Source organism: Helianthus annuus, chromosome 12, assembly GCF_002127325.2.
Source record: "Helianthus annuus cultivar XRQ/B chromosome 12, HanXRQr2.0-SUNRISE, whole genome shotgun sequence".
Taxonomy (NCBI): domain Eukaryota; kingdom Viridiplantae; phylum Streptophyta; class Magnoliopsida; order Asterales; family Asteraceae; genus Helianthus; species Helianthus annuus.
This window is the reverse complement of record NC_035444.2, coordinates 48,273,778-48,345,866: the sequence shown is the minus strand read 5'-3', so window position 1 is coordinate 48,345,866 and position 72,089 is coordinate 48,273,778.

Genomic DNA, 72,089 nt, shown 5'->3' with positions numbered 1-72,089 from the left:
AATGATGGTGATGATGGGGGTTGTGGTTTTGGCCATGGGTAAGCAAGGGAGAACGAAGAACTTGTGTGTGTTTTAGTAGGTGTAGAAATGAGAGTATGAACTTACATGTATACTTATAACCCATTGCATCAATCTAACTCTTGGATATTATGTCATTTAAAGCATGAACAAGACCATTTTACCATATTTCTGCATAATATTAGATTGTTTAAATGCTGATTTTTGCTGAATTCAGCACTTTGGGTGAGTTTTAGGCAATTTCCGGCACTTAAACTATCACTAGAAAGGCAGTTTTATAATCCTTACTTTCTTACACAATATACTAGTGTAATACTTGGTTTCCGGCTCATTCTGTGTCTCAATGCACTGTCTATCTATGTGCTGAGTTTTGTAAACATTTTCCTGATTTATGAGATAACGTTGCTAACTGTACTTAATGCATCAATTAAGGCAATAAAGCTTTCATGCAATATCGGTAATACATTATACAATGTATGATGCACATGTATATATATGGTAGAAATCCGAAAGTAGTAAATTGCAAATTCAGCACAGTAATTAAGCATTAATCATGGTTAATTAATTGTACGGATACCTTAATTTTTGACAGTTGTCACATTCTTCCACTGTTAAGAAAATTTCGTCCTCGAAATTTATACTACCTTAACTCCTTAGGGTTACATCATGCATGTATAGATATGAATAACACCACAGTAACTAACCACAACACCGAATCAAGACCTATTGAATCTGGTGAATCCAAGGACATCTTACTATATTAAGAATCAAATGGTTAAAAGGTCTGTCTCTCAGAATTCGACGTCAAGGGATACGAGAGGTATAGATGTAACATCTGGTGTCACTTATTTCACAGGGGCCAATAAAAGAGGAGTTCTGACCGATAGAATCTTGTTGGATCGGTTACAAAATGCAAATGAATTCTAGAAACAATAACATCCGCTAGATGAACTCAAAATCAGCAAGCTCAAATGTAACTGCAATATGAAAATGATCTATCAACTTTCGAGCAATTAAATGAATGAAATTAGGATGATGACCTTATAGAATTGTGAGAATACACCGAAAATACAAACGAATCTGGTGTATCATTGTCTTAATTCGTAGTTGCATTAAGAATGTTTGAATGGAAAGTCAAACGAAAGTATGTGTAGTTTCGAGTGAAATGGTTGACCTTGATTAGCACAAGCTACAAGTTGTACCGACACCACAAGGTGTCGTAATGACATAATTCAATAATAGCGGTGACCGAACAAGTTCACCGTGGTTGAAATCAAATTAAAGTGTAATGAATCAAATATGAAATTTGATTCAATCGTCGTTGTAGGATTTTTCAATTGAATATAAAATACCAAAGAACTACTGTTTCCCAGTCGAGGAAGAAGAAGCAATAAATACCGCAAGGCATTCGATTGATAATGAACCGGTAGGAGGTACACTGGATGATATAAAATGAACTTATGTACCATTGTCTTGGCACATAATTGTGTTAAGACTGCTTTGATCACCATAAGACAAAACGGATTTAGAGCAAGTCAATAAATAAACAATTAAATCCGTGTACGAGAGGCGTAACAAAATTAGGGCAAGCTTCAATTTTGTGAAAGCATCACCACAAGATGTCGAAACCAACAAACGATTTAGTGGAGCCGTAGACCAAACTAGTCTACTGCGACTCGGAACAAAAGAAACATTTGCAAAAATGAATTTGAATATGATGCTCTCAATACATCATATGGTGTCCTGAATTGAAGACGTGAAATGGACAAGTTGAAGCAATTGAACTTGGTTTTAGCAAAATTTGGCCACAAATACATGTATCAACAAGGGAAATTTTGGCATGGTTACAAGGATAAACCATGTAACTGAAAAGAAATGAAATTTCAAGAAAGTGTGTTGACTTGACAGCATGGAGTCAACCATTACAATAATGTAGGTTATTCGAATCACAAATCAATAATTAGATTTAATAAAATAATATTTGAACATTGATGAAGCGCTTATTCGAAACCAAACCGCATTCATAACAAATGATGCAGGTGTAACATATGAATTTTAAAGAAATGAAACAATGAGTATTCGCTAAAATGAGGCAATGTGTGACAACCCTCACCAAATCATATATTGTTAATGACTAAATTGTAAAACATTTTTATCAGAAGTCAAATCCCCAAATCTAAATCAAAACTCTAAACTATAGTCGCAGACCTTCTTATCCTATTTTAGGAGTTGTGTGATAAACTCTTCTTTATTGTTCTTGAAGTATGATGGGGGAGAGTGGAGGACTTCATCAAGCAATCCGATGCTGCTCATGTCACGCCCTGACTTTTGTGGAAGCGTGATTATGGTGTGACTTACATAATATCATTGCATTCAATCTTAACAACAACTATACGATAAAACCAAAGATGATCATCCATTAAGTTAGTTTAGAAACATAACAACCTTGTCTTAATTCATAGACTTCGAATTAGAATTACAAACCATGCAAATAGTTTTAGAGTTCCGTAAGGACTCGATAAAAGACTTTAAATAAAACCAGGCCTTGGAAGATGTGTCTCGTCCAGGATAAGATACACTAACCAATTCCTAAGACACCAGATGACATCCGTTATTCTTAACATAACTTGAAACATCCAACGCCCGCCAGATCCATACTTAATTTCCTGAAATACATATAGTTTGAAAACATCAACAAAAGTTGAGCGACTTCATGTGTGTGTTTGTAAATAAACCATTGAAACATATGTAAGTATATTTGTATGTACTTGAAAAACCCGGTATGAAAGCAACAAGGAAAACAGATCATTAATGTGTAGCTAATACATTAATATTTGTGACGTGATGCAGGAAAACTCAAACCTAGCAGATTTGTCTCCAGGAATAAGACATAGTCACCTCATGGGCCACCCTGGTCCACATGGGTGTGGGCTCGCAACACCTAAATAGATCTATCAATCATGTCCCTCGGTCCTACAACGAGGACTAATGGCCTTAAGCGTCATACCCACCACTCACATGATCTAGCAGTACCCTTCCTTAGCTAACTATACCATGTATAAATGTTTGTAAACAGTTGTAACATGTACTTCACCCCCGAAGTTATAAAACTGAAAACAGTTAAAAGAAAAGGGGGATGATGAACTCACCGTCTTGCGTCTTCAATCACTGTAACTTAAGTTCTTCGGATAAACACGACTACTTACAACGTACTAATGTCTATTAGACAAACGGGCCGTACCTTGACTTAGTATTAATGTCTTTGAGTTACGTTTCTTTGTGTCGTAGGTATTTTTTCCAAGTTATATGATTACTTGTTAAAAAAATTAATATTTTAACTTAAATTATATTATTAAATTTTGGAACAATTGTTAAAACAATACATGTTAGCTTAATACTTCCCAAGTATTTATACTTTTATTTTCCTTCCCAAGGATGGGTGTATTTGTATTTGTATTCTTATATTTGTATATTTTTGCCATGTATTAGGATCGTGTGTTCTGGTGTGTATTTATACGTACAAGAATACGTATCTTCTTGTAATTGTTAAGTATTCTTATACTTAATTTCATATTAATCATTCCAGAATATTATCTTTAATAAAGCCCACCAATATATAGTCCCAAAATATATAGGTATTGAATATTGTTTAGAAAAATTATTTATAACTTTTCTTTTGGCAAAAATATTTGTATTCTCTTATAAGTTCCAAAAATAATATATTTTCAAGTCCAACTTAGAAAATATATTTAAACTCATTTTCTTCCAAAAATGATATGTTTCATATTTATTTGAGAAAATATATATTTCTCCCAAAATATTGTATTTCATGTTTGTGTAAGAAAAATAATATATCTTCTAAAAGTTTCAAGAAAAATATATATTTCATACTTGCCAAAAATAATATACTTTTCCTTGTCAAAAATATGATATATTCCTGTAGTAATTGTAAAAATCATATTTTTACTTCCTTGGTGTCCAAAATATTATTTACCAAGATATTCTTTGTGAACAAATTTTACGGAATATATTTGTAAGTCTTATTCAATAGTTCGGTTCTGACCAATATTTTTGTGTAAATGTGTATATTTTTTCCTTGGAATTTTGGTAATATTTTGGATGGTAATTCTTGGTATTTATGTGAGTTATATTATTTGAAGTCCTAAAATAATATAACTAATACACAAAGTATACAAATAATTACACACATGTGACTTCTAAATTCATATTTCCCTAAATTCATATTTAGTCATTTTTATTTATGAAAACCAACCTCCAAGATTTATACTTTTGTGACAAAAGTTATGGCAAAGATGATGTAGAAAACTCATGGTTTAAAATACATTTGTAAATATTTGTTTAAAACCACAACCCCCATCATCACCATCATCACAATCAATTCACAATCATCAACAAACAACCTTTACTTACCAATGTTGCCAAAAATAAGTAATAACTACTACATCATGAACTTGAATATTTGTAAAAGTTTGTAGTAACTTACTAGTGCTCTTAGTAAGTCTTGTTACCCTTTAAAATGTGATTAGTTCTTTAAAAACTTCATTTTTAAAGAAGTTAGATGTTTACAACTTCTTGTCACATTTTCTAAAAATGTTTCTTTATGAAATTTCCTTGTTTCACAAGTGTTTTTACACTTGTTTAACCACTAAAAAATAAGGTTTGTTTATGTAAGAACCAAGATTAAATGAAACTCATATTTTTAACTTGGTTCCTTTGAATAACCATTCATAAATCTTTAGATCTATATGATTAATAACTTACTTTGATCTTTATTTTTCAACAAACAACTTTATTCTTTCAAGTTCATGCTTCATGTGTGGATGATCTGTCATCCTTCAACACTTTTACTTTCTCATCTTGCTAGATTATGCTTTTAATCATGATCTAGCAAGATCTTATGATGATTAACATCATTTCTACAAACAATCAAAGATCAACAAGAATAACAACTCATATTCATCAAGATTACTTCATTAAACATGCTTATGTTGAAGTTTCATTCTTATGTTCTTTAGGGTTCTTCAAGTTTTTGATTATGATTCTTCTTTAACCACTAAAAATGGAAGTAAAATGGAATGTACAAGGTCCTTACCACTAGCTAAAGGCTAGGGATGGTTCAAGCGTAGAAAACAAGTGGATAAAAGCAAATAAGAGAGGTTCTTGAACTTCTGAAAGTTCCTAGCTTCCTTATACACCTCCTTACACCTTTGAGTATGCTTGGAATCAGATGAAATTGATTGAATGATGGTGATGATGGGGGTTGTGGTTTTGGCCATGGGTAAGCAAGGGAGAAGGAAGAACTTGTGTGTGTTTTAGTAGGTGTAGAAATGAGGGTATGAACTTACATGTATACTTATAACCCATTTCATCAATCTAACTCTTGGATATTATGTCATTTAAAGCATGAACAAGACCATTTTACCATATTTCTGCATAATATTAGATTGTTTAAATGCTGATTTTTGCTGAATTCAGCACTTTGGGTGAGTTTTAGGCAATTTCCGGCACTTAAACTATCACTAGAAAGGCAGTTTTATAATCCTTACTTTCTTACACAATATACTAGTGTAATACTTGGTTTCCGGCTCATTCTGTGTCTCAATGCACTGTCTATCTATGTGCTGAGTTTTGTAAACATTTTTCTTAATTATTTGATAACGTTGCTAACTGTACTTAATGCATCAATTAAGGCAATAAAGCTTTCATGCAATATCGGTAATACATTATACAATGTATGATGCACATGTATATATATGGTAGAAATCCGAAAGCAGTAAATTGCAAATTCAGCACAGTAATTAAGCATTAATCACGGTTAATTAATTGTACGGATACCTTAATTTTTGACAGTTGTCACATTTTTCCACTGTTAAGAAAATTTCTTCCTCGAAATTTATACTACCTTAAATCCTTAGGGTTACATCATGCATGTATAGATATGAATAACACCACAGTAACTAACCACAACACCGAATCAAGACCTATTGAATCTGGTGAATCCAAGGACATCTTACTATATTAAGAATCAAATGGTTAAAAGGTCTGTCTCTCAGAATTCGACGTCAAGGGATACGAGAGGTATAGATGTAACATCTGGTGTCACTTATTACTTATTTCACAGGGGCCAATAAAAGAGGAGTTCTGACCGATAGAATCTTGTTGGATCGGTTACAAAATGCAAATGAATTCTAGAAACAATAACATCCGCTAGATGAACTCAAAATCAGCAAGCTCAAATGTAACTGCAATATGAAAATGATCTATCAACTTTCGAGCAATTGAATGAATGAAATTAGGATGATGACCTTATAGAATTGTGAGAATACACCGAAAATACAAACGAATCTGGTGTATCATTGTCTTAATTCGTAGTTGCATTAAGAATGTTTGAATGGAAAGTCAAACGAAAGTATGTGTAGTTTCGAGTGAAATGGTTGACCTTGATTAGCACAAGCTACAAGTTGTACCGACACCACAAGGTGTGGTAATGACATAATTCAATAATAGCGGTGACCGAACAAGTTCACCGTGGTTGAAATCAAATTAAAGTGTAATGAATCAAATATGAAATTTGATTCAATCGTCATTGTAGGATTTTTCAATTGAATATAAAATACCAAAGAACTACTGTTTCCCAGTCGAGGAAGAAGAAGCAATAAATACCGCAAGGCATTCGATTGATAATGAACCGGTAGGAGGTACACTGGATGATATAAAATGAACTTATGTACCATTGTCTTGGCACATAATTGTGTTAAGACTGCTTTGATCACCATAAGACAAAACGGATTTAGAGCAAGTCAATAAATAAACAATTAAATCCGTGTACGAGAGGCGTAACAAAATTAGCGCAAGCTTCAATTTTGTGAAAGCATCACCACAAGGTGTCGAAACCAACAAACGATTTAGTGGAGCCGTAGACCAAACAAGTCTACTGCGACTCGGAACAAAAGAAACATTTGCAAAAATGAATTTGAATATGATGCTCTCAATACATCATATGGTGTCCTGAATTGAAGATGTGAAATGGACAAGTTGAAGCAATTGAACTTGGTTTTAGCGAAATTTGGCCACAAATACATGTATCAACAAGGGAAATTTTGGCATGGTTACAAGGATAAACCATGTAACTGAAAAGAAATGAAATTTCAGGAAAGTGTGTTGACTTGACAGCATGTAGTCAACCATTACAATAATGTAGGTTATTCGAATCACAAATCAATAATTAGATTTAATAAAATAATATTTGAACATTGATGACGCGCTTATTCGAAACCAAACCGCATTCATAACAAATGATGCAGGTGTAACATATGAATTTTCAAGAAATGAAACAATGAGTATTCGCTAAAATGAGGCAATGTGTGACAACCCTCACCAAACCATATATTGTTAATGACTAAATTGTAAAACATTTTTATCAGAAGTCAAATCCCCAAATCTAAATCAAAACTCTAAACTATAGTCGCAGACCTTCTTATCCTATTTTAGAAGTTGTGTGATAAACTCTTCTTTGTTGTTCTTGATGTATGATGGAGGAGAGTGGAGGACTTCATCAAGCAATCCGATGCTACTCATGTCATGCCCTGACTTTTGCGGAAGCGTGATTATGGTTTGACTTACATAATATCATTGCATTCAATCTTAACAACAACTATACGATAAAACCAAAGATGATCATCCATTAAGTTAGTTTAGAAACATAACAACCTTCTCTTAATTCATAGACTTCAAATTAGAATTACAACCCGTGCAAATAGTTTTAGAGTTCCGTAAGGACTCGATAAAAGACTTTAAATAAAACCAGGCCTTGGAAGATGTGTCTCGTCCAGGATAAGATACACTAACCAATTCCTAAGAGACCAGATGACATCCCTTATTCTTAACATAACTTGAAACATCCAACGCCCGCTAGATCCATACTTAATTTCCTGAAATACATATAGTTTGAAAACATCAACAAAAGTTGAGCGAGTTCATATGTGTGTTTGTAAATAAACCATTGAAACATTTGTAAGTATATTTGTATGTACTTGAAAAACCCGGTATGAAAGCAACAAGGAAAACAAATCATTAATGTGTAGCTAATACATTAATATTTGTGACGTGATGCAGGAAAACTCAAACCTAGCAGATTTGTCTCCAGGAATAAGACATAGTCACCTCATGGGCCACCCTGGTCCACATGGGTGTGGGCTCGCAACACCTAAATAGATCTATCAATCATGTCCCTCGGTCCTACAATGAGGACTAATGGCGTTAAGCGTCATACCCACCACTCACATGATCTAGCAGTACCCTTCCTTAGCTAACTATACCATGTATAAATGTTTGTAAACAGTTGTAACATGTACTTCACCCCCGAAGTTATAAAACTGAAAACAGTTAAAAGAAAAGGGGGATCATGAACTCACCGTCTTGCGTCTTCAATCACCGTAACTTAAGTTCTTCGGATAAACACGACTACTTACAACGTACTAATGTCTATTAGACAAACGGGCCGTACCTTGACTTAGTATTAATGTCTTTGAGTTACGTTTCTTTGTGTGGTAGGTATTTTTTCCAAGTTATATGATTACTTGTTAAAATAAATAATATTTTAACTTAAATTATATTATTAAATTTTGAAACAATTGTTAAAACAATACATGTTAGCTTAATACATCCCAAGTATTTATACTTTTATTTTCCTTCCCAAGGATGGGTGTATTTGTATTTGTATTCTTATATTTGTATATTTTTGCCAAGTATTAGGATCGTGTTCTGGTGTGTATTTATACGTACAAGAATACGTATCTTCTTGTAATTGTTAAGTATTCTTATACTTAATTTCGTATTAATCATTCCAGAATATTATCTTTAATAAAGCCCACCAATATATAGTCACAAAATATATAGGTATTGAATATTGTTTAGAAAAATTATTTATAACTTTTCTTTTGGCAAAAATATTTGTATTCTCTTATAAGTTCCAAAAATAATATATTTTCAAGTCCAACTTAGAAAATATATTTAAACTCATTTTCTTCCAAAAATGATATGTTTCATATTTATTTGAGAAAATATATATTTCTCCCAAAATATTGTATTTCATGTTTGTGTAAGAAAAATAATATATCTTCTAAAAGTTTCAAGAAAAATATATATTTCATACTTGCCAAAAATAATATACTTTTCCTTGTCAAAAATATGATATATTCCTGTAGTAATTGTAAAAATCATATTTTTACTTCCTTGGTGTCCAAAATATTATTTACCAAGATATTCTTTGTGAACAAATTTTACGGAATATATTTGTAAGTCTTATTCAATAGTTCGGTTCTGACCAATATTTTTGTGTAAATGTGTATATTTTTTCCTTGGAATTTTGGTAATATTTTGGATGGTAATTCTTGGTATTTATGTGAGTTATATTATTTGAAGTCCTAAAATAATATAACTAATACACAAAGTATACAAATAATTACACACATGTGACTTCTAAATTCATATTTCCCTAAATTCATATTTAGTCATTTTTATTTATGAAAACCAACCTCCAAGATTTATACTTTTGTGACAAAAGTTATGGCAAAGATGATGTAGAAAACTCATGGTTTAAAATACATTTGTAAATATTTGTTTAAAACCACAACCCCCATCATCACCATCATCACAATCAATTCACAATCATCAACAAACAACCTTTACTTACCAATGTTGCCAAAAATAAGTAATAACTACTACATCATGAACTTGAATATTTGTAAAAGTTTGTAGTAACTTACTAGTGCTCTTAGTAAGTCTTGTTACCCTTTAAAATGTGATTAGTTCTTTAAAAACTTCATTTTTAAAGAAGTTAGATGTTTACAACTTCTTGTCACATTTTCTAAAAATGTTTCTTTATGAAATTTCCTTGTTTCACAAGTGTTTTTACACTTGTTTAACCACTAAAAAATAAGGTTTGTTTATGTAAGAACCAAGATTAAATGAAACTCATATTTTTAACTTGGTTCCTTTGAATAACCATTCATAAATCTTTAGATCTATATGATTAATAACTTACTTTGATCTTTATTTTTCAACAAACAACTTTATTCTTTCAAGTTCATGCTTCATGTGTGGATGATCTGTCATCCTTCAACACTTTTACTTTCTCATCTTGCTAGATTATGCTTTTAATCATGATCTAGCAAGATCTTATGATGATTAACATCATTTCTACAAACAATCAAAGACCAACAAGAATAACAACTCATATTCATCAAGATTACTTCATTAAACATGCTTATGTTGAAGTTTCATTCTTATGTTCTTTAGGGTTCTTCAAGTTTTTGATTATGATTCTTCTTTAACCACTAAAAATGGAAGTAAAATGGAATGTACAAGGTCCTTACCACTAGCTAAAGGCTAGGGATGGTTCAAGCGTAGAAAACAAGTGGATAAAAGCAAATAAGAGAGGTTCTTGAACTTCTGAAAGTTCCTAGCTTCCTTATACACCTCCTTACACCTTTGAGTATGCTTGGAATCAGATGAAATTGATTGAATGATGGTGATGATGGGGGTTGTGGTTTTGGCCATGGGTAAGCAAGGGAGAAGGAAGAACTTGTGTGTGTTTTAGTAGGTGTAGAAATGAGGGTATGAACTTACATGTATACTTATAACCCATTTCATCAATCTAACTCTTGGATATTATGTCATTTAAAGCATGAACAAGACCATTTTACCATATTTCTGCATAATATTAGATTGTTTAAATGCTGATTTTTGCTGAATTCAGCACTTTGGGTGAGTTTTAGGCAATTTCCGGCACTTAAACTATCACTAGAAAGGCAGTTTTATAATCCTTACTTTCTTACACAATATACTAGTGTAATACTTGGTTTCCGGCTCATTCTATGTCCTAATGCACTGTCTATCTATGTGCTGAGTTTTGTAAACATTTTCCTGATTTATGAGATAACGTTGCTAACTGTACTTAATGCATCAATTAAGGCAATAAAGCTTTCATGCAATATCGGTAATACATTATACAATGTATGATGCACATGTATATATATGGTAGAAATCCGAAAGCAGTAAATTGCAAATCCAGCACGGTAATTAAGCATTAATCATGGTTAATTAATTGTACGGATACCTTAATTTTTGACAGTTGTCACATTCTTCCACTGTTAAGAAAATTTCGTCCTCTAAATTTATACTACCTTAACTCCTTAGGGTTACATCATGCATGTATAGATATGAATAACACCACAGTAACTAACCACGAGACCGAATCAAGACCTATTGAATCTGGTGAATCCAAGGACGTCTTACTATATTAAGAATCAAATGGTTAAAAGGTATGTCTCTCAGAATTCGACGTCAAGGGATACGAGAGGTATAGGTGTAACATCTGGTGTCACTTATTTCACAGGGGCCAATAAAAGAGGAGTTCTGATCGATAGAATCTTGTTGGATCGGTTACAAAATGCAAATGAATTCTAGAAACACTAACATCCGCTAGATGAACTCAAAATCAGCAAGCTCAAATGTAACTGCAATATGAAAATGATCTATCAACTTTCGAGCAATTGTGTGACAACCCGACTTCTTGAGGTTAGTATTATCCTATTTTCCAACTCCCGTGTTGTATTTACATATCCTAGATCCTTGTGTTAGTGGGTATATGTGCAAACTTGTACTTGTTAATGAGTAACGTATTGGAATACTTAAGTTAGACTAAGACATCTTTCAACCCAAGATCCTTCGACCGAAGGATCCTGGAACCGAAAGATCCAACCTTCGAAGGATCCAACCTTCGAGGGATCACGAAGCATAGGACCTAACTTTCGATAACTTTCGATCCGAAACTCTATCTTTCGGAGATCTTTCGATGTAAGAAAGATCCTTCGATACGAAACTTCATCTTTCGAAGATCCTTCGAGCCAAGGCCCAGTCTTTCGACTAAAGGCCTTAACCTTCGGCCCAGGCCCAAAACCTTACGTATATTAAACGGCAGTTACGTAGTAATGCACAGAACCAATCGAAATTCCAAACCCTAGAAACCTGTGGGCGACGGCAGAAGTCAGGAACTCTCTGTGTGATCATCATCATCGTATCATCTGTCATTCGGTTAGTGTTTTATGTTACTTCTGAGATTGTGCGTCTATGTGAAACCCTTGTGTTGTATGTCGTGATAATTGTGTAATTAGATTCAATGATTCGAAACTATTAACCTCTGTGATACCAATACAAGTATGTGTTAACCGATTGTTAGTGGCGTTTGTACGTTCCGTAACATGGTTAGGGTTATCTGAATGGGTTAGAAGTCGTATAGCGATCACATGATAAAGGCGGTTAACTGTTATTTCTTAATTGTTTGTTTGGTTATGCATGAATTGGGGAAATCCTTGTGAAATCGTATGAACTGAATGTTAGCAGTTAGATCGCATGATTAGGGTTCTGTAACCGAAAAATGTTGAAACCGTTTTGTTAATTGATAATTGTAACCGAAGGATAACTGTAGTAGTCGAAGGATAACAGGCATAGTCGAAAGATGAACAGTGAGTTCGAAACATATCTGTTGTGCTCGAAAGATAGTTGTGTTTGTCGAAACATAACTGTGTTTGTTGAAAGATAACCGTGGTTGTCGAAAGATAGTTCATGTGTCGAATGATATCTGATATGTCGAATGATGATATGTCGAATGATAATCTGTGTGTCGAAAGATAGCTAGGTGAATCGAAACATAACTGTGAATGGTTAGACCGAAAGATGACTTATGTGTATTGTGAATCGAAAGATGATTAAATGTGAAAGAATATGTGATGTGCTTGTATGCAACTGACTGCTAAATGTGAATATCATAGGGCTTGGTAAATCACCGTGGTTAAACGAATAATTAATTCTACCGAGCAATCCCAGGTGAGTTCACTACATTCGAGCATGCGTCCCAGTGGTTGGGGACAGTCAGGGGGTATCCCATGGGAGGGGATGAGTCTTTGGGTAAAAACGGGTATATTGGTTAATGATCTCACCTATCATCTTTTGTAAGTCCCTCATCGGGTATTAGTTAGTAGCGCTACTTAGGTTTGGCACCCTCACCCCGTGCCTGTAGAGGACGGAGGTGAACTAATGACCCAGTCTGGCCCAGTACTAGATAGGAGTACGTGGGAAGGGCAGTCCGTGAGCCGTCCGTGTTTGGAAATGAGATATTAACAATATTACTTGCATTGGGTATTAAACTGTTTTACATACACCGGGTAACAAACGTTTTCTAAAACTGTGAACTCGCCAGCTTTGTCTGATACGTGTGTTACATGCTCGCAGGTCCATAGGTACTATGAAAGCAGGAACTTGCTGGCTGGAGGGCGTGAGTGGTCATGGTTGCTTGCTGGATTTATTATCAGACTTTTTATACTATGTTCGTTTGGGTTAACACTTATATTACGTTACATTAATGCTTCCGCTAAACTTATGGTTTTTGAATAATGTATGTTGGGATTTTATTATCTTTAAACAACGAAGTTTTATTTCAAACTTGTGATTCAATGTAATTGGTGGCTCATTGCTAGTCGTCACACGCCTAACAGGGACACTCCCTAGGTGGTAATTTTGGGGGTGTGACAAATTGAATGAATGAAATTAGGATGATGACCTTATAGAATTGTGAGAATACACCGAAAATACAAACGAATCTGGTGTATCATTGTCTTAATTCGTAGTTGCATTAAGAATGTTTGAATGGAAAGTCAAACGAAAGTATGTGTAGTTTCGAGTGAAATGGTTGACCTTTATTAGCACAAGCTACAAGTTGTACCGACACCACAAGGTGTCGTAATGACATAATTCAATAATAGCGGTGACCAACAAGTTCACCGTGGTTGAAATCAAATTAAAGTGTAATGAATCAAATATGAAATTTGATTCAATCGTCGTTGTAGGATTTTTCAATTGAATATAAAATACCAAAGAACTACTGTTTCCCAGTCGAGGGAGAAGAAGCAATAAATACCGCAAGGCAGGCATTCGATCGATAATGAACCGGTAGGAGGTACACTAGATGATATAAAATGAACTTATGTACCATTGTCTTGGCACATAATTGTGTTAAGACTGCTTTGATCACCATAACGAGGACTAATGGCCTTAAGCGTCATACCCACCACTCACATGATCTAGCAGTACCCTTCCTTAGCTAACTATACCATGTATAAATGTTTGTAAACAGTTGTTGTAACACCCCCAAAATACCACCTGCGGAAACCCCGCGAGGCGTGTTACACATCAGAGTCTGAGCCACCAATCACATTGAACCAATGATAAATATTTAAATAGAACATGTCATTAATTGCCAAGATTAAATGTCAAACATAATGTCATTTCACAAAGAGTTATATAGCGGAAGCATATGATAAGTCGTTTAGCAGTTGTTTCATAATAAAACTCAAAACCAATGTATCAATTATAAGTAATCCAATAGCTTCGATCCATGACCACTCCAGCACTCCCAGATAGCAAGTCCATGTTCCAAGGTTAACGACCTACAAGCATGCAAACAAGTGTGTCAGACTACGCTGGTGAGTTCAAGGTTTTGTTAACGTGTTGAGTTACCAGATGTATGTTAATGCGATTCAATGTTGCGTTACGATGTTGCTCATGTTAGATACCCTAGGGAGTGTGCCCATGTGTATCCGGGGAGTGGGTACCCCTTAACGACCAATACTATGTTGTCTTCGTTAGATACCCTAGGGAGTGTGCCCATATGTATCCGAGGAGTGTGCCTCTAACAACCATAGCCATACCCAGATAATTAGTTCACGCCCGTCCTTACGGCCCGGTGTGAGGTTTCCCACCTAATAGCGCTATCAACTAATTACCCCATTGCCCTCCAGGCAATAACCAAAACCGATTAAGTTGTTTACCCAAAGTTTCCCTTCCAAATGTTTACCAGTTGTCCCAAACCACCGGGACGCATGCTTGAGAAAATGCAATGAACTCACCTTGGTTTGCTCGGCAGATTATACCAAAGTTACATGAATTAAAAGGGATCAAACACGTCCTAACAAGATTACCATACAAGTCAGGTTTGTTTCAAGTAAAGCACGTATGTTTCACACAAGTTATCACGTTACAAGCTCGAATTGATCATGGCAAACACATAACAGTCATACATTCCATTCAATATTGTGCGAATAAATGAATCAGCCCAACATGTTGTGCGATCGGCACAACCTTGTGCGATCCACAGCATGTTGTGCGGTCCAGTAAGCCCGGCCCAAAAGATAAGCAGCCCAATAGCAGGCCCGGTCAATTAAAATACTTAAATAACATGTGCGATCCGGTCAATCTTGTATGATCCGGATGGATTGTGCGATGATGGTTTGGGCTTGCTCGGCCCAAACATACTAACAACAGTTCATCTTGTGCGGCCTTGTTGGTTGGACCATTAAGCCTTCGGCCCAAATAACAAACAATCCGGAGTGGTCCCGTTCGTCTTGTGCGACTGGACAACTCTTGTGCGATCAGTGTGGGCTTGTACGACCCAGTCGCCTTGTGCGATCCGTACCAGCCCAGTCCAGCATGCACGTCCGGCCCAACATGTGGCAGCTTGTGCGATCCACACCTGTTGTGCGACCATGCATACCAAACATCTTGTGCGTAATGGGTCTTTGTGCGACCAAGGACTCTTGTGCGATTAGTTTTAACATATCCGGATTATATGCAAGTTGGTTACAATTATCAATTATCATCAATAGTTTCCAATTCAACAACAACTAATCACAGTCAATCGGTTTCCAAATTTGACAAAACAATTAACATAATTCCAATTAATTCGGTTAACATAAAACATGGCAATCATTCGATCCAAACAAGGCATCTATCCTTTAATCCATATGAGCCCTAATCAATTCATGAACAAGATCTTAACAATTCGAATGAACATGTATCATATCAACATACAATCCTAATCATCAAGCAACACTACAGTTATTAACTTTAGCAAACATAATCACATCATAGCCGACATGCATTCCGTTTAGGTCATCATCATCATCATACGATTACCAACCTATTCATTAAATACACTTGTGGCCGATTTACAAGAACACAATCAACTAACATCATAAGCAACATGTTAACAAGAATCCTCGGTTATCAAGCAAAATCTCTAATAACATCAACATACAATCAATAACATTAATCACTAACCGGATTGAGAGGAGAAAGGGGAATCGGCCAAGTCAAGAGCTTCGAGAGGGAGAGAGTTGTGGCTGCCGTCGAGTTTGAGAGGAGAGAAAGAGAGCACTAGGGTTTGTAACTTGTGTGTGTTTGCAACTAATGAAAGAACACCCCAAAGGTGGATGTTTGTTTGCGTAAAGTGGAGTGGGCCGGCCCATCACGGGCTGCCCCTTTTGGTCCGTTAACACGATGAAGGGTCCCATGCGGCCTTGTGCGATCGGGTGTGAGTGTGTGTGTGCGATCGGATCACTTGTAACGTTAAATCCAATAATAAAGCATAACATTCAAATAATAAGACATAACATTCAATTATAATTTAAATCCAATAACATCGTTCACATACGCATGTCACGTTACACGAAGTGGGTTCGACTTACGAGTTGTCACAGTATCCCCAACTAAAAGGAAATTTCGTCCCGAAATTTGGTACGCACTCACTGAGGAAGCTAGGTAAGTTATATCGTTCGTTTACTGGTTTTCCTGAGGTGTCACATCATCCCCCACTTGAATGGGAATTTCGTCCCGAAATTCACTAGTTGCATCAAAACTGGGTTTGCTAGGTTTTGACTGGTCTTCGGGGAACAAATGTGGATACTTAAGTTTCATCTGGTCCTCGCGTTCCCACGTGAACTCTGGACCACGTCTTGAGTTCCAACGAACTCTCACAATCGGTATACGGCTGTGTTTCCGAACTTTAACTTCCCGATCCATAATCTCAATTGGTTCTTCGACAAACTGCAATTTGTCATCTATCTTCAGCTCTTGTAATGGTACAATAAGTGTTTCATCAGCCAAACACTTCTTTAATTGTGATACGTGAAACACATCATGGACATTACCCAACTCAGCGGGTAATTCCAACCTGTAAGCCACCTTTCCAATCCGTTCCAGAATTTTGAATGGCCCTACATAGCGAGGGTTTAGTTTGCCGCGTTTCCCAAAACGCACCACACCCTTCCAGGGTGAGACTTTTAACATAACGCGATCATTAACTTCGAATTCCAATGGTTTACTACGCTTGTCAGCGTAGCTTTTCTGGCGGTCGCGAGCTGCGGCCATACGGTTTCGGATCTGCACAATGCTTTCTGATGCCTCAAGCACAAACTCGGGCCCTGTGATCTGACTATCACCCACCTCATGCCAACAGAGAGGTGAACGGCATTTTCGTCCGTATAGTGCTTCGAACCGGGCTGCCTTAATACTTGAATGGTAGCTGTTGTTGTAGGAGAATTCTATCAATGGTAGGTGCTTCTCCCATCCTTTCCCAAAGTCGAGTACGCATGCCCGAAGCATATCTTCAAGTGTCTGGATGGTGCGCTCGCTTTGACCATCTGTCTGCGGGTGATAAGTGGTACTCATGTCGAGTTGGGAACCGAACGACTTATGCATTGACTGCCATAACTCTGAAGTGAAACGCGGATCTCGGTCTGAAATGATAGAAGTTGGCACCCCATGCCTAGAAACCACTTCCTTAAGGTAGGTTGCTGCCAATTGAGAAAACTTGTCTGTTTCCTTGATTGCTAAGAAGTGTGCTGACTTCGTGAGGCGATCAACAATCACCCAAATGGTATCGTTCCCAGCCTGAGTTCTTGGTAGTCCTGTCACGAAATCCATGGCGATCTGTTCCCACTTCCATGTGGGTATCTCTGGTTGCTGCAGTAGACCTGAGGGCTTTTGATGTTCGGCTTTGACTTTAGCACAAGTCAAACATTTGCTGACGTAGGTTGCTATATGAGCCTTCATGCTGGGCCACCAGTACGTAGTTTTTAAGTCATGGTACATCTTATCTGATCCAGGATGTATGGAGTAACGTGACTTATGTGCCTCTTCCATTACAAGTTCCCGTAAGTTGCCAAAGAATGGGACCCAAATGCGTCCAGTTACGTAGTAAGCACCGTCTCCCTTTCGTTCTAGTCGTTGCCTCGAGCCACGTAGAGCTTCAGCTCGAATGTTCTCTGGTTTCAACGCTTCTAACTGAGCGTCTCGTATCTGGGAAGGAAGGTTGGACTGGATCGTGAGTTGCAATGCTCGCACACGCCTAGGTGCATTATCCTTTCTGCTGAGGGCGTCGGCTACGACGTTTGCCTTGCCCGGATGATACTTGATGGCACATTCATAATCGTTCAATAATTCCACCCATCGTCGTTGTCGCATATTCAACTCTTTTTGGTCGAAGATGTGCTGGAGACTCCTATGGTCGGTGTAGATGGTGCATTTGGTACCGTACAGATAGTGCCTCCAAATCTTCAACGCAAATACCACCGCTCCTAACTCCAAGTCGCGTGTCGTGTAGTTCTTCTCGTGCACCTTCAGCTGACGAGAAGCATAAGCTATCACCTTCTCGCGTTGCATCAACACGCAACCGAGACCCTGAATCGAAGCATCACAATAAACCACAAAATCTTCGGTACCCTCTGGTAACAACAAGATCGGTGCACTGCAAAGTTTCTGCTTTAACAACTGGAAGGCCTCTTCCTGCTTCGTTCCCCAAGAGTATACCGTGTTCTTCTGTGTCAACGAGGTGAGAGGTTGAGCGATTTTTGAGAAGTCTCTAATAAACCTCCGATAATATCCTGCGAGACCAAGAAATTGTCGCACCTCAGACGGAGTCTTTGGTGCCGCCCAATTCTTAACTGCATCCACCTTCGCAGGATCCACATGTATCCCTTTCTCGTTAACAACGTGCCCAAGGAAATGCACTTCTCGAATCCAAAAGTCGCACTTTGAAAATTTCGCATACAGCTGTTCTCTTCTCAAAAGCTCCAAGATGAGACGTAGGTGGCGCTCGTGATCTTCCTTGTTCTTCGAGTAGACTAAGATGTCATCGATGAATACTATAACGAATTCATCGAGATAAGGCTTACATACGCGGTTCATGAGATCCATGAATACCGTTGGTGCATTGGTCAATCCAAACGGCATGACCAAAAACTCATAGTGTCCGTAGCGTGTTCGAAAAGCCGTCTTGGGAACATCCTCTTCCCTAACCCTTACCTGGTGATACCCCGATCTTAAGTCGATCTTGGAATAGAAGTTTGACCCTTGCAACTGGTCAAACAAGTCGTCGATGCGTGGTAACGGATAGCGGTTCTTAATGGTCACCTTGTTTAGCTCTCGATAGTCGATACACATACGGAATGACCCGTCTTTCTTCTTTACGAACAGAACTGGGGCTCCCCAAGGCGACGAACTGGGTCGAATGAAACCCCTATCCAACAACTCCTGTAGTTGATTGGACAACTCCTGTAACTCTCCAGGTGCTAGCCGGTAAGGAGCTCGAGCAATTGGAGCCGCTCCCGGCGCAAGATCAATCTGAAATTCTACTTGACGGTGAGGAGGTAACCCTGGCAGCTCCTCTGGGAACACATCAGCGAATTCTCGCACCACTGGTAGATCCTCGATCTTACTTTCTTCAGACTGAGGGTTGGTAACTAACGCTAACATTGCAGGATACCCCTTTTTCAGATATTGTTGTGCACGCATGGCCGAGATAATACCAACCATCGTCCCACTACGATGCCCTTGAACTAGTAATGTCTCCCCATCAGGGAGAGGGATACGCACGATTTTCTCTTTACACAAAATTTCTGCTTGGTGCTTAGACAGCCAATCCATGCCTACTACTATATCAAAACTACCGAGCGTAACGGGAAGGAGGTCAATATCAAACACCTGACCCACGAGATCTAGTTTGCACCCGAAAAGGACATTCGAGGCTTCTATCGTCTTACCATTTGCTAATTCTACTACTTGTTTAACTTCTAAAGGTGTTGGGGTTATCCCTAATCGTTGACTAAACTCTAGAGACACATAACTCCAATCGGCACCCGAATCAAATAATACAGAAGCAATACGATTGTTAACAGGAAACGTACCAGTTACAACGTTGCCGTCATTCCTGGCATCCCCTGCTCCAAGCTGGAACACTCTGCCTCGAGCACCATTTCCCCCATTATTGCCGTTGTTGTTGTTGTTGTTGTTGTTGTTTCCAGCGTTGTTATTATTCGGGCGGTTGTTGTCGTTAGCGTTCTGGTTTAACTGAGGGCAATCCCACTTAAAGTGACCCTCGTCACCAGACTGATAGCACCCCTTCCTGAAGCCCTGGTTCTGCTGGGGTGGTTGTCCCTGTTGCCTCTGATTCTGCTGGTTTTGTTGCTGCTGGTGTTTGGGCTGTGGGGCCCTACAATACCTGGCCTCATGGCCCGCCTTACCACACCTGTTACACATCCGACTACACGCCCCGAAATGATGATAGCCACACTTGTTACATCGTGGCTTCTTCCCTGCATACGAACCCTGGCTGTGGCCACTTCCCTGGCCTTGATTGACAGAAGACGACTGGCTGATGCTGCGGTTGTTGTTGTTGTCTGGCCTTTTCTGAGTCTGACCAGCACTGGGTGCTTTGTCGTAGTCGCTCCACTTCCGTTTGTTATCATTAGCAGATGTAGTAGCAGTGGGTGCCGCAGCAACAGTGGCTGAAATGCGCGGGGGTAACGAATTGCTCTCGACCTCTTGGTCCACAATCTTATGAGTCAGTCGAACAATCTGTGTTAAATCATTGAGATGGGCTGCAGTGACCAAACTCTTCACACGCGGAGGCAACCCTTTGATGAATAACTCAATCCTCCGAGACATAGGCCGGGACAAGTTCGGGCACATGTCGGCCAGTTCATATGATCGCTTCACATACGCTTCGACTTCAGATCCAACCATCTTCAAGTCGTAGTACTCGTTTTCCAACTTCTGGACTTCATCCCGAGGACAGTACTCCTCCCTGATCAGTTCTTTAAAGTCTTCCCAAGTTGTAGCATTCGCTGCCTCCATGCCCAACAACTGTACTTGGGCGTTCCACCATGTTAGGGCACCATCTGCCAAGGTACCCGCAGCATACTTCACCCTGTCCCCAGCGGGACAGTTACAGATAGCAAACACAGACTCTGCTTTCTCGAACCACCTTAGAAGTCCCACAACCCCTTCAGTCCCGGTGAAGGTCTGTGGCTTACAGTCCATAAACATTTTGAACGTACACGCAGGCTGGTTGTTGTGGGGTTGCGCTTGCTGACCTAAATGACGGAAGGAAACACATTATAGAAGTGAAAAGACGTGTACGTGGTATAGAAGTAAAGAGTACTTGGTACATTCCGTACCAGCTTGATAGGCTGCTAAGGCCTCAGCCACACGGGTATTGATTAAGTCAGTCAACTCAGCCTGAGTTATGTTGATGTTGCCACGTCCGTGTCCTCGTCCACTCATGATTCTATATGTGGAGATGAACCGATTTAGAAATTCGAAACGAGATGGAAGTCAAGTATCATACTGATATCTATGTACTACCAAGCCTCACTGGGACTTGCATGCACCCCGCATTATTATTAAGTGTGAACCCATAATAATAAGGCAATTTGCATGCTTATCTCAGTGCCTCTTAGCTTGCGCTCAAAGTTTCCCCCGTTCAAACAACACAACAGATGGAATCACAGGACTATGGTTCACATGAGTCGAAGAGTAGTGTCACACTATCAAGTCACTATGATGTTTAAGGTCTCATTTCATATATATGTTGTGAGTGTGTGACTGCTAAGCAAGTAATGTATAAAGTGAGAGGGACGGAACTTGCAATCTGGAGCTGGGTGTCATGATCGATTTTCGAAGGTGTTCGGTTATAGTCTGGTTTTACAAAACGTTTTAAAACCTAGTTCACTATAACCAGTGGCTCTGATACCAAACTGTAACACCCCCAAAATACCACCTGCGGAAACCCCGCGAGGCGTGTTACACATCAGAGTCTGAGCCACCAATCACATTGAACCAATGATAAATATTTAAATAGAACATGTCATTAATTGCCAAGATTAAATGTCAAACATAATGTCATTTCACAAAGAGTTATATAACGGAAGCATATGATAAGTCGTTTAGCAGTTGTTTCATAATAAAACTCAAAACCAATGTATCAATTATAAGTAATCCAATAGCTTCGATCCATGACCACTCTAGCACTCCCAGATAGCAAGTCCATGTTCCAAGGTTAACGACCTACAAGCATGCAAACAAGTGTGTCAGACTACGCTGGTGAGTTCAAGGTTTTGTTAACGTGTTGAGTTACCAGATGTATGTTAATGCGATTCAATGTTGCGTTACGATGTTGCTCATGTTAGATACCCTAGGGAGTGTGCCCATGTGTATCCGGGGAGTGGGTACCCCTTAACGACCAATACTATGTTGTCTTCGTTAGATACCCTAGGGAGTGTGCCCATATGTATCCGAGGAGTGTGCCTCTAACAACCATAGCCATACCCAGATAATTAGTTCACGCCCGTCCTTACGGCCCGGTGTGAGGTTTCCCACCTAATAGCGCTATCAACTAATTACCCCATTGCCCTCCAGGCAATAACCAAAACCGATTAAGTTGTTTACCCAAAGTTTCCCTTCCAAATGTTTACCAGTTGTCCCAAACCACCGGGACGCATGCTTGAGAAAATGCAATGAACTCACCTTGGTTTGCTCGGCAGATTATACCAAAGTTACATGAATTAAAAGGGATCAAACACGTCCTAACAAGATTACCATACAAGTCAGGTTTGTTTCAAGTAAAGCACGTATGTTTCACACAAGTTATCACGTTACAAGCTCGAATTGATCATGGCAAACACATAACAGTCATACATTCCATTCAATATTGTGCGAATAAATGAATCAGCCCAACATGTTGTGCGATCGGCACAACCTTGTGCGATCCACAGCATGTTGTGCGGTCCAGTAAGCCCGGCCCAAAAGATAAGCAGCCCAATAGCAGGCCCGGTCAATTAAAATACTTAAATAACATGTGCGATCCGGTCAATCTTGTATGATCCGGATGGATTGTGCGATGATGGTTTGGGCTTGCTCGGCCCAAACATACTAACAACAGTTCATCTTGTGCGGCCTTGTTGGTTGGACCATTAAGCCTTCGGCCCAAATAACAAACAATCCGGAGTGGTCCCGTTCGTCTTGTGCGACTGGACAACTCTTGTGCGATCAGTGTGGGCTTGTACGACCCAGTCGCCTTGTGCGATCCGTACCAGCCCAGTCCAGCATGCACGTCCGGCCCAACATGTGGCAGCTTGTGCGATCCACACCTGTTGTGCGACCATGCATACCAAACATCTTGTGCGTAATGGGTCTTTGTGCGACCAAGGACTCTTGTGCGATTAGTTTTAACATATCCGGATTATATGCAAGTTGGTTACAATTATCAATTATCATCAATAGTTTCCAATTCAACAACAACTAATCACAGTCAATCGGTTTCCAAATTTGACAAAACAATTAACATAATTCCAATTAATTCGGTTAACATAAAACATGGCAATCATTCGATCCAAACAAGGCATCTATCCTTTAATCCATATGAGCCCTAATCAATTCATGAACAAGATCTTAACAATTCGAATGAACATGTATCATATCAACATACAATCCTAATCATCAAGCAACACTACAGTTATTAACTTTAGCAAACATAATCACATCATAGCCGACATGCATTCCGTTTAGGTCATCATCATCATCATACGATTACCAACCTATTCATTAAATACACTTGTGGCCGATTTACAAGAACACAATCAACTAACATCATAAGCAACATGTTAACAAGAATCCTCGGTTATCAAGCAAAATCTCTAATAACATCAACATACAATCAATAACATTAATCACTAACCGGATTGAGAGGAGAAAGGGGAATCGGCCAAGTCAAGAGCTTCGAGAGGGAGAGAGTTGTGGCTGCCGTCGAGTTTGAGAGGAGAGAAAGAGAGCACTAGGGTTTGTAACTTGTGTGTGTTTGCAACTAATGAAAGAACACCCCAAAGGTGGATGTTTGTTTGCGTAAAGTGGAGTGGGCCGGCCCATCACGGGCTGCCCCTTTTGGTCCGTTAACACGATGAAGGGTCCCATGCGGCCTTGTGCGATCGGGTGTGAGTGTGTGTGTGCGATCGGATCACTTGTAACGTTAAATCAAATAATAAAGCATAACATTCAAATAATAAGACATAACATTCAATTATCAATTAAATCCAATAACATCGTTCACATACGCATGTAACGTTACACGAAGTGGGTTCGAATTACGAGTTGTCACAGTTGTAACATATACTTCACCTCCGAAGTTATAAAAGTGAAAACAGTTAAAAAAAGGGGGATCATGAACTCACCGTCTTGCGTCTTCAATCACCGTAACTTAAGTTCTTCGGATAAACACGACTACTTAGAATGTACTAATGTCTATTAGACAAACGGGCCGTACCTTGACTTAGTATTAATGTCTTTGAGTTACGTTTCTTTGTGTCGTAGGTATTTTTTCCAAGTTATACGATTACTTGTTAAAATAATTAATATTTTAACTTAAATTATATTATTAAATTTTGGAACAATTGTTAAAACAATACATGTTAGCTTAATACTTCCCAAGTATTTATACTTTTATTTTCCTTCCCAAGGATGGGTGTATTTGTATTTGATTTCTTATATTTGTATATTTTTGCCATGTATTAGGATGGTGTTCTGGTGTGTATTTATACGTACAAGAATACGTATCTTCTTGTAATTGTTAAGTATTCTTATACTTAATTTCATATTAATCATTCCGGAATATTATCTTTAATAAAGCCCACCAATATATAGTCCCAAAATATATAGGTATTGAATATTGTTTAGAAAAATTATTTATAACTTTTCTTTTGGCAAAAATATTTGTATTCTCTTATAAGTTCCAAAAATAATATATTTTCAAGTCCAACTTAGAAAATATATTTAAACTCATTTTCTTCCAAAAATGATATGTTTCATATTTATTTGAGAAAATATATACTTCTCCCAAAATATTGTATTTCATGTTTGTGTAAGGAAAATAATATATCTTCTAAAAGTTTCAAGAAAAATATATATTTCATACTTGCCAAAAATAATATATTTTTCCTTGTCAAAAATATGATATATTCCTGTAGTAATTGTAAAAATCATATTTTTACTTCCTTGGTGTCCAAAATATTATTTATAAAAATATTCTTTGTGAACAAATTTTACGGAATATATTTTTAAGCCTTATTCAATAGTTCGGTTCTGATCAATTGAATATGTTGGTGCATAATGTCTAAAGCCTGCGTCTTTGTAAAGTTAGATTAACGTATATGGTCTAGATAGGTTATTTTGTATTAGTTCAGGGGTTGAAAGTGTAATTATTTGAAAGTTATGATGCTGGACCGCTTTTGTGACATATGTCCACAAAAGCGAACCAGGCTGGATCGCTCATGTGGACATGTCACATGAGCGGTTCACAAACTCTATAAATACCCCTGAAGTTGTCTTCATTTGTAACGTTGTCTTGTACTCTACGTCGAACTGCTGACCGTGTGGCAATCGTTATCAAGTGAAGAAAAAGTGTTTAAAGTGTGAATTCATCTGTTTTTACTCCTTTCTGTTACGTTTATCTTTGTATCATGCTGAAAATGTGTTTCCGCCACATTTTCAGTAAGCACTAGCTCTGATTGACTCATTCGTGTGGTCAAAACTGATCCTACAATTGGTATCAAAGCCAGTTGCGAGTTAGTTGCTAGATACGAAGTGGTTTTCACGGACTTTTGTAGATCTGGACTGATTTAGCGGTTGAAATGGACTGAGATTTGGACAGTAGGTGTGAAACACAGTAATAACAAACCCTTGAAAGTTTCGGATCAAAATATGGCCTAAAAGTGACTTAAAAACCTTCGTGAAAGTTGGATCGCTCTGACGTCATCACTGAATCGCTTTTATGGACCGCTCCTAAGTACAGTTTTAGCTGGGTCGCTCGTAATTTTTGTTCTGAATCGCTCCAAATGGCTATCTTAGGTGTTGGATCGCTTTTCTGAACCGCTCATTTGTCATCCTCTGAACCGCTCATTTGTCATCCTCTGAACCGCTCATTTGTCATCCTCTGAACCGCTCATTTGTCATCTTCTGAACCGCTTATTTGTCATCTGTGGATCGCTCTTTGGACAGTTTCTTGGATCGCTCTTTGTGCACTTATCTGGATCGCTCTTTGTGCATTCTCTGGATCGCTCTTTGCTACTGCTGTGAATCGCTTATTCAACTTCTGTAGATTGATGAGTTTGGATGAATATTCAGGATGGTCTGAGAGGTTCAAAAATTAGGTGCAGGCAAATCACTGAGAGAGTTGGATAAAAATCGAAAGAGAGTATGTTCCTCCAGTAGATGGGTTGAATATAAAAAAGACACTTGCCAGTCTGACAGAGGCAGAGCAGGTCGAATTCAAAGCCGAGAAAAAGATGATCAGCATCTTACAACAAGCCATAAAAGAAGATATTTTAGTGTTACTACAGCACAAAAATAACTCACAGTCAATATGGCAAGCATTAGAGAAAAAATTCAAAGGCAGTGCGTCAATGATTAAAAGTAAAACGGCATTGCTAAAGAAAGAGTTTGACATCTTCACAGGGATTAAGGGTGAATCAACAAAGCAGCTTATCGAGAGGTACTGTCATCTGGTGTTAGAGATGAGAAGGTTGGACATCGAGAAGACAAATGAAGAGTGGATAGACAAATTGTGCGATGCACTTCCCTATGAGGAATGGGGAACGTACGTGATGATGTTGAAAAACAGTTCGGATTTCGTGAATTATAGTTTGAGTGAGTTCATAGAGAAAATTGAAGCTCATGAGTTGGAATTGGTGAAAGTCAAGAAGATGAATTCAACAAATATGCCACAGGATGTATCTTTGTATTACAAGAGTAGTCCGGTAGTATCGAATGTTCAGAGTCCGAAAATTCAAACCGGTTTTAGTGCAGACAACACTTCATCTGTTGCTCCAAATGCCTATCAGTCAAGTCAATCGACTCCATTTGCCAACTACGAGCCGAATGTCAAAGTCTCAGATTAAAATTCTCCTCAAAGCTCTACTGGGTCAAATCAACAGACAGTTGTGTCAGGAGTGCAATGTAACATTGCAATTAACATCAAGAATGGAAATGAAATCTCCAAAAATGCAGCCAAGCAACACATCGCATTATTGGGTTCAGTTCTGGAAGCATATGAAGGTTTGATCGCTGGTAGGATCGGAAATCCCGATATGACTAAAGAGGATTACGATCAGATCGATCCGGAAGAACTGGAATTGATAGACATAAAGTGGTGTATGGCAAGTTTAGTTCGAAGAGCTCAACGATTTATGGAAATCACTGGTAGAAACAGTTTGTCGGGTCCGGATCAGAAATTAGGGTTCGATAAGACCAAGGTCACCTGTTTTAAATGCAAAGAGAAAGGTCATTTCAAGCGTGAATGTCCGAATCGTGAGGTGCAAAATCATCAGAATCCGTTTACCAATGATTATTACAGACAAGCTATATATCATCGCCCGAACCAACAGCCTACAGTTCAGAGACCTCAAATCGAGAACAAACCTGAGAAGGCATTGATCGTAAACCAAGATGATGAGAAGGTTGCGTCTGGTTTTAGTTGGGATAAGTATATTCCAGGAAAAGACGATCAAGAAATGATGGCTGAAGTTGTAGAGATTACCGAGACGGGTGCTGAGTCAGAAGTTTTCGAGAAGGTAGTTGCTGAGAATGTTGTTGAAGAAGTTACTGAAATTGCTGAGTCTGGATCTGATGTGGTTGATAAAGCAGTTACTGAAGCTGTTGAATCGGTTTCTGAGATTGTGGTTGAAGAGGTTATTGAAGTAGTTGATCAGGAAGTTCCGGAGGTCGTTAAAGATGTTTCTATGGAAGATGCTGCAAAAGCTGAGGAATCTGTATCTGATGTTCTTAGTTTTAAATCTCGACGGGAGGAATTTGTCTATACTATGAAATCAATTTTACCTCCTAACGTATTTGGTTCTTTTGCAGATTATTTTGAAGATCCAAGAACCGGAACGTGCCCGGGATTCGTAGCAGAGAAAGAAGAAGTCGAGGAGATGATTGATGTGTCGAAGGAAATGACTAAAGAAACTCTAAAGGAGATTGCAGATAAAGCACTGATGAGCAAATTAAAAGAGGTAGATTCAGACATTCAGGAGTCAGGAGTCAGTCGATAAAGTGTCAGGTCTAGGAGAGGAATCTGGAGTCTTAGAAGTCAACATGGTCAAGTCGTCTGAGTTGGAGTCAAATCCTGTTGGTAAAATTGTTTGTGAGAATGAGATTATAGTAGAAAAAGTTTCAATCTCTGATACACCGTGTCAACGTTGTTCACAACTATGCACGGAGTGTCTTGAAAAAGACACCATGTATCAGGAATTGAAACGACATGCAGATCAGATCTGATGAAGTTTGACTTAGGGCAAGTAAAAGAGGCGTACGACACATTGTCTAGGTCAATAAAAATGATCCAAAAGGAAAGTCTTGAAAACGATAAAGCAACCAAGCTGGCACAATCAACTTTATTTGACAAACAAAGAGAAGTAAACTTTCATTTAGACACAATCGCATCTTTAAGAAAAGAGCTTGAGTTGACTAAAATTGAAAATGATAGAATTGATCAGAAATTGAGCAAATAGTACCACAACAACCACATGCTTCACCTGCCTTTAACAGTGTTCCACCCCCAATGTGGAATCATTATACACAGAAACATCCAGATGGGGTGGAAGCTGCATTAAACATCAAACTGAAAACACTTGAGAATGATTTACCTGATAACATTGATATCACGTTTACTGCGTCTGACACTGACAACGAATCCCAGGTAATCAAAAATGTTATTGATCAGGTGTTGGACGATGATAGTGAGAAATCTGAGAAGGCAAAATCAGTGGAGTCCGGTAGTGATTCTGAGGAGGACGGAAACTTTTTAGATCGTTATTTGACAAAAACGGATAAAAGCGTGGATGATGATTCAATTATGGTGGCTTACACTATGGTTGGATCTGACAAACTTTACTCCAACACCGAGTTTCCGCTTCAGAATGTTAAATTTGAGAATGTTCAGAAAGTGTTTAAGCTGATTGAGCTGAGCGTAAATGAGTTAAAGAAAAATGATTTCTTTTCAAAACTATATAAATCAGTTGGTTCGTCACGTCCTACTAGTCCAGAAAAGGTAGAAGGGGTGGGTAAAAATCAAAACAAGAAAAATCAGTTAAAGAATAAAGGTCTTGGTTTTGAGAAGAAAATGACTAAGAAGTTGGTGAAGCCAAAAGATAGAATTGATGATGTATTTGTTTGTGGTCCGAGCACTGAGACTGAAAAAGATTATATTTTTAGTCAAAAGGCCGTGGACGATTTCAATGCAGCGCAAAAGCTGAAAGCAGAAACTGTTGGTAACATATTTGTCGAGTATGACAAACGTGTATGCTATCGCTGCAATGAAGTCGGCCACATGGCGAAGCAGTGTAAGAAAGTGATCGAAAAACCGGTTGTGGTAAAAGCTGTTAAGAAACAAGTGGTTTAGAAACCGAAGGTTGAAAAACCTAAGGATAAAAACAAAAATGTGCCAAAACAGACCATTCAAAAACCTCGACCAAAATCACCGGTCGTTGTAAAAGATAAACAGGTGATGGTTTCGCCGATCCGAATTCTCAAACGAGGTGAAAAGTTGAAGTCGGAGGATAAGCCAGAATCGATTTTCGAAATTGGCGAGTCTTCTAAGTCCCCCAAGACTTCGAAATTTTACCTTAAAGCAAAAACTCTTGAAAAACAGTCATGGGTCGCGAAATCTAAACCATCTGGTGAGATTAAAAAGATGGAAAATGTGTTGAAAAATGAGTCACAATCTGTGAAAGATGATGTTGCTGTATTTGAGTCTGAAATTGATCAGTTTTTGTCGGAATTTCCCAAACTTCATAACAATGTGAAACAAGATAAAAAGGAAATTGAGCCAAATGTCACATTTAACTTTCCGAAAACAACTGAGAAATGCAATGTGGTTTTTGGTACAGTGTCGGAAGTTAAAAAATCGTGGGCATCATTGTTTAACTGATGTGTTTGTGAATTAATTGCAGGAGCTGCCCAAGTCTGTGCTCTCAAGGTGGATAATGGACAGCGGAGCGTCGCGACACATGACGGGATCCTTAGCACTGTTGTATGATGTCAAAGCGATTAATGGAAGTTACGTTGGATTTGCCGGTAACCAAGGAGGAAGGATTGTAGGTCAGGGAATGCTCACGAACGGCATCATATCGTTTGACAAAGTGAATTATATTGTTGAACTGACGAACAATTTGTTAAGTATTTCGCAAATCTGCGACAAAGACTTTAGCGTACACTTTTCAAAAACAGAATGTTTAGTATTAAAACCAGGGTTTAAAGTCCCTGATGAGTTGGTTCTGTTGCGCGCCCCTAGGGTTAATGATCTTTACATTTTAGACATGAGCGCTGCAACACTAACAACTCCTCAAAAACAATGCTTTGTGACAAAATCTAAAGCAACTGAAAAAGAGTCGGTTATGTGGCACAGAAAGATGGGTCATATACACATTCGTAAAATGAACTTTCTTGTGCACAATGATTTGGTAGAAGGTGTGAATGTTAAAAATTTTCATTTACCTGACGATTGTATTGCGTGTAAGAAAGGTAAACAGGTACGGAAGTCTGATCTGTCAAAGATGCTCAACACCATCCGGTTACCTCTCGAGAGATTGCATATGGATCTCTTTGGGCCGGTCAACGTCAAAAGCATAAGTGGAGATTCTTACTGTTTGGTGGTTACGGATGATTATACAAGATTTTCGTGGGTCGTTTGTTTGGAAAAGAAGGATGAAACGTTCGAGGCTTTAATGGTTTTGTTCAAGAAGATGGAAACAGTGTACAAGCTGTCGATCAGAAGAATTCAAAGCGATAATGGAACTGAGTTCAAAAACAACAAAATGTACGAGTTCTGCAATGAAAAGGGGATACTTCACGAATTCAGTGCGCCACATACTCCACAACAGAACGGTGTGGCTGAACGAAAGAATAGAACCCTGATTGAGACTGCACGTACTATGTTGGCCGATTCAAAGCTTTCGATTTTCTTCTGGAGTGAAGCAGTGTCAGCAGCTTGCTATACTCTGAATAGAGTTCTGACAGTGAAGAAATATAAAAAGACTTGTTTTGAGTTGTTGCATCGCTATAAGCCAAATCTTGAGTTCTTGGAACCTTTTGGCTCTCTGTGTACATTCATCGATGCTGATGGTAAATTCGGAGCGAAAGCAAATGAAGGATTTTTCGTAGGATACGCCAGCCCATTAAAGAGGGTATTTGTACCGTGTCTGGGGAAGGTGATTCAGGTCCTTCATGTGGATTGTCAGAAGCACACACAGTCGCAACAACTTCCCGGACAAAGATTCCTATTTGATTACGACAAACTCTGGGAATCGTTTCATCTGCCGTCCGAGCCGAGTGAGGAGGAAATTGCTCTTATGTACCTGTATCAGCAAAGTCAGTTGCAAGAGCCGGAATCTAGACCGCTAGATGTTCCTACGCCAACCGGGGGTACTCAGGATGATGAAGCAGGACCAAGTGGAACCGTTCATATACCGCCAGAGGAACCAGCTCCGTCATTTGACGTTTCTGACGACTCAGAGGAGGAACCCGCTCCTACCTTTGATGAGGAACCAAATGAGACATCAGAGAAGCCTGTTGATCAAATCGTTGATCTCGATATTTCAAATCTGGAATCGGAAGTTGTGGTGCCTGATACTGTTATGCCACGGACACTGTCTTATCATCCTTCAGAACAAATTATCGGCGATTTACAGAGTGGTGTCAAAACAAGACATCAGATAGACCAAGCTTTTACATGTTTTTATTTTGATATAGCTGATATGCAGAAAGAAGTCTCATACAAATGTTTTATTTCGCAGATTGAGCCCAGAACTTACAAAGAAGCATTGACCGAGGACAGCTGGGTGAATGCTATGCAGGAGGAACTGCAACAATTTGAGAAACTGGGTGTCTGGAGACTGGTCGATCTGCCGAAGAATCAGAAGCTGATAAAGACAAAATGGGTGTTTAAATGTAAACGTGATGATAGAGGAGTCGTGGTGAGGAACAAAGCACGTCTAGTGGTCCAGGGCTTCAGCCAGCAGGAGGGGATAGACTATGAAGAAGTTTATGCGCCGGTAGCAAGGCTTGAAGCAATCCGAATTTTTCTAGCCTTTGCTTCATGGAAAGATTTCAAAGTCTATCAACTCGACGTTAAATCGGCATTTCTGTATGGCAAGATTCGAGAAGAAGTTTACGTGGGGCAACCACCGGGGTTTGCATATCCGCTAAACAGAGACAAGGTGTATTTGCTGGATAAAGCTTTATACGGTCTCCACCAGGCCCCGAGAGCCTGGTATGAGACGCTATCGACCTACTTGCTGGACAACGGGTTCACAAGAGGCACAGTAGATAGCACCTTGTTCACGAAAGAAGTAGCTGGCCACTTGCTGATTGTAAAGATCTATATCGACGATATTATTTTTGGTTCCACCAACGACGAGCTATGCAAAGAGTTTGAAGTTGTGATGAAGAAGAAATTCGAGATGAGTTCTATGGGGGAGATGAAGTTCTTCCTCGGGTTACAAGTTGAACAACTACCCGACGGAATCTTCATTCATCAATCGAAGTATGTAAAGGACGTGCTGGCTAAGTTTGACATGACAGAATGCAGTCCTGCATCAACCCCCCTCGCACAAAATCATGGTATCTGTCCGGATGAACAAGGTGTGAAGATGGATGAAACATTATACAGATCGATCATCGGCTCGTTGATGTATCTTACAGCTTCCCGGCCCGACATCATGTATCCGACATGTTTGTGCGCACGATATCAGTCAAACCCGAAGCAATCACACCTGACAATCGTCAAAAGAATTCTACGGTATTTGAAGGGTTGCCCAAGCATCGGCTTGTGGTACCCTCGTTTGGGTGATTTTACATTATCTGGTTTTGCTGATTCAGACTTCGGTAGTTGTAAGCAGAACGCTAAGTCCACCACTGCTGGGTGCCCGTTCTTCGGAACTCGGCTCGTTACCTGGCAGTGCAAGAAGCAAACTGCAGTCGCGCTCTCAACTTGCGAGGCTGAGTATGTCTCAGCCTCTAGCTGTTGCTCGCAGATCCTCTGGATCCAACAGCAGATGCGCGATTTCGGTCTACAATTCTTGGATACGCCGATATTTGTGGACAATGAAGCGGCCATCAATGTTACGAAAAATCCGGTTCACCACTCAAAAACGAAACACATAGAAATCCGTCACCATTTTATTCGAGATTGTTACGAAAAGAAACTAATACGGATTGAACATGTGAGCACCGATGATCAGAAAGCTGATATTTACACGAAACCGTTTGATAAAAAGAGATTTTATTATCTTTTAAGGTTAAATGGTTTAAAAAATCTGCAATCTGGGAGGGTTATCGAGTGTGAAGCCGAGCTGGGCGGCGATCTGACTTGAACCGTATCGAGTTGTCAACTTTTGTTTGTACAGTTGTATTTCCTGCTTTTCGTTTAAAAAACAAAAACACAAAAATATGTTTTAGTTTTAGGGGGAGATATTCGCAGAAAAATACAAAAACATGATAAAATCATAAAAATCCAAAAACATTAAAAAATGCAAAAAGAGCTGTGTAGTATAGGGGAAATGATAGTACATCAGCTAGACGGGCACAGTACGCTAGTGATATGTAATGTAAAAATGCAATTAAGCTGTCTCGCTAAAGATGTGCCGGTAGGTTCTTACAAAATTAGTAGATTGGTTTGGGATATAAACTAAATTTAACTTGCGTTTTCATGGGGAACACCTCCAGGATATATAGGTAACCCCTGAAATCCTGTTTGAAAGGTCCCGTATTCTGAGATACTAGGTCTTTATACTCGGTGATATCTGGGGTATTATCCCGGGACTTCTGCTGTATGGAAATACTGACCTAGTCCCCGGATAATACTTTGCACAAAAAGCTTTGAAACATAAGCTTCACCCTCAGCATGCTAATGAAACAATAAAATTGATAGTCGCTGCTGTTGAAATGCAAAAGATCCTCTAAAGGGGACCCATCGAAAAGTCGAGCCGTCATCTCTCTGCTGAACGGAAGTTCTGACCTGAGCTCTCACGGTTTCGCATCTACCCCCAACAGATATCAGCTGTGGTATATTCACCTGTAAGGCTGAATACTGGGATCCGGATACGGGAGTATATACTGAGGTGGAAACACACGTTGACGTTTAAGTCTCTAAAACACTAAATGACGTATCCCGAACAGATTGAAAATTCTGTGAGAATTTAAAGTGGATCAATATACCGACAATCAACGCGAATTGCTTAAATGTTTAAAATGAAATAAGCTTAACGGTACTTGTGTTCTGTCGGCAGCTGATATGATTCTCTAACACGCTCGGAAAAAAAAAATATTGTATGTATATATTTCAGTTTGTACAGCTTTAAACCCAAAAAGATTTTATTTTCTCATTTTATTTTCGACAACTGATACTGGGGATTGAAAGTTCAAAGCCCGTATGCAGATCATGTCGGTGTCTGATGAGGGTTGGTTAAGCTGTGATTGCAAACAAAGATCTGGTATGATGTTTGACAGATAAAATGTGCAAATGGTTTAAACGTCAAAAGTTCATTAAGTTGAACTGTTTTAGAAACAAAACGACAAAGTACTTCATAAATCTGATCTTCCAGGGCCATTAACTTGGACTTGGAAGATCAATTAGTTGTTCCAAGGTCATTAACTTGGACTTGGTCAACTGGGTGCCAGCATGTGAAATCGAAAAAGTTGAAAAATGATTAAAAATTGAATTTTTTGAAAAGTTAAGGGTGGATCGCTCTTATGACACATCTATGGACCGCCTTTTTGTCAAATGACCATTGTGGTCCGCTCATAAGGACATGACGAATAAGCGGTTCAGACCCACATATATAAGGAACAGGGTCCGCTTATTCTGCCATTACCCTAAACCGCTTTTACGTCATTGTCTCTGAGGCGATTCGAGCGATCTCAACTGATCTTCGTGATTTCTTGCTGATTTAGCTGTGTTTTTGCTTGTTCTTGATAGATTTTCATCATTTACATCATGGGCAAGGTAAGTCATCTTTTAATTTCAGTTCTAATGTGATAAATCATGTCTGTCGGATTGTGTGAGTGAACGATTCATGTTTTAAGCCTATAAATATCATGTTTGTGTGAAATGATTGTTGATTCAGTGTCGTATGATGATATTAGATGTAGTATTACATGCTAATTGATGAAATTTGATCGTTTGATAAGGGTTGTCGGCACTGAATGTGTTTAGATTTAGATCTAAGGTGTTTTAGGATATTCTAACAAAATTAAAAGATACTCTTAGGTTCGGAATTTTGTGTAGAATATGTTTGTAGCATCAATTTTAGGATTTAGAAATGTTTTACATGATTTGAGTGTAGGGTCGCTTTTACAGTTAGGATTGTCCAGATCCGCTCGTAGATCATATCTGAACCGCTTTTGTGAACAGATGTACTTTGAACCGCTCATGTGTTCCATGTTGAATCGTCCATTCATACAATTCTAGGACCGCCCATTGGAACAAGTTCTGGACCGCTTTTAAGGCATATTAGGGTTGTGTCGCTTATATGACTAGGGGTGGCTCGCTTTTTGTGTTTTTTATAGTTGGACCGCTTTTTAGTCATTCTTGTGGATCGCCTATAGGGTTGTTAAGTCCTTGGATCGCCTTTGTGGTATTATAATGTTTGGATCGCTTTTAATGTTCTGTGATGGATCGCTTTTTGGTCAAAGTGTTTAAAATGTGAAATTTTGTCTAAGTCCCTGTTTGTTGTCGTTGTGCCGGCATCTACGAATGTGTTATTCGATCCAGTTCACAACAGTTGTGTGGATTTAGATGTGGAGAAATGTCCGCTATTATCTGAATTTAGCAGTATTTTGACTTATATGGATCGCATTCCAGTGAAGAAAGCTATTGTCACACCCCCAAAATCCACACGCGGAGTACCACCGCTTGGGAGCGTGACATGACCAGGATCAAGCCATCAATCATATCAAACATAGCATTTAATAATAATAAAAGTCATTAAAGTAGTTCATCATGACATGATCGATGTTTCAAAACCAAGCGTTGTTTAAGTAGCGGAAGCATTGTTGTAAACCCAAGTTAAAAATACTGAAATGTCATATGTGTCTAATCAAGGTAATACGATCCTTGTCCACAACGACCGGCTCCTCTTTGTGCAAGCTCCATGTACCTAACGATCTGCAAGGCATGTAACAGAATGATCAACAAACTAGTTGAGCGAGTTCACAGTAAGTAAGTGCGTAACAGTAAGTAAAGGGTGGCTTTACTGGGCCGATAGTAAGTTATATAGGTGGGGGCTTCCCATGTTATGTGACCACTAGACTATTCGTATCAACTACTCGTATCATCCCTGTTCTTCTTCCGAGAACAGTAGCGCGTATGGGGTGTACGTAGGTCTTACGTACGTATCCTTCACAACCGAGGATAGGAGACGCGGGGGTGTACGTGGGTTTCACGTACGTATCCTTTGTACCGAGGATAGAAGTAAGTAATGCGTACACGTAGGTTTTACGTGCGTGCCTGACATCCGAGGCAGTAATTGGCATATGACCACGTAGGTGTTATCCTAACCTACGGAACCGTCCTGACATCCGAGGACCATGGTATGTGATAGTCTAGGAAAGCATATGTACGTTCTTAGTCAATTGTAACCTTTATCCCATTCCCACGACCCGGGAATCCCATGCCTTAGTAGGAGTGTGAACTCACCTGGGTTTGCTCGGCAGACAGTATAATGCTCAATTATACAAGTAAGGAATCAACCACGTCCTATCATGGTTACTATGCAAGTTAGGTTCGTATGTAGCACGTTTGTATCACGTATGGTATCAAGTATAATCATGGCAAATCAAATAACAGTATCAGCAGTTCATATCAAGTAACGAGTCCAAGTAGTCGGCCCAATTAACATAAGCAGTCCAATTAGCATCTATGCAAACAAGTCCAATAACATAACAGTCATAAGGTTGGGCCCGTGACAGTGTAGGCCCAAAACAGTGTGCGTGTAAATGATGGTCTCGAGTCGCAACGGAGATCTCGAGTCGCAACCGGAGATTACGAGTCGCAACAGCTGGTTACGAGTCGCAATGGAGATCTCGGTTCGTCATGGTCCGGTTACGAGTCGCAACGGGACTCGCAACCATGGTCTCGGCTTGTGCTGTTGTGGTTTCGAGTCGTGACCACGAGGTTTCGACTCGCAATCTGAGTCGCAACAGTGTGTCGTGTGTGTGTAACTGGTTTTCCTGATTTCATGCAGATCGGTTACAATCACATAATAGTTTCCAATTATACTCAACTCAATCAACAGATTTCTAACAATTCGTTTAGCATGATATCAATCAAACAAGGTATTTTTATCAAGAACTCTCATGAACCCTAACTATCATATGAACAATTCTCAACAATTCACATGAACATATATCATAACATTTAATCCAAATCGTCTAACACATCGACTGATTGCAAACCTTCCGATTACCGTTTAACTTATATCATACCATCCGATTTCTTGTGACCCTGGACTATACACATGAGTCGATTAACATCATACAAAACACATATATTCGATTTCATGAGCAAGCCAATTACATGAACATTATCTATCATCGACCCAATCTAATAATATCATACACAACAAGTTTCGGTATCAAGCAATCATCAATATACAAATCATAACACACAATCAATCAATACATAATCACTAACCGGATTGGGGAAGAAACAAGGGTGATCCGAATAGAATTCTTGTGCCGTCGGGTTCCAAGCAACGAGAGGGAGAGAGAGTTTGTGTGTGTGTTGCAAAGATTGTAAAACTAAAACCCTAAGATGTGTGTATGAACATATACGTGTGAGGTGAGGGTGGGCCGAAACCTCACTTGGGCCGGCTTGTGATCTCGAGTCCCTTGCATGGACCGAGTGGGTTTGCAACAATAGTAAAGCCCAATTGATTTATGGATCGGGTGTAGTGTTGTGTGATCCAATAACGCAACATTTAAACATTTAACCGTAACATTCATTTAATCAAATAAGGTTCACATAAACACATATCGTTACACAAAGCAAATCTAAAGTTCGAGTTGTCACATTATCCCCAACTAATTGGAAATTTCGTCCCGAAATTTGGTATGCACTCACTGAGGAAGCTAGGTAAGTTATAGCATTCACTGGTGTTCCTGGGGTGTCACATCCTCCCCCCGTTGATCTGGAATTTCGTCCCGGAATTCCGAAGTAGTAGCTTCAGCCTCAGTAGTGGTTGCATTGGTCTCAAATAACTGGGGGTACTTTTCTGTCATTCTGTCTTCGCGTTCCCAGGTGTACTCTGAGCCACGTTTGGAGTTCCAGCGAACTCGAACAAGAGGGATTCTCTTGCTTTTGAGGACCTTTACATCCCGGTCCGTGATTTCAACTGGTTCCTCGACGAACTGCAACCGCTCGTCGATAGTGAGTTCCTTAAAAGGAATGATGAGGGTTTCATCTGATAGGCACTTCTTTAAGTTCGATACATGAAAGACATTGTGAACTGCTCCGAGTTCAGCTGGTAGGTTCAACTTGTAGGCCACCTTGCCAATCTTTTCTATGATCTCGAATGGTCCGACGTACCGCGGATTCAGTTTGCCCCGTTTGCCAAAACGTACCACACCCTTCCAGGGTGAAACTTTCAATAAAACCCGGTCTCCGACCTCAAATTCCAAAGGCTTTCTACGCTTGTCCGCGTAGGCTTTCTGACGGTCGCGTGCTGCCGCCATGCGTTGCCGTATCTGTGCTATCTTTTCTGTGGCGTCCACTACAATCTCTGGACCCGTAATTTGACTATCTCCCACCTCTGCCCAACAGAGAGGTGACCGGCATTTACGTCCGTACAATGCCTCGAATGGAGCGGCTTGAATGCTGGTATGGTAACTGTTATTATACGAGAACTCCACCAAAAGGAGGTGTTTTTCCCAGCCGTTGCCGAAGTCTATAACGCATGCCCTAAGCATGTCTTCAAGAGTTTGGATCGTTCGCTCAGACTGCCCATCCGTCTGAGGATGATATGCTGTGCTCATGTCTAATCGTGAGCCGAAAGATTTATGCATTGCCTGCCATAGCTCTGACGTGAATCGTGCATCGCGATCCGAAATGATAGATATGGGCACTCCGTGCCTCGAAACAACTTCTTTAAGATAGACGTCTGCGAGAGTGGAGAACTTATCCGTTTCCTTAATCGGCAGGAAGTGTGCAGACTTGGTGAGTCGATCAACTATGACCCATATTGTATCGTTCCCACGCTGGGATCTAGGTAAGCCTGTAACAAAATCCATGGAAATTTCTTCCCATTTCCATTGAGGTATCTTAGGCTGCTGAAGTAGACCAGCTGGTTTCTGATATTCAACCTTGACTCTCGCACAGGTCAAGCATTTTCCAACGTACGTAGCGATGTGGGCCTTCATGCTAGGCCACCAATAAGTAGTGCTGATGTCGTGGTACATTTTATCTGACCCTGGATGTACTGAGTAGCGAGACTTGTGAGCTTCATCCATCACAAGTTCGCGTAAACCGCCATAAAGAGGGACCCATATCCGGCCCGTTACATAGTAAGAGCCGTCTTCCTTTTGTTCCATTTGCTGTCGTGAGCCGCGTAAGGCTTCAGCCTTGATGTTTTCGGGCTTCAATGCTTCTACCTGAGCGTTTCGTATCTGTGCTGGAAGGCTAGACTGAATCGTAAGCTGTAGTGCTCGCACGCGCTTCGGTAAGGTGTCCTTTCGACTCAGAGCGTCAGCCACAACATTGGCTTTGCCTGGATGGTATTTGATGGCGCATTCGTAGTCGTTAAGTAACTCGACCCATCGTCGTTGACGCATGTTCAAATCCTTCTGCTTAAGGATATGCTCGAGACTCCTGTGATCGGTGTAAATCGTGCACCTGGTACCGTACAGGTAATGTCGCCGTATCTTAAGCGCGAAAACAACAGCTCCCAGCTCTAAGTCGTGCGTCGTGTAGTTGCGTTCATGAACCTTTAGTTGACGAGAAGCGTAGGCTATCACTTTATCACGTTGCATCAATACACAACCCAGACCCTGTATTGATGCGTCACAGTATACCACGAAGTCATCTGTGCCCTCTGGCAATGAAAGAATAGGTGCGCTGCAGAGCCTATCCTTTAGATACTGAAAAGCAGTTTCCTGCGTGTTGCCCCAACGGTAGGTGACACCCTTCTGTGTCAGTAGCGTAAGTGGTTGCGCGATCTTTGAAAAGTCTTTAATAAACCGTCTGTAGTAGCCTGCCAAACCCAAGAATTGACGTATTTCTGTCGGTGTACGCGGTGCAGGCCAGTTTCTGATCGAATCAACCTTGGATGGATCGACGTGAATCCCATCCTTGTTTACCACGTGGCCTAAGAAGTGGACTTCACGAAGCCAGAAGTCGCATTTAGAAAGCTTAGCGTACAACTGTTCCTTTCGAAGGAGTTCCAATATCAGACGAAGATGCTGCTCGTGCTCCTCCTGACTCTTGTAGTAAATCAGGATGTCGTCGATGAAAACAATGATGAACTTGTCGAGATAGGGTTTACACACCCTGTTCATAAGGTCCATAAATACGGCAGGCGCGTTCGTTAACCCGAACGGCATGACAAGAAACTCGTAGTGACCATATCGAGTTCTAAATGCTGTCTTAGAGACGTCCTCCTCGCGGACTCTCAGTTGATGGTAACCTGACCGTAGGTCGATCTTGGAATAGTAACACGACCCTTGCCACTGGTCGAATAAGTCGTCTATGCGTGGAAGAGGATAACGGTTCTTCACCGTCACCTTGTTCAGTTCCCTGTAGTCTATACACATCCTGAACGTACCATCTTTCTTCTTCACGAAAAGTACTGGAGCTCCCCAAGGCGAAGAGCTTGGACGAATGAAACCCTTTTCCAAGAGCTCTTGTAGCTGCTTTGACAGTTCTTCCAATTCTGATGGAGCTAGACGATATGGTGCGCGAGCTATGGGTGCTGCTCCCGGAGCGAGCTCGATCTGAAATTCGACCTGACGATGAGGCGGTAAGCCAGGTAAATCTTTAGGAAACACCTGAGGGTAATCGCGTACAATTGGAATATCCTCCAATTTCTTTTCCTTTACTGATGCGTCTGTAACTAGTGCCAGAATGGCAGTGTGACCTTTACGCAAGCACTTCTGAGCCTTCAAGAATGAGATGATGCCAACCACTGCACCACTCTTGTCGCCTTGAACTTCAAGAGGTTCTTGACCCAAACGAGGTATGCGAATAATCTTCTCGCTGCATAAAATTTCTGCCTGGTGTTGGGATAACCAGTCCATCCCAATCACGACGTCGAAACTTCCCAAAACTATGGGAATGAGATCAATAGAGAAGGCTTGACCAGCTAGAATAAGGTTACAACCCTGAACTACGTGCGTGGCTTCTAGACTTTTACCGTTAGCTAACTCTACTACATGTTTGGTGGGTAAAAGTGTTGGTGCACGTTTTAGCAGTTGACACATTTTCACAGACATATAGCTTGTATCCGCACCCGAATCAAACAAAACAGTAACGTAAATATTGTCGAGGAGAAACTTACCCATAACAACGTTGGGATCGTTCACTGCGTCGCCACGACCTAGTACGAATGCACGGCCCCTTGCCTCGTTGCCGTTGTTGTTTCCCCCATTGTTGTTGTTGCCATTGCCCTGATTGTTGTTGTTGTTGTTCTGGTTCCTGTTGAGCTGTGGGCAGTGTCTCTTGATGTGGCCTTCAGCACCACAATTGTAGCATCCCTTGTTGCCCTGTTGTTGGTTAGGCTGAGCGTGAGGCTGCTGCTGATTTTGGTTCGCAGGACGAAGGCTTCTACAGTCTTTGGCCTCGTGACCCATCTTGAGGCATCTTTGACAACGACCCTTGTTACACTGACCGTTGTGGTGCTTGTTGCAGTTGTTGCACTTGGGAAGATTTCCGCGATATCCACCCTGCCTGTGGCTACCTGACGACTGCTGGTTAGGGCTTTGATAGTTGTCAGTCTTTCGCTGCTGATTCTGGGACTGAACCGAAACTGATGCTTTGCCTGAATCCCCCTCCCATTTCCTCTTGTTGTCACTGAGGGTAACGAGAGTAGCTGAAGGAGTGACTGTAGTAGTAGCGCTCACACGCTTAGGCAGTTTATTCTGTTCCACTGCCTGATCGGTGATGCGATGAGCGAGGCGTTGGATTTCCTGGATGTTTTCGAGGTTAGCCGACGTCACGTGGCTCTGAATTTCTGGCGCCAATCCCTTGAGATACAACTCAATGCGCTTGTATGGAGGGTCTACCATAGTTGGGCACAGCACGGCCAGCTCGTTTGACCGCTTGGTATACGCTTCAATCTCCGACCCAACCATTTTCAGATTATACAGCTCGTCTTCTAGCTTGTGAATGTCTTCACGCGTGCAATACTCACGCTTGATGAGTTCCTTAAAATCGTTCCATGGGGTGGCGTTAGCAGCTGCCAACCCAAGAATCTGCACCTGCGCGTTCCACCAGGTTAGCGCGATTCCTTCCAAGGTGCCAGTAGCAAACTTAACCTTGCGAGCCTCAGGGCACTCGCACATCTCGAATACTGATTCTAGCTTCTCGAACCAGTGGAGGAGTCCAACCGCTCCTTCTGTGCCGCTGAAAGAGTTGGGACGACAGTCCATGAAGTTCTTGAAAGTGCAGACAGGCTGCTGCGCGTGTTGACCTATTGTGTACGAATAGGACGAAGTTAAATACAAGAGTGAATGTAGGATCTAGGGATCCTAGTGTGTGCCTATACTGCAGGATATACTACCTGCTTGAGCTGCTGCAACTGCCGCAGCAACTTGGGCTTGAACAAGAGCCTCTAACTGGGCTTGTGTCATGTTAATTCTTCCAGCCATTGATCTTCATGTCAAAGGCGAAATAGGTGAGAAAAGTTCGCGAATAGTGCGATGACAGAAAAGCGTAAGCACGTAAGGGTCCTTAAGCAATAGCAAATAGTGAGCATTGTAGTCTAAGCATACCACGAGCAAAGTTCTAAGTAATTCTAGCAAGTAGGCAATAAACATAAACCTTATTACCTAGGATGTCGAGTCTTGCACGTGGAGCGAAGCGTCGTTGTGGATCGTTGAGAGCACTGTTCTGGTTATAGGCCGGTTTTAATAAAAACGTTTTCCCATATTAAAACCTAGTTCTCTATAACCAATGGCTCTGATACCAATCTGTCACACCCCCAAAATCCACACGCGGAGTACCACCGCTTGGGAGCGTGACATGACCAGGATCAAGCCATCAATCATATCAAACATAGCATTTAATAATAATAAAAGTCATTAAAGTAGTTCATCATGACATGATCGATGTTTCAAAACCAAGCATTGTTTAAGTAGCGGAAGCATTGTTGTAAACCCAAGTTAAAAATACTGAAATGTCATAAGTGTCTAATCAAGGTAATACGATCCTTGTCCACAACGACCGGCTCCTCTTTGTGCAAGCTCCATGTACCTAACGATCTGCAAGGCATGTAACAGAATGATCAACAAACTAGTTGAGCGAGTTCACAGTAAGTAAGTGCGTAACAGTAAGTAAAGGGTGGCTTTACTGGGCCGATAGTAAGTTATATAGGTGGGGGCTTCCCATGTTATGTGACCACTAGACTATTCGTATCAACTACTCGTATCATCCCTGTTCTTCTTCCGAGAACAGTAGCGCGTATGGGGTGTACGTAGGTCTTACGTACGTATCCTTCACAACCGAGGATAGGAGACGCGGGGGTGTACGTGGGTTTCACGTACGTATCCTTTGTACCGAGGATAGAAGTAAGTAATGCGTACACGTAGGTTTTACGTGCGTGCCTGACATCCGAGGCAGTAATTGGCATATGACCACGTAGGTGTTATCCTAACCTACGGAACCGTCCTGACATCCGAGGACCATGGTATGTGATAGTCTAGGAAAGCATATGTACGTTCTTAGTCAATTGTAACCTTTATCCCATTCCCACGACCCGGGAATCCCATGCCTTAGTAGGAGTGTGAACTCACCTGGGTTTGCTCGGCAGACAGTATAATGCTCAAGTATACAAGTAAGGAATCAACCACGTCCTATCATGGTTACTATGCAAGTTAGGTTCGTATGTAGCACGTTTGTATCACGTATGGTATCAAGTATAATCATGGCAAATCACATAACAGTATCAGCAGTTCATATCAAGTAACGAGTCCAAGTAGTCGGCCCAATTAACATAAGCAGTCCAATTAGCATCTATGCAAACAAGTCCAATAACATAACAGTCATAAGGTTGGGCCCGTGACAGTGTAGGCCCAAAACAGTGTGCGTGTAAATGATGGTCTCGAGTCGCAACGGAGATCTCGAGTCGCAACCGGAGATTACGAGTCGCAACAGCTGGTTACGAGTCGCAATGGAGATCTCGGTTCGTCATGGTCCGGTTACGAGTCGCAACGGGACTCGCAACCATGGTCTCGGCTTGTGCTGTTGTGGTTTCGAGTCGTGACCACGAGGTTTCGACTCGCAATCTGAGTCGCAACAGTGTGTCGTGTGTGTGTAACTGGTTTTCCTGATTTCATGCAGATCGGTTACAATCACATAATAGTTTCCAATTATACTCAACTCAATCAACAGATTTCTAACAATTCGTTTAGCATGATATCAATCAAACAAGGTATTTTTATCAAGAACTCTCATGAACCCTAACTATCATATGAACAATTCTCAACAATTCACATGAACATATATCATAACATTTAATCCAAATCGTCTAACACATCGACTGATTGCAAACCTTCCGATTACCGTTTAACTTATATCATACCATCCGATTTCTTGTGACCCTGGACTATACACATGAGTCGATTAACATCATACAAAACACATATATTCGATTTCATGAGCAAGCCAATTACATGAACATTATCTATCATCGACCCAATCTAATAATATCATACACAACAAGTTTCGGTATCAAGCAATCATCAATATACAAATCATAACACACAATCAATCAATACATAATCACTAACCGGATTGGGGAAGAAACAAGGGTGATCCGAATAGAATTCTTGTGCCGTCGGGTTCCAAGCAACGAGAGGGAGAGAGAGTTTGTGTGTGTGTTGCAAAGATTGTAAAACTAAAACCCTAAGATGTGTGTATGAACATATACGTGTGAGGTGAGGGTGGGCCGAAACCTCACTTGGGCCGGCTTGTGATCTCGAGTCCCTTACATGGACCGAGTGGGTTTGCAACAATAGTAAAGCCCAATTGATTTATGGATCGGGTGTAGTGTTGTGTGATCCAATAACGCAACATTTAAACATTTAACCGTAACATTCATTTAATCAAATAAGGTTCACATAAACACATATCGTTACACAAAGCAAATCTAAAGTTCGAGTTGTCACAGCTATGACTAAACAAAGGCCGTTGTATCGATCGCATATCAGTAGATTTTGGAAAAGTGCAAAGTATGACGGGGAAAACAAGGTGATTTCAGCAGAAGTGGAAGTGAATGGAAAGATAGAGACTATACTAGTGATCGAAGCGTTGGTTCGAGAAGTTATGAATTTCCCTGATGAGGCCAACTACCCAACTAGATTTCCTGAATGAATGGTGAAGGGTTGTATGCTACGTTTGGGATACAGAAGCACGTTAAATACTGGGAACTACTTAAAGTCAAAATTTCAGAAATCATTCAAGTTCTTGATTCACTGTATTTTGATTTCCCTGAGTCACACAAAGGGAAGCTATGACCAGATGAGGGATTATCAAATGAACATGTTAACTGCATTAGTGTTGAACAAGAAATACAACTTCTCGCACATAATTTTTCATTATATGGTGGAGAATCTAGCATCAGATGTTAGAGTCTGGAGATACCCACGCTTTGTTCAAATGATGATTGACCGTGCTTATCCTGGTATTGACAGAAACATTAAGGATGATCTTCTTGTTCAAGCACACATGTCTAATATCTCGTTGAAGAACTTGGTCAAGTACCATCCTCATCATCCAGAGCCGGAGTTGGTGATTGAAAACTTCGGATTACTTAAAGATGCAAGTTATGTGGATCCTGATCCAGAAAGTCATCAAAACTGGAGAAATGAAGAGGAAATGAAAGAAGCATTGTATGCTGATGAGTTGAAGATAATTCAGGGTTTCAAACCAACAAAGAATGAGTGGTATGTGAAGGAGTCTGGACGCAGACGTAGACTTGTAACTCCTGTAGCTGAAGGTGAAGGTTCTTCTTCAAAGCCAAAGAAGAAACAAAAGAAGAAGGCTAAAATTGTGTTAGTAGATGAGTCTGAAGAAGAAGTTCCTGAGGTGAACATTGAAAAGGAAAAAGAGGCGGCTAATGTAGCACATATTGAAATTCGTACAAAATTGTTTACTGATAATGTTGACATTTCACAGGAGAAAGAGAAAGTGGTAGATGATGTTGAAGGCGACGATGTTGATAAAGACACTACTAGTTCTTCTAGTGGGTCTGTTTTTGAAGTAGTTGATGCAAAAGAACGTGAAAGGCGAATGAGAGAGGAGGTAGAAAAGGAGAAGTTACTCAGAAAGAGGAAGAGAGAAGAGAAAGAAGATGCACCTTATGAACCTTCTCCAGAACATGTTTCAGCATCACAATCTACTCCTAAGAGTAAAAAGAAAGCTGGAGGTCGAAAGAAGGTTACTCTAAAGATTAAAGTGTCAAAGCGTCCTCAGAAGATTATGCAAACACAATCTACACCTCCACGTCAACAAACACCTCCACATCAACCAACACCTCCACAATCTCCAATATATCAATCTCCTCCTAGACAACCAACACCACAACAATCACCAAAACAACCTACTCCTCCGTCACATTCAACACCACCCAGACAACCTACTCCACAACGACAACCATCTCCTCTGTTTCCACCATCACCACCTCCACATCAAACATATTATTCTTCACAAGATCTTTTTGGCACACCTCCAATCGCTCAAGCACAACTTGGTTCTTCAAGTAGAGGCCTTGCGATACCGCATGATAATCTGCTAGATGTTGATTTTGATTTTGCAAACAATTCTCAAGTTTTGAAGTTGGAAAAGAGAATTGATGAGGTGATAGCAGAAAACAAAAAGTTGGCGGATGAATGCAAAAAGATTGCTGATAGAGAAAAGTCTCTTGCTGGAAAGGTGCAGAGGTTAGAAGGTGAAAACAAAGTGTTGACGCTGAAGATTGAAGTTGATCAGACGGAAATTGACGTTTTGAAAGTTCGAGTGTCTGAATTAGAAGAGGAGAAGAGTCGTCGAGAAAGTGAAAACGAGTACTATAAGTTGAAGAATAAAGAGCTTATGGCTGCTAAAGCGTTGCATGAACACAAGTTCTACATGCTGAATAGAGTTGTGGAAAGCATGTTAGAAACAACAGTGGATCAGAAGTATGAAGAGTTGAAGTTAGAGGATCTTCGTGCTGAATGTAATGCAGAAGTAGAAAGGCAAATGAAAGATAAAGGTAAAGCTGTTGAAGGAAGTTCTGTAATGTCTATTGTGCCTTCAATGGTGATAGATAATCCAGTGCCTATATCCTCAGTTCCGGGTATAGTTGAAGAAGAAATTCAATCGCCAAAGTTAATCGGTGGCGAAGAAGAAGAGGATGATGAAGATGATGATGAGGAAGAGTTTGTTTATTCTGCAAGTAGTCACAGTTCGAAAGGTGATGATGATGATGACGCTGCAGGAGGCTCAGGTGTTAGAGTAACTGAAGCTTCGAAAGAAAAAGTCGTTGAAGATCTGCTAAACGATACAGTTAATGAAGAAAGTGGGGAAGCTGAGAGAAAGGGGGAGTCGAGTAAGACTCAGATTGTAGAACATCATGAACCGTTGTTCTTATGTCTAGATGTGTATAGGGAGATGTTAAACGATGTAAATCCTGAGAATCCAATTGATCTTGAAGCTGATCTGGAATCTTTTGATATCAATAAACAGAAAGATTACAAGTACAACTATGTTGAGGATGCAGATCAGTATGATAGGGTTGAAGTAGAGGATTGTTCCGATAATGAAGATGTTCCTGAAGACACTTCAAAACTTCCGACGTTAATGGAGTTCTTCGCAGCAGAAAACAGAGAAGAGTTGCGTCAGAAAGTGACTGAAGCGGTGAATGAAAATGTGTTCGAGTGTTTGAGAAAAGAAGCTGAACAAGAAAGTCAATCAAATGTTGAAAAAGAAGATCATTCAAAATGGTTTAAAGACAGTCATGAGAGAAAGTTCAAAAGGCCTTTGAAGTTTTTTCAACGTGATAGATCTATTTCTCTTGGTGACATTATAAGTTGGGGTTTTGTTCCACAAGTCAACGCCTATGCAGTGAGAAGAGAATATGGTGTCCAATACTTTAAACGTTTATATGACATTATGTCATTACCATGGTGGGATGTCGATGAGTTATCTCGGGTGAGAACGTTGGATTATCAGGTGAGGCAAAATGATAAGGCGATGTGGGGATATATTAAGTACGAGAATCTGAGAGGATAACTGAAATGGAAGCCTCATCGTCCAAGACGGATTCAAAGAGTAGATCCAGTGTCTGGTGTGACAGAAACTATTCTGAATGTAAAGCCTCCAAGAACCATGACTACAATCCCTATGCCAGAAATGGAACAAGATTTTTATAAAGGGTTCATTGATTGGGTTTACAGCTGTCTGACAACTGAAGCAATCATAACGTACAGAGCTGGTAGTGAACTGAGATATATTCATGTCTATGATCCGATGTGGCTGGTGAATTGTTCGGCAAAAGACATCGAATGCTTGTTTATTCACAAGATTCGTTATAAAGCAGAAGATAAAGATCAAGCTCAACAGTTCCAACGCGTTGTATCACTGTGCTTTGAAAAAGGAATTAATTCCGAAAGCAAGTGGAAATCGTCATGGTGGGAGTTAGATGAAAAGATGAAGAAGAAAGCAAAACGTGAACGTGAACATGAAAATCGTAGGATGGAAGAGAAAAGAGGAAAGTTTTTGAAGAAACAACAGGAAGAAGAGAAGGCAGAGAAGCGAAAGAATGAAAAGTTAAGAGTTGCTTTGAGCAGGAAGCCTAAAGGGCGTGAAGAACATTACAAAGCTGCTATCTGAAGACCAATATTCAAGACAAAGACTGCGGCTTCATCCAAGGGGGAGTTTGTTGGTGCATAATGTCTAAAGCCTGCGTCATTGTAAAGTTAGATTAACGTATATGGTCTAGATAGGTTATTTTGTATTAGTTCAGGGGTTGAAAGTGTAATTATTTGAAAGTTATGATGCTGGACCGCTTTTGTGACATATGTCCACAAAAGCGAACCAGGCTGGATCGCTCATGTGGACATGTCACATGAGCGGTTCACAAACTCTATAAATACCCCTGAAGTTGTCTTCATTTGTAACGTTGTCTTGTACTCTACGTCGAACTGCTGACCGTGTGGCAATCGTTATCAAGTGAAGAAAAAGTGTTTAAAGTGTGAATTCATCTGTTTCTACTCCTTTCTGTTACGTTTATCTTTGTATCATGCTGAAAATGTGTTTCCGCTACATTTTCAGTAAGCACTAGCTCTAATTGACTCATTCGTGTGGTCAAAACTGATCCTACAGAATATAAAATACCAAAGAACTACTGTTTCCCAGTCGAGGAAGAAGAAGCAATAAATACCGCAAGGCATTCGATTGATAATGAACCGGTAGGAGGTACACTGGATGATATAAAATGAACTTATGTACCATTGTCTTGGCACATAATTGTGTTAAGACTGCTTTGATCACGATAAGACAAAACGGATTTAGAGCAAGTCAATAAATAAACAATTAAATCCGTGTACGAGAGGCGTAACAAAATTAGCGCAAGCTTCAATTTTGTGAAAGCATCACCACAAGGTGTCGAAACCAACAAACGATTTAGTGGAGCCGTAGACCAAACAAGTCTACTGCGACTCGGAACAAAAGAAACATTTGCAAAAATGAATTTGAATATGATGCTCTCAATACATCATATGGTGTCCTGAATTGAAGATGTGAAATGGACAAGTTGAAGCAATTGAACTTGGTTTTAGCGAAATTTGGCCACAAATACATGTATCAACAAGGGAAATTTTGGCATGGTTACAAGGATAAACCATGTAACTGAAAAGAAATGAAATTTCCAGAAAGTGTGTTGACTTGACAGCATGGAGTCAACAATTACAATAATGTAGGTTATTTGAATCACAAATCAATAATTAGATTTTATAAAATAATATTTGAACATTGATGAAGCGCTTATTCGAAACGAAACCGCGTTCATAACAAATGATGCAGGTGTAACATATGAATTTTCAAGAAATGAAACAATGAGTATTCGCTAAAATGAGGCAATGTGTGACAACCCTCACCAAACCAGGTATCCGTACGAATTAATTAATATTTAATTAATGCTTAATTACTGTGCTTGTTTACAATTGTGGATAAACTGCTATGTGATTTCTGATACATACATGTACTCGCATCATACTTTTTTAACTGTCACTCCATTTATTTATACAGAACTATAGTGACAAAATTGATGCACAAAAGCACAGTAGCACAATGAACGGATAACCCAGTAAACGTGCTGACATAGCCAGCATCAGACAGACACTGCCTCTAAGGCCAGTATGAGCCGGGAATAGATGACTATACCAGTAGGGAGTGTAGGGAAATGAGGGTTGTAGAACTGCTTCACTAATTAGAGTCCCCGAATACCCTAACACCCTTTATAATTCACGACACACATAATACACTAGTTAATCACCTAACTAACATAACTAGAAACTCACCATCTAGTTGAAATCAAACTAACCCCCCCCCCCCTCTTGACCGATCGGTCCCCTTAGGGAACACCCTCTTACAAATGGTGATTATTTTATTTCTTGTAGTCTTATTTCTATAGGGCACATAATCTAGTGGTTAATAAGGGTGTATGAATTATAAATTTAACCAAGTGTCCACCATTTCACATAATCACCAACTCAAAAATCACATCTCTCCTCTCTTCTCTTTGATACTTGGCCACAAGCTCCCACACACATCCACCCATTTTCAAGTTTTGATCTTGCAATTCTACATACATACAAGTGTGCGAGAGTTCTTACGAGGAGACCCGGTGCTCACGGAATCACAAGGACCTCTCTACATCGCTATTAACCACCTTGTTTTCGCTTTGATTCTTCCCTAGCCTTGAGCTAGTTGTAAGTAATTCTAAACACTCTATTGATCTTGTTTAAAGTGGTTAATAAGAAGTTTAACGGATAAAATTCATGAACACTAAATATCAAAGCTTAAAGACTTAAAAGTATGATGAATATGGTGGTTAAAGAGAAACAAATGCTGTAAAACATGTGAATCTTGTTTTGTTGTGGTTATTTTATGTTGTTTGATGCTAGTAGTAGAACGGATCGTCATCTAACCATGCTAGGTCATGTCCATGGAACATGAACTAGTGATATGTTAAGTGTAAAGATGGTTAAATAATGAACTTTACTACTTATGAACATGATCTTGTGTAAAAGTAATTTTTCTTGTAAAATAGAATTCTAAACTAGTAGATCTAAAAATCTACAAGTGGTATTTTCGAAGAACCAAGTGTGAAATACAAACCATGATTAAAAGCCGGATCTTTCATGAAACAAAAGTAATTTTGTGAACAAACAAGTGTGTAAACACTTGTGTAACGAAATGATTTAACAAAGAAATATTTTTGTAATTTTTGATTAAGAAGTTGTAAAGATGCATTTTCCAAAAAAATAAGATTTCCAAGAAACCGATTTTATTTTTGGAAATAGAAAGATCTACTAAAAACATTTGAAGGTTACTACATACTTTTACACAACTTACAAGTTCATGTGTTAGCGATTTATTCGTGTTTTGACTAGTTTAATGTTGGAATATGGTTTGTTGATGATGGAAAACTTGATTGAATTTTTTAAAGAAAACCATACGCTAGTAAGCGTGGCCACCTCCGGTTACAGAGGAAACTCTGGCGGAATTTTTCCAGAAATCTAACACTTGGAAATATTTTTACAACAAGTGTTATGAATATATTTTAACCTGTTTTCCAAAATAAAGTTCGCCATGAATTTTTATTACAAAATAACAAGTGTCGGAGGTGGATTTTTATAAATGGAACTTGTTGAATATATGCTTAGAATATATATTTTTCATAATAGCACTTGTGTGAATTTTATGATTATTTTGTGAACTACATAAATATTATTTTTAGAGTAAAAATAATATTACTGGAACATACTGAATATTAACGACTCCAAAATTATACCAACGCCTTCACAATAAATATTTAAGTTACACCAGTATTATTACTACCACCTGAACTTCAAAAGTAACTTACGTATTTTTGGAAAAATACTCTTAAATGCGTATTCTGATAAAAGTATTATTTTGGAAATTATATGGAATAAAATATAATATTTTTTGGAAGAATATTTATATTTTGGAGATAGAATGTTTTAGACAAAGGAATTAAGGTATCTTTTATTAAGTGGGACTTAATAATGAAGTCTTAGAATTATAAAAACGCACATGTATTACAACCCCCATCCTTGGGAAGGAATAAAACTTCTAAATATATAAGAAGTGTCAATACGAAATAGTTGCCTAACTATTTCCCCAAAACGCTAAACTTTAAGCTAAGGCACGGCCGTCCGTCTAATAGAAGTTTATATGTCACACCCCGACCACCTAGAACATACAAAACGTGGCGGAAACGTCGGGGAGTGTTGTAACAAAATTAATTGTTTCAAATCCATGGCAAATGAAGTTTCGTTTTATAAATCAAACATGAAAGTTTACATTGTCTAAACAAGAATCAAAGTGTACATAACATAAATTAACTAGTTCTTGTCTCGTTTTAAGTCACTAAGGCACAGGTCCGCCTAAGTATGTCTTGATAAGTCCTATGCATCATCCTGAAAACACATGTGAAAATAGGTACGTCAGCATAAAAATGCCTGTGAGATACATTGGTTTTGTGAAAACGGAATTCATGACTTGAGTTTGAGAAAATGTTTAGTCATGAACCTCGTACTTTGCTTTGTCTTGTAAATCATTTGAAAAACGGTAAGATCAAATGGTATGTATAAATAAGAGAACAATGCATGGTTAACTGAATAACCATGTAAAAAAAAGAGTTTATATAAGATTTGTTGTTTGTAAGTCAATGTCTTGTGAAAAGCGTGTTATTTGTATAAAATGTTCTATGTTTCAAATTGAAATGATTCAAATAACGCTACGATATGTAATACCATACAAACACTTATATATAGGAAGTACCAGCGGCGTATCCACCATGCTTGTATCATATTACACATGCCTCGTTACTTAAATCACTTACTCAAACCAAACCATCAAGATGAAATGTTTAACAACAGTAGAAATGTTCATGTATAGTCAAATGTCTATTGTCAAATGTAATCCATGTCAACGGATACAACTGGTTTACACGGTTCAATGGTTACAGACGGTTCATGAAATCAAAGGGGTAAGACGGTTCACATAGTCAAATGGTTACAACGGTTCAAAATGTAGTGTAATGTGTTCAGATGCTAGATGAGCATATGCAACAGAAATGCAATGTGAAACAATGTACTACGTGTGCACACAATGGGCGTACGTAGCATGAAATGTATCAAAGAGTACAACGGTTCAAAATGTAGTATACTGTGTTCATATGCTGGATGAGCCTATGCAACAGATATGCAATGTGAAACAATGTACTACGTATGCACACAATGGGCGTACGTAGCATGAAATGTATTGTAGAGTACAACGGTTCAAAATGTAGAATAATGTGTTCATATGCTGGATGAGCATATGCAACAGATATGCAATGTGAAACAATGTACTACGTATGCACACAATGGGCGTACGTAGCATGAAATGTGATGTAAAGCAATGTACTAAGTACGCACACAATGGGCATACATAGCATAAACACAATGAAATCATGTACTATATATGTACTATCGAACATAGCAGTATATGATGTGAAAACCGGAAAGCATGAAAGTAGCAAGTAGGCACATGTGTTTCACCCCAAAACAGTTTGGAAAATAGTAAAAGAGGGGTTCAATGTACTCACCTGAGATTGCTTTGAATTCCTTGTATAATAACCAGATAATGCTAGAAGTCACGGGATATCAAACGGCACCTAATAGGTAGTTATATTAATATACCGGACCAAAATCGGAGGGTCGGATAGTATGCGGGTTTGTAAACCAAACGAGTATGGAGACTCATGTAATATGGTTTAACAAAGCCTACATACTAAAATGAAACCTAACCTAAGTGCTTACGGTCCATCACGACCCGTTTAGGTAGCTTATGCTACCTTACGCGTCGTTCGCGTAGAACGCGTCTGGAACGCCTAACATCGTGACCGCAAGGTATAACCTCGGGAGGTTATAGCTATGGTCACCTAATGTGTTTGGTCAGATCCTAATGATCGACCAAATGGGTCGGGTTCGAAATTATAAGCGATGGTTTAGATCGCTTACCTTACGACCCTATATAAGCACTATACAAAAAGTGACGAGCTAAGCATGTTAGAACATGCTTAACTAAGTTTAGAAAACAGGTTTGGCATCAAAGCAAACGGTTTTGATGCTCACGAGTAGTTTGGTTACAAAATATGCAAGAATGCACATTTTGGCCGAAACTACGACTCGTCACTGAGCCTAGATAACGTGGTAATTAGTAGGTATAGTCACTACGGACTATAACCATCGTGATCACGCTCACGTTATGAAGTTCCATGAACTTCATGTTGACCATAGGCTGGTCAATGCAGAAAGTCAACAAAACATTGACTTTCGGACTCTAAAAGCGAATAAAAGAGCGAAAGAAGACTTACGGAGGGTCCCCGAATGCTAATCTAGATCAAAATAGCTCAGGTATGAAACAAAGGTTCCAACTTAGAGCTTAGATCAGATTCTTGTGGGTTTTTGGAACAAAGGGGGGGGGTATTTATAGGAAAAGCATAACCGTTAGGATCGTTTATCGAATATCGTGCCACGATCGGGTGCGTACACTTGTCAAAACTGTGGTGGTTACTGAAAATGGCCTTTGGCCTTTGATTGGGTGAAAGGGCATTGCCCCTTGATCGAACGAAAGGCCAACTGCATTGATTAGAAACATTGAATCTGGTCTGACAGTCTGACGCGGCCCGCCTCAACATTTAGGCAAAACTCATGCGGGCCGCCTGAATCTTCTGATCTGCACATACTTTCAAAAATGGCAGTTTTGGTCCCTGTTGCGTATTTAAGCCATTTCCGACACTTCTAAGGCCCGTAAAGCCAACTTTAAGGCCCTAAAATGATGCCTAAGCATTGTGGACATGAAACATGCTCAAAAATGTTCCGGATTTTGGTTCGTTTGGTCGTACGAACGCGATGTTCGCTTAATTACGACGGAATGCGCATAAGCGCGAAAAACGATCCAAATGATGCGATGAATGGATTTTTCTCATGCCAAACACTAAGGCATAATATAAGGATGCTTACATAAATTTTGGATGTCCGGATGTATTCAGAACGTAAGTTATGCGCGAAAGTGCAAACTTGTGCACTTTTTGACACTTTTAGTCCCTGAATGATCCAAAAGTTTGTTTTAGCATACCAAACACCTCAAAGCCTATTTCTAAGCTATGTAAAGGATATTTAGGGTATGTTTAACTTATGGACATGTTCCGGAATGTTCGTTACAGTTCAAATTGGCATACTTTCGCAGTTTGTCAAGTTTAGTCCCTGTAAGCGAATTAACTTGTTTTTGCTATACCAAAGCCTTTAAAACTTATTTCTAAGTTATGTAAAGGTTATTTAAGGTATGTTGAGTATATGTTGATGTTCCGAAGTATTTGTCGCATTAAACTGAGTACGTTTACGCACCAGTTTGCGTATAATGCTCTAGAAAGCAATGTAGAGTTTGAAATTGAACAATAATTGATATGTGCAAAACATACACATATTTATACAAGATCCCAAGTATGAAATACAATATTTCATCGGCTTGGTATTTGTTTGATGGTCGCGGTGACACAGGTGTCACAGTCTCCCCTACTTTAGGAAATTTCGTCCCGAAATTTATTCGTAGGAGTCTATTTGTGACTTTGCCAAATAACCACCAGCGATATGTAAGGCAATATCCTGTCATTTCCTTAACGGTCATTCCTCAGAAACGAATATGAACAGACGGAGTCATTTTCCTCAACGAGTATTCTTCAGAAATGGAAATGACGGAATAAGAAAACGGATGTTCATTTCCTCAATGGACAAGTCGTCAGAAACGAAAATGAACTAACGGAGTCATCTTCAACGGTTGCTTCCTCAGAGTTGGAAATGAAGGATTTCACAACGGATATTCATTTCCTCAACGGATAAATCTTCAGAAACGAAAATGTACAGACGGAGTCATTTTCAACGGTTGCTTCCTCAGAGTTGGAAATGAAGGATTACACAACGGATATTCATTTCCTCAACGGATAAATCTTTAGAAACGAAAACGAACAGACGGAGTCATTTTCAACGGTTGCTTCCTCAGAGTTGGAAATGAAGGATTACACAACGGATATTCATTTCCCCAATGGATAAATCGTCAGAAATGAAAATGAACTAACGGAGTCATTTTCAACGGTTGCTTCATCAGAATTGGAAATGAAGGATTACACAACGGATATTCATTTCCTCAACGGATAAATCTTCAGAAACGAAAATGAACTAACAGAGTCATCTTCAACGGTTGCTTCCTCAGAGTTGGAAATGAATAGGGTTAACTCTAGACACATGACAGAACTTGCTGTGATTTCTGTGCACTAAATTCCATAATTATGTATGCATCCATAATTATGTAATCCCTTGCACAGTCCGCACAGTTTGTTTTGTAATGTTTTGGGGAAGGATATCAAACTTGTGATGAGGGTGACTAGACTTCCATCGGTTCCTTTTAATTAGATCGACAGGGGATCTTCTTAGTTAGGCCACCAAAGAGTCCTTTCAGCTATATCATCACATGATATCCTTATCCAGATTTTTGGATGAATCTGTTTAACTAGACCTCTCAAGGGTCTAATTATGAAGTAGTACTTTATAATCCGAGGGACTTAACTATAACATAGAAGTCCATTGAGGATTTTAAGTAATACCCCTGGGTATCCTACGATGAATCTCTTGTACAAGGATATGTAAGATTCTACGAGGATTTGGATAGCATAATTTGGATCACACAACAACACATAAGGGAACACATAAGCACAAAGTCACATACTTGTTTAACTTGATCAAAATTTGTTTTTAACTTGTTATTGATTGAATACAGATATGGAAACCAATCGACGGGTCTCAATGTTCACTGGAATCTATCTGAGAAGATAGGAAGATCTCCCAAAATTTGATTTTTGATTACAAGGAATCACCACATTCGAATTAAGGTATACAACAATTAAGGACTTACGGGAAATCCTTAGGTACCCTATTAAGGATTTATAGTGGTACTTTGGGTATTCGTCATGTGTTGTAACCTGCGCCTTGTACTTCGTTTCCTTAGAATAAATGGGTACTTAGGAATTTCGTGGAAGACGCAAGAGATCATAAGATGGGAGAATTTTGGGGGTAGTTTGTTCTTTAAGGAATACGGTTCCTTGATTGTCGGTATTGTAAGGGGGTATGTCGTTTATATATGTAACCACACAAATACATTGCAATGTTTAATAAAAATTTATTTATAAACAACGATAACAACGGTTTCTTGGACGTTGACAACAAAAGGAAATAATACATAAGACGTGATTATTTCTAAACGATGTTGTCTTCTTGTCAGTCAGATGCTTATCCCTGTGCTGGATTTGCATTAGCAAGCTTTGGGCAATTTCTTCGGAAATGACCTATCTCGCCACAGTTGAAACAAGAGCCTGGTAGAAAACGACCTTGAGCAGGATTGTTGCCAGCTTGGTTTGGCGCAGCTGCAGCTGGGCAGACTTGTGCTTTGTGGCCTATAAGTCCACAAGTTTGGCATTTGCGGCATGGTGCATTGGCGTGATGATGGAGGCCACATTGGTTGCACAAAGGTGCAGTTCCATTGTATGGTTTTCTAGCAGGGGGTTGAGCTGGTTGGTTGGGGACGGCTTGACCATTGTGAGCGACCATGGTGAAGTTCTGAGAAGCCTTTCGCTTCTTTGACTTCTTAGGAGATTCAGTCTGTTCATCCATGGTCTTTGATTCCTCGATTGGCTTCTTGTCACCCTTTCGAAAAAGTTTATGCTTTCTGATCTACGATACAGTCAAGGTTGCAGATAGCTCAATGGCCTGACGGAGTGTGGTAGGGTTGCTACCAGTGACAATGTCTTGTACCGAGTCAGGCAGGCCGTCGATGTACCTTTCGATAGCCTTGTCGAGTGGGGCGACCATAGTCGGGCAAAGTAGACTCAACTCCTCAAACCTATCAGTATATGCCCTGTGTTCGCCACTATCTTGTTTTAAATCATCAAACTCCTTCTCCAACGCTCGTTGTTCATGACGAGGACAAAACTCTCTCATCATAAGAGCTCTCAGTTCAGCCCATGTTTGTGCTAGAGCAACATCTGCACCACGGTCTCTCATTACCCCATTCCACCATGTAAGAGCCCTCTTCTGAAACACACTCGAAGAAAACTCGACCTTGCGATTTTCCGGACACTGCACGTGGCGAAAGGTATTCTCGATGCTCTCGAACCATTGGAGAAGCCCAGTTGCTCCCTCAGAACCACTAAACTTGAGTGGTTTAGCCGAGTTAAAGCTCTTGAAGTTGCATGTACCATTGTTGTTGTTGTTGGCTTGGTTCCATTGAGCAAAGAGATTTGGGAATTGAGCAGCCATCTGCTGCGCAATAATTTCTGCCAGCTCGGCAGTTGCTATCTGGTGTTCGCGTCGAGGAGGCATTCTAAAAGAGGAAAACATGAAAGGAAACAAATAAAATGGTATTGGGTAAGAATAGGATGTTACAATCACTGACCATAATCACGGTTGATGGTCACTTGTTTGAATCATGAAGCAAACAAACAACACCAAGGCTGAAATCAAAGCAAATAGATCCTCATAGTGTATCGCGAAGACATGCTCGCCTATAAGTGGACACTCACCCCAAGAGTTCCCAGGTAAGAGTGACTGGTCTGATTATGTGGATTTGTACGAACACTCTAACCTTAGACAGAAAACCCAGGGTACAGGCATTCACTCTTCCAGTTCGCACGTGTTCACACTAGTTAGGACCCAAAACTTTGACGAGAGTTTTGAAAATTCAAAGGGGTTCAAAACCTTATAACAGAGGGTTCAAAACCTAGTAATCAATCATCCTAGAACAAATGATTGGTTTTCAAAGCGGTTTTGAAATTTATGTTCTTGTTGTGGTCGTCGCCTAAGGATAGGTGACGGTATTGTTTTGTGACTAAACGCAAGTAAACTCGCGTTAGGGTCCTAGGAAGGTTATAGACTAGGTCAAAGCATTACTAATAACCTAATTCCCTATAACCATTGGCTCTGATACCATCTTTTTTGTCACACCCCGACCAAGTAGAACATACAAAACGTGGCGGAAACGTCGGGGAGTGTTGTAACAGAATTAATTGTTTCAAATCCATGGCAAATGAAGTTTCGTTTTATAAATCAAACATGAAAGTTTACATTGTCTAAACAAGAATCAAAGTGTACATAACATAAATTAACTAGTTCTTGTCTCGTTTTAAGTCACTAAGGTCCGCCTAAGTATGTCTTGATAAGTCCTATGCATCATCTCCTGAAAACACATGTGAAAATAGGTACGTCAGCATAAAAATGCCTGTGAGATACATTGGTTTTCTGAAAACGGAATTCATGACTTGAGTTTGAGAAAATGTTTAGTCATGAACCTCGTATTTTTCTTTGTCTTGTAAATCATTTGAAAAACGGTAAGATCAAATGGTATGTATAAATAAGAGAACAATGCATGGTTAACTGAATAACCATGTAAAAAAAAGAGTTTATATAAGATTTGTTGTTTGTAAGTCAATGTCTTGTGAAAAGCATGTTATTTGTATAAAATGTTCTATGTTTCAAATTGAAATGATTCAAATAACGCTACGATATGTAATACCATACAAACACTTATATATAGGAAGTACCAGCGGCGTATCCACCATGCTTGTATCATATTACACATGCCTCGTTACTTAAATCACTTACTCAAACCAAACCATCAAGATGAAATGTTTAACAACGGTAGAAATGTTCATGTATAGTCAAATGTCTATTGTCAAATGTAATCCATGTCAACGGATACAACTGGTTTACACGGTTCAATGGTTACAGACGGTTCATGAAGTCAAAGGGGTAAGACGGTTCACATAGTCAAATGGTTACAACGGTTCAAAATGTAGTGTAATGTGTTCATATGCTGGATGAGCATATGCAACAGAAATGCAATGTGAAACAATGTACTACGTGTGCACACAATGGGCGTACGTAGCATGAAATGTATCATAGAGTACAACGGTTCAAAATGTAGTATACTGTGTTCATATGCTGGATGAGCATATGCAACAGATATGCAATGTGAAACAATGTACTACGTATGCACACAATGGGCGTACGTAGCATGAAATGTATTGAAGAGTACAACGGTTCAAAATGTAGAATAATGTGTTCATATGCTGGATGAGCATATGTAACAGATATGCAATGTGAAACAATGTACTACGTATGCACACAATGGGCGTACGTAGCATGAAATGTGATGTAAAGAAATGTACTAAGTACGCACACAATGGGCATACATAGCATAAACACAATGAAATCATGTACTATATATGTACTATCGAACATAGCAGTATATGATGTGAAAACCGGAAAGTATGAAAGTAGCAAGTAGGCACATGTATTTCACCCCAAAACAGTTTGGAAAACAGTAAAAGAGGGGTTCAATGTACTCACCTGAGATTGCTTTAAATTCCTTGTATAATAACCAGATAATGCTAGAGGTCACGGGATATCAAACGGCACCTAATAGGTAGTTATATTAATATACCGGACCAAAATCGGAGGGTCGGATAGTATGCGGGTTTGTAAACCAAACGAGTATGGAGACTCATGTAATATGGTTTAACAAATCCTACATACTAAAATGAAACCTAACCTAAGTGCTTACGGTCCATCACAACCCGTTTAGGTAGCTTATGCTACCTTACGCGTCGTTCGCGTAGAACGCGTCTGGAACGCCTAACATCGTGACCACAAGGTATAACCTCGGGAGGTTATAGCTATGGTCACCTAATGTGTTTGGTCAGATCCTAATGATCGACCGAATGGGTCGGGTTCGAAAGTATAAGCGATGGTTTAGATCGCTTACCTTACGACCCTATATAAGCACTATACAAAACGTGACGAGCTAAGCATGTTAGAACATGCTTAACTAAGTTTAGAAAACAGGTTTGGCATCAAAGCAAACGGTTTTGATGCTCACGAGTAGTTTGGTTACAAAATATGCAAGAATGCACATTTTGGCCGAAACTACGACTCGTCACTGAGCCTAGATAACGTGGTAATCAGTAGGTATAGTCACTACGGACTATAACCATCGTGATCGCGCTCACGTTATGAAGTTCCATGAACTTCATGTTGACCATAGGCTGGTCAATGCAGAAAGTCAACAAAGCGTTGACTTTCGGACTCGAAAAGCGAATAAAAGAGCGAAAGAAGACTTACGGAGGGTCCCCGAATGCTAATCTAGATCAAGATAGCTCGGGTATGAAACAAAGGTTCCAACTTAGAGCTTAGATCAGATTCTTGTGGGTTTTTGGAACAAGGGGGGGGGTATTTATAGGAAAAGCATAACCGTTAGGATCGTTTATCGAATATCGTGCCACGATCGGGTGCGTACACTTGTCAAAACTGTGGTGGTTACTGAAAATGGCCTTTGGCCTTTGATTGGGTGAAAGGGCATTGCCCCTTGATTGAACGAAAGGCCAACTGCATTGATTAGAAACATTGAATCTGGTCTGACAGTCTGACGCGGCCCGCCTCAACATTTAGGCAAAACTCACGCGGGCCGCCTGAAGCTTCTGATCTGCACATACTTTCAAAAATGGCAGTTTTGGTCCCTGTTGCGTATTTAAGCCATTTCCGACACTTCTAAGGCCCGTAAAGCCAACTTTAAGGCCCTAAAATGATGCCTAAGCATTGTGGACATGAAACTTGCTCAAAAATGTTCCGGATGTTGGTTCGTTTGGTCGTACGAACGCGATGTTCGCTTAATTACGACGGAATGCGCATAAGCGCGAAAAACGATCCAAATGACGCGACGAATGGATTGTTCTCATGCCAAACACTAAGGCATAATATAAGGATGCTTACATAAATTTTTGGATGTCCGGATGTATTCAGAACGTAAGTTATGCGCGAAAGTGCAAACTTGTGCACTTTTTGACACTTTTAGTCCCTGAATGATCCAAAAGTTTGTTTTAGCATACCAAACACCTCAAAGCCTATTTCTAAGCTATGTAAAGGATATTTAGGGTATGTTTAACTTATGGACATGTTCCGGAATGTTCGTTACAGTTCAAATTGGCATACTTTCGCAGTTTGTCAAGTTTAGTCCCTGTAAGCGAATTAACTTGTTTTTGCTATACCAAAGCCTTTAAAACTTATTTCTAAGTTATGTAAAGGTTATTTAAGGTATGTTGAGTATATGTTGATGTTCCGGAGTATTTGTCGCATTAAACTGAGTACGTTTACGCACCAGTTTGCGTATAATGCTCTAGAAAGCAATGTAGAGTTTGAAATTGAACAATAATTGATATGTGCAAAACATACACATATTTATACAAGATCCCAAGTATGAAATACAATATTTCATCGGCTTGGTATTTGTTTGATGGTCGCGGTGACACAGGTGTCACATAATACGTGTAGGTCGTCACACAGCAGGTTGACTGGGAGATTACTGTTTCAAGATGCACTTCAGTGAGCTCATGTCCCCCTTTTCTCTTAACTGTTTTCAGTTTTTAAACCACGGGGGTGAAATACATGTTACTGCGATTACGAATACTTTTTACATGGTATGGTTAGCGTAAGGAGGGTTACCACTTAGATCATGTGAGTGGGTAGGCGGGAACTGGAGGCCATTAATCCTCAGTGTAGGACCAGGACCGAGGGTCTTTAGCGGTAGATCTATTTGGGTGTAGCGAGCCCAACCCCTGAGTTCGCTGAATGAACCAGGTGGTGACTTGGTACCCGACGCAAAAATCTGCTAGGTTTGAGTCTTCCTACTGCACTTCACACATATCATTGGCTTTGCAACCCAATGGTGATCTCTTTTTCCTTATTTGCTACGTACCAGGGATTTTTATACATACAGACATTTTTACAACGGGGTATACAGACCCACTTACACATGAACTCGCTCAACTTTATGTTGACTTTTCAAACTACCTATATTTCAGGAAACTAACGGATCTTGCACGGTATGTACACGTTTTCAAGCTACGTTTGAATAAAGAAGTCATCTAGGGTTTAGAAGGTGTAACCTCTTCCTGGACGGGTTACATATCCCTAAACCTAGTATTGTTTAAAGTCTTTTGCTAAGTCTTTATGAACTCAATTATATCAAGTTAAGGTTTGTAACTTATTTTGTAATTGTAGAAAATGGGAATTTTCTAAACTTTATGAATGAATGAATGTCTCATGTTTTTTTTCATATAGCATTGTTATGATTGTTACTATGGTATTAAGAAGTCACACCAATTAACCCACGCTTCCGCAAAGCCATGGTGTGACGGCTTGGTATCAGAGCCTCGATCATAGCGAACTAAGATTCTTTCTCGAGTCTAGACTATGATCATCAGGGCTTTCACGAAAACATTTTCAAACACTTCTACATTGCATACACTATACGTCCGGATCCATGGAACAAACCTTTTTACAAAAAAAGGGGCATAAATACACATTCCCAAATTTAAATTTATAGTTTAGTCTGGAAGGCTGGGAAGTTAGTCTAGTGGGACTAGAGAGTTCAGTCTGGGAGGCTGGGAAGTTAGTCTAGTGGGACTAGAGTGTTCAGTCTGAGAGAGTGAGAAAGTAATCTAGTGGGACTAGGATAATCAGTCTGAGAGACTGAGAGAGTAATCTAGTGGGACTAGGATGATCAGTCTGAGACTGAGAGAGTAATCTAGTGGGACTAGAAGGATCAGTCTGAGAGACTGAGAGAGTAATCTAGTGGGACTAGGAGGATCAGTCTGAGAGACTGAGAGAGTAATCTAGTGGGACTAGGGTGATCAATCTGAGAGACTAGAAGGATCAGTCTGAGAGGCTGGGAGGACAGTCTGGGAAAGACTAGGATGATTACTTGCTTACAATAATTAAGACTTACATGGTTATTTGATTTAAGGATGATGTACGTGCATATGTGGTAGTTGTTCGCATACACTAATTGTTAGTAATTACTACGAATATACATGCTACGCACCGGCACACAAGTCACTCTAATTAATGAATGAATTATCAGACATTGATGACCCTACGACCACCGCCACAAATAATGAGACTACATCTGCGCCAGAGACAATTACGTCAGATACTGAGAGTGAAGAGTGATCCTGATATGCTAATGACGAGGACGACTTCTAACAGTCCGCGCTACCAGACTTTGGTGATACTTCATCTTTGCTAATAGTTTCTCTGACAAGAATCTTTCTGTCACTCTTGTTTCGATCCATGACCTCTCCATCACTGGTCATGTCACACCCCCAAAATCCCACCTGCGGAGTACTACCGCCTAGAGGCGTGACTGACCAGGATCCAGCCACCAATCATACTGAACAAGCATATAAGTAGTTATAAAAGTTTAACCATCACGATTGGTGTTCCAAAACAAATAAGTTTAAGTTGCAAGCGGAAGCATAAGTTTAAAGTTATAACATAAGTTCCAAAAGTTTCAAGTTTAACATAGTCTTGTAGCAATCCCTGTCCCACAACGATCCTCCTCCATGCAAGCTCCAGCTGAGTACCTATGGTCCTGCAAAGCATGTAGTAACGAGTCAACAACTAGTTGAGTGAGTTCACGGGTGGGCGTTCGTTTTAGTTGTTTCGAAAACAGTTTACTTTATCTGGCATCCTGCCGTGGGGGTTACCCCATAGTTTAAAAACGTGACCAGTTCGTTCCCAGTTACTCCGGCACTCCGGCCGTGGGGGCTACCCCATGTAGTTATCAGGCATTTCGGCCGTGGGGGCTACCCCATGTGCATCATCTGGCTCTCCAGCCGTGGGGGCCGCCCCATGTGTATACTAGACTCGTTACCGTATCGATTGCTGACTGTAGTCATGTTTATGTGCCCTGAAAACATCAATGTCTATCATCATTGACGTGCCCCAGATCCATTAGTTCACGCCCGTCCTCTGCGGCACGGTGTGAGGCTTGTCAGACCTAAATAGCGCTATCTAACTAATGACCCGCTCGCCATTGGCCCGGCGATTAGTCGATACAAAAAGGAGGGACTTCGTGATAGAGTTTTAGTCTAGTACGTTTATCCGTCCATCCGGACGAGGAATCACATTCCTGAACCACTGACGTCCTACCCAAGGTAGACGAGGAACCACGTTCCTTAACCCCGTTCCCAACCCAGGGAATCCCATGCTTTGTAAAGGGTGTGAACTCACCTTGGTTTGCTCGGCAGTCAAACACAGAAAGTCAATCAAGTCGCAAGTAGTCAATAACGTCCTAACACGGATATCACGTATAATCAGATTCGAACCAAGTAGTGCACAAATGTTCAACACGTTTGGCAAGCACGTTTAATCAGTAACAGTTCATAGGTAACAGTTAATCACATGTTCAAAGTCCAAACAGTTGGGCTCGTGATAACAGGCCCAAATAACTCATCAACAGTAGCACAGAAGTTCATAAGTCCGGCCCACTAACTAAGGCCCAAAGTGTGGTCTCGAGTCGCAACCGGACTCGCAAGCATGGTCTCGAGTCATGCTGTGTGTTGATCATGGATGGTTGCGAGTCGCAACCGGTGTCGCAACCGTAGTCTCGGTTCATCATGCTAAGGTCTCGAGTCGCAACCGGACTCGTAACCTGCGGTCTCGGCTTGTCCTGTTATGGTTGCGAGTCGCAACCGCGTGGTCTCGAGTCATCACGCTGTGGTTGCGAGTCGCAACGGGTGATTGTGAGTCGGTAAGCTGTTGTTTTCAAGTTCACGTGTTGATGCAGGTGTATCAGTCCCATTAGTACAATATAATCAGGCCCAAATCCGGAAACTACCAATAGCATTCCACTAACAGTTTTCCTAATCAGGTTACTAGTCAAAGATGGATCAAAATCACAAGGGTTTTCACATTCTTAACTATCATTCAAAGTGTTCTTCACATATTCAAACACATATTCAACAAGTTCATAACATATTAACCCCTTATTCACCCAAAATCATGAACAACTATCAAGATACAATTTTACTAGCATGCATCCTACTTGACAAACATATTCATTAGCCGATTTTCATAGTATAAACACCCAAACTTTTCGGATCTAATCCAAGTGCAACCAATATCATCATTCACCCTTTTTAACATACAATGAACCCATTTTCATTATCAAATATTTATGTATAGTTCAACTCATAACAAGAAACATTCATGAACCGATTTCTTTTCAAAACATTATGTATAACTCATCTTAACATATTGTCACATAATCTCATCTTACAAACATAACATAAACACACTAACATTCAACAAAGCATTAAGAACACTAACCGGTTATGGGTTTCGAGGGTGTGTGAAAAGCTTCCAACCGGGTGTGTGTGTGAGCCGATCCAAGTCCAAAGATCCAAGAATGATGAAGTGTGTTTGTGTTCTAGAGTTTAGGTGAGAGAGAGAAGTAGGAGAGTGTGTGTGTTGTAATGTTCAACAAGTGGTAAAAACTAACTAAGGGTAGTTTATATAGTCAAGTTCCAAGTGTGTGCACCCTTAGTGGGTTTCGAGTGGGGGTTCACGGCCCAAAGGCCCAACCGGCCAAAGGTTCTCGGCCCAAGGCCCAAAACCGATTACTATACACTCGAGACCTCATGGTCTCGAGTCGGGTTCTTGGTTCTCGGGTTGGGTTCTCGGTTCACATAAAACACGTACACATATATATACAAATGCACTCACAACAAAGCACTTATCACATAAAAGGGTTCACGTTATCATTTTAACTAGTCACAAAACGTACAAGCAAGTTACAACGAAAGGTTCTAAATTTCGAGTTGTCACATCATCCCCAAGTTGAAAGAAATTTCGTCCCGAAATTTGATGGCACTCACTGAGGAAGCTAGTCAAGTTGCATGGTTTTCCCGGTTATCCTGGGGTGTCACATCCACCCCCCGTTGATCTGGAATTTCGTCCCGAAATTCCGTAGCTTCAGCCTCAGTAGCGTTTGTACTGTTCTCAAACAGTTGGGGATACTTTTGTTTCATCCGATCTTCGCGCTCCCAGGTAAACTCTGGGCCGCGACGTGAGTTCCAACGAACTCGAACAAGAGGTATTCTAGTGCTCTTGAGGACCTTAACATCCCGGTCCGTGATCTCGACAGGTTCTTCGACGAATTTCAACTGTTCGTCGATCGTGAGTTCCTTCAGAGGAACTACGTGCGTCTCATCTGACAGACACTTCTTCAGATTTGACACATGGAAAAACGTTGTGAACTGCCCCGAGTTCTGCTGGTAATTTCAGTCTGTAGGCCACCTTGCCTATTTTCTCAAGAATTTCGAAAGGTCCAACGTATCGTGGGTTGAGTTTGCCGCGTTTACCAAAACGAACCACACCCTTCCAGGGTGAAACTTTGAGTAAAACCCGCTCCCCAACCTGGAGCTCGAGTGGTTTCCTGCCCTTATCGGCGTAGGCCTTCTGACGGTCACGAGCGGCCGCCATGCGTTGTCGTATTTGAGCAATCCGCTCAGTAGTGTCTACCACATGTTCTGGACCAGTGATTTGACTATCCCCCACCTCTGCCCAACAGAGGGGTGACCGGCATTTACGTCCGTACAATGCCTCAAACGGAGCAGCTTTAATGCTGGTGTGGTAGCTGTTATTATACGAAAATTCCACGAGTGGCAGATGCCTTTCCCAGCTGTTGCCAAAGTCGATTACACAAGCACGAAGCATGTCTTCTAAGGTCTGAATAGTTCGCTCGGACTGCCCGTCCGTCTGTGGGTGATACGCTGTGCTCATATCAAGACGTGAGCCAAAAGACTTGTGCATTGCCTGCCACAGTTCCGAAGTAAAACGTGCATCTCGATCAGAGATGATAGAAGTGGGCACCCCGTGCCTCGAAACAACTTCCTTGAGGTATATCTCTGCTAGAGTGGAGAACTTATCCGTTTCCTTGATTGCTAAGAAGTGTGCGGATTTTGTGAGTCGATCCACGATCACCCAGATAGTATCGTTTCCGCGCTGTGATCTAGGTAAGCCAGTAACGAAATCCATGGAAATTTGCTCCCATTTCCATTGTGGTATCTCTGGTTGCTGAAGTAGGCCTGAAGGTTTCTGATATTCCGTCTTTACTCGCGCACAAGTCAAACACTTGCTGACGTAAGTTGCTATGTGGGCCTTCATGCTAGGCCACCAATACGTAGTTTTGATATCGTGGTACATCTTGTCCGAACTAGGGTGTACCGAGTAGCGAGATTTGTGCGCTTCATCCATCACAAGTTCTCGTAAATCGCCATAGTGCGGGACCCAGATGCGCCCTGTTACATAATAAGCACCATCTTCCTTCTGTTCTAAACGTTGCCTTGACCCGCGTAGAGCTTCAGCTCTAATGTTTTCGGGTTTCAGTGCTTCTATCTGAGCAGCTCGTATTTGCGAAGGTAGACTAGAATGGATCGTGAGTTGTAGAGCTCTTACGCGTTTAGGCGTAGTGTCCTTTCGACTGAGGGCGTCCGCCACTACATTGGCCTTGCCCGGGTGATACCTGATAGAGCACTCGTAGTCATTCAGCAGCTCGACCCATCGTCGCTGCCGCATATTCAGTTCCTTCTGCTTGAATATGTGTTCTAAACTTCTGTGGTCGGTGTAGATGGCGCACTTGGTTCCGTACAGGTAATGCCGCCATAACTTGAGTGCGAAAACAACAGCTCCCAGCTCTAAATCATGTGTCGTGTAGTTCTTCTCATGAACTTTAAGTTGTCGCGAGGCGTAAGCTATGACTTTATCTCGTTGCATCAATACACAACCAAGACCTTGAATTGATGCATCACAGTAAACCACAAAATCTTCTGTGCCCTCTGGCAGTGAAAGGATAGGTGCACTACAAAGTCTATCCTTTAGATGTTGAAAAGCTAACTCTTGTGCATTTCCCCAATGATAAACAACGCCTTTCTGCGTTAGTAAGGTGAGAGGCTGCGCGATCTTAGAAAAATCCTTAATGAATCTCCTGTAGTAACCTGCCAATCCCAAAAATTGGCGAATTTCCTTTGGTGTACGAGGTGCAGGCCAGTTCTTAATAGAGTCCACTTTGGATGGATCAACGTGAATCCCATCCTTGTTCACCACATGCCCTAGGAAATGGACTTCACGAAGCCAGAAGTCGCACTTCGAGAACTTTGCGTAAAGCTGTTCCTTCCGGAGGAGTTCCAGAATAAGCCGTAGATGTTGTTCGTGCTCTTCTTTGCTCTTAGAATAGATCAGGATGTCGTCGATGAAGACTATAACAAACTTGTCCAGATACGGTTTGCACACTCGATTCATCAAATCCATAAAAACTGCCGGTGCGTTCGTCAGCCCAAACGGCATGACCAGAAACTCATAGTGCCCATATCGAGTCCTAAAAGCCGTCTTAGAGACATCCTCTTCCCGAACTCTCAGCTGGTGATATCCCGATCTCAAATCGATCTTTGAGTAGTAGCTCGACCCCTGCAACTGGTCGAACAAGTCGTCAATACGCGGTAGAGGATAACGATTCTTCACAGTCACCTTGTTGAGTTCGCGATAGTCGATACACATTCTGAAGGTACCATCCTTCTTTTTCACAAAAAGTACTGGAGCTCCCCAAGGCGATGAGCTAGGACGAATAAAACCCTTATCCAAGAGTTCTTGTAGTTGCGTGGAGAGTTCTTCCAACTCTGATGGCGCTAAACGATAAGGTGCACGGGCTACAGGCGCGGCTCCAGGAGCTAAATCAATCTGAAACTCGACTTGGCGATGGGGCGGAAGACCAGGTAATTCCTCAGGGAATACCTCAGGATAGTCGCGTACAACCGGAAAATCCTCTAGCTTCTTCTCTTTTTCTGTGGTGTCAGTAACTAGAGCCAAAATCGCAGTGTGGCCCTTTCGTAAGCATTTCTGGGCCTTAAGAAGAGAGATGATGTTCTCAACAGCACTTCTCTTGTCGCCACGAATCATGAGAGGTTCACTACCTAAACCAGGAACACGAACGATCTTTTCGTTGCAAAGAATCTCTGCTCGGTGTTGGGATAACCAATCCATCCCAATGACAACGTCGAAACTACCCAAGACAATAGGAATAAGATCGATAGAGAAGGTCTGGTTAGCGAGAATAAGCTGGCAACCCTTGACTACGTGTGAGGCTTCCAAACTCTTACCATTAGCTAGCTCTACAGTGTGCTTGTCGCTCAGGGGTGTAGGAATACGCTTAAGCATCTTACTAACTTCTAGTGACACATAGCTAGTATCGGCACCCGAATCAAATAAGACTGTAACATAAAAGTCGTCGAGAAGGAACTTACCCGTCACCACGTTGGGATCATTCCTTGCTTCACCTTGACCGATCACGAACACTCGTCCCCTAGCACCATTGTTGTTGTTCCCATTGTTACCATTCCCCTGATTGTTGTTGTTGTTCTGGTTCAGTTGGGGACAATCCTTCTTGAAGTGGCCTTCAGCTCCACACTGAAAGCATCCTTTGTTGTTACCCTGCTGCTGTCGCTGGTTCTGCTGAGGTTGCTGACGATTCTGATTGACGGGGTATGCGCTTCTGCAATCCTTTGCAACATGACCAGGCTTGTTGCATCGATGACAGTTGCCCCTGGTGCATGGCCCACTGTGGTGTAGGCTACAACGATTGCACTTGGGGTGATTCCCCTTGTATCCACCATGACTTTGACCACTAGATGACTGCTGACCGGGGCTCTTGTGATCATCCGTCTTTCTCTGCTGAGACTGGGTTTGCACTGAAGTTGAACCCCTGCTTGAAGTTCCATCCCATTTCCGTTTATCCCCACTAGAAGCACCAGAAGTAGTTGCAGCACCTATACGCTTCGGTAACTTGTTCTGCTCCACCGCTTGGTCAGTAAGACGGTGAGCCAACTGTACAACCTGCTGGATAGTAGTCAACCTCGCTGAAGTCACATGACTTTGGATCTCTGGCACCAAGCCCTTGAGATAGAGTTCAATTCGCTTGTAGGGAGGATCCACCATAGTAGGACACAACAAGGCAAGCTCATGCGATCTCTTAGTGTATGCCTCAATTTCTGATCCCGACATCTTAAGATTGTAAAACTCATCCTCCAGTTTGTGAATGTCGTCACGACTGCAGTATTCCTCCCTGATCATTTCCTTGAAGTTTTCCCATGGGGTGGCGTTGGCAGCAACCAACCCTAACATCTGCACTTGAGCATTCCACCACGTGAGAGCCAAACCCTCGAGAGTACCAGTAGCATACTTCACCCTGCGCGCTTCAGGGCATTCGCACATTTCGAACACAGACTCCAGTTTCTCAAACCAGTGTAGGAGACCTACTGCTCCTTCAGTGCCGCTAAAAGTTGTGGGTCGACAGTCCATAAAGGTCTTAAAAGTGCACACCGGTGCCTGAGCATACTGACCCAAGGTAGGTG